Raw genomic sequence first — 72,089 nt, 5'->3', positions numbered from 1 at the left:
CCCCAGCGTAAATATCACCAATGCTAGACAGATACTTTGTTTGCACAGTCCTACCGTAATTAAGTAACTCCTAGATGTTAGTCTGGCGTCCGGGGGAAACGTTTACCTCGAAGGAAAGTCATTGTCATGTTTATTCGGCTATATCCAGTGCATAGGTTCGATTAAACTTTACGAGACCGGCAAGATGCTTCACAGGCAGAAGATATGCGGCGTGATTGACAGCTTTGACACCAAACGGGTACGTGAAAATCAGATGACATGATTTCACAAGTTTTCATTGGCTATTTAGGTATGTGACGCATACTGTATATGGAAATGAACCTAGACATTCAATCTGTCGAAAAATCTCAAAATCGGCAAAATGAACATACGTGAGTTTCATCGGACAACGACGATATATATATATATTCAAATTTAAATGTAGCCTATAAAAATAGCCCATATTATGCACATTTTTAAGTGGCACATCGTTTATAGTTTTCTTAAGTGGGATTCCGATGTGAAAAGTACGAGCCTTTAGCCTAACCATTAAAACTTAACTAAATTAAAACATAGCCTAAAAGGTGATGTATAGCTTAAGCCTACATAAATGCTTATTGCTTTAATGTTGTGAGTTCCTCTTTAGCTTTTCATGCTGTTTATAATATGTCACAGTGTGACTTTTGCATAGGCGGAACTAAAGTTGGGAAGGTTAGTTCCGCCCGAAGACGGTTTCCGCCCGGACGACTTACCCGAAACACCGGAACTTCCTGTAGTTTTTCCAAGAGCAAATCCAGCCTGATGGGACACAGGTGCGTAAAATTAACACAGCGGTTAGTAATTGGTTGAAGAGGAGGAAGGAAGGAGTATAAAAGGAACTCTGGAAATACAAACGAAGTGTTGTGTTGCTGTGTTGTTGTTGCCACAAAGGCCTGGCGGAACTGGTAAACAGAGGAATTGGAGTTGGATTAACTGGGTGAAGAAGCATCGCTAAAGCGAGTTACTGGGTCAAGTAAGCTGAAGACAGTTGCTGTTTTGATGTGAATGTACCGACACGATATGCCCTTTTTGAGTTAAGGAATATTGGGAGAGCACTTACCGTAGCGGACGGCGAAGACCATTAACAGCGGAACCCCAGCTGTGAACAGGACCAGAAATAGCCAAGAAGCCTCCGAGAGTGTGAGTAATCGAACTAAACTATTGGGAAGAATTAAGCAGAGTGTATTACCTGATCTTGTGTTGTGAGTTTACCACGTAGCGTTGCGGCCCCACTGGAGAGAGAGAAGCGTGGGCGAGCCGGGGAGGAACACTGGAAGTATAAAACGCACGTGAGTGACATTGAAGTCTGTATTACGTATTGTAAACCCAAAGTGTATTACTCGATCTTGTGTTGTGAGTTCACCACGTAGCGTTGCGGCCCCACTGGAGAGAGGGAAGCGTGGGCGAGCCGGGGAGGAACACTGGAAGTATAAAACGCACATAAATGACATTGAAGTCTGTATTACGAATTGTAAACTCTTGTGTTGTGAGTTGATCATGAAGCGTAGCGGCCCCACTGAGGAGGGAAACGTGGGTGAGCCGAGGAGCACCAGTAATAACTACAGGGGGTCCTGTGTCCATCTCCTGTTCACTTCTTCCCCTCCACCAAGAAAATCACCCAACCAACCGCACAGCGGGCCCGGGTCAAGTTCTGGCTCAGTCCGTAGTTCACTAAGTGTGTGTGTAGTGCCGTGGGTGAGTCTTTGTCTTCATTTGTGTGTGTACACCTAAAAGCTTGCAGTGTCGTGCTGTGCTCATGTTGACAGAAGCCACTTCTAGGCCAGAGGAGTCGTGAGGAGATTCCAGCCGTTGAGGTCGGTGGAGTGTGGGTTGAAGAAATTTGCAAATTAGGATTTCCTGAGGGTAAAGTGACGGATCTTTTCTTGACGAATGAACGGGCGGTGGTGAAGCATCTGTTTACCGAAGTGAGTAAACTATTTTACGAATTGTGCTTTTGACGAAGGGTTGGGCTGACGTCTGCATGAAATAACTGTCCTTGTGTGGAGCCTCTTCAAAGGTACCAGTACTGTGAGTGGAAGAAGAACAAGGGAAGCGTTCGGCTCTACACATCCACACTTGACGCCTCCCCCTCCTGCCCTCTTGAAGGTCGTAAGTCGAAGCACATTGTGTTAAATCTCCATCTTGTTAAGTCCACTGCCCCAGAGTAAAGTTCATGTGGAAAGACCGTTGTGTTGAGGGACATTAGGAAGGAAGTAAAGTCCCAATCTTGTAATACTTACCTTTGCTTACAGCATGAACCTGAGAAAAGCAGTAAAGTCCCAGTCTTGTAATATTTACCTCTGCTTACAGCACGAACCTGAGGAAAAGGAGTAAAGTCCCAGTCTTGTAATACTTCCCTTTGCTTACAGCACGAACCTGAGAAAAGCAGTAAAGTCCCAGTCTTGTAATATTTGCCTTTGCTTACAGCATGAACCTGAGAAAAGCAGTGAAGTCCCAGTTTGGTAATATTTACCTCTGCTTACAGCACGAACCTGAGGAAAGGAAGTAAAGTCCCAGCCCTGTATAACACTTACCTCTGCTTACAGCACGAGCCTGAGGAAAGAAGCGAAAGCCCAGTCTTGTGTACTAATCATCTCTGTTGGCAGTACGAACTGGAGGAAGGAAGAAACCGTCCCTGCTTGCGTAATACTCACCTCCACCGGCAGGATAGCATTCATTAGACCCTCCACCAAGAGCCTGAGAGGAGAGAGCAGAAGATTAGTCACCTCGTCGACATCAGCCATTGGAGTACCCCCGGCACAGAGTAAGATTGGTGGACAGCACACTAAATACCTTTTCTTGTGATTTGCCTCTAGGAGAAGAGGAGCGCGCCACGGGTTCAAGGGACCAAACCTGAAGGAGCCCGTCCCCCTGTCCCGTGGAAACTCCGCCTGGAGGCGCGGAGTTGTTGTTTTAATTGCCCCTTTTCCCCTTCCCCACATCATTTTAAATATTTAATAAAGTTCATTTTAATATTATTCATTCCTTGTGTGTCTGGTCATTGGGGTGGCTTTGGGACCTCATCGAGGTGGAAACTAGGAAGGGGCGTGGCTTGCTACAATCTGTGGTCCGCCCCGACCTGTTACAGATTTTGGCGTAGTTGGCAGGGTTCCACCTCGAGTTGAGCGACCAAGGTCCCCCAATGGCCGACAACGAGTTGCCTGCGGCCCCACCCCGTATAATGCCAGTATTAATGGGAAACCCCTGGGTGCAAAAATACGGCGGAACAGAATCTGAGGTACGCTTCTCTGAATGGAAGGCCCAAATTGAGTACTTGGCCGGCCTCCAGGGGCTGAGTGCCACCCAACAACAACAGTTTGTGATAAACTCACTAGAAGGAGAAGCCCGACGTGAAGTTCAGGCCACCCCGGAAGCCGTTCGAGCCACCGCCCAGACCATTTTTCAGTTCCTTACGGAACAGTATGGCGATGCCACCCCCATTGCTGTATTGCGAGCCCAATTTTTTTATTGTAAACGAGGCCCCCGTCAATCTATCAGAGCTTTTGCACTAAGATTACGTGAACAATTCACTCGATTACAGAGGCATCCAGACCATGGGCTGGGGGATGAAGAAACTCTGTTGAGGGACCAGTTTTTGTTGGGGCTAAAAGAAGGCCCTGTACGTCAGAATTTGAGAATTCAATTCCGAAGAGACCCCGAACTTACCTTTGAAGATCTGAAGAAGGAAGCGATAGCCCTAGAGAACGATCAAGCTGAGGTAAAGGATGCCCCTGTGTGTGCGGCCGTAAGTGGGTCGATGGTGGCAGCCTCGGAGGCGACAGACTGGAAGCAGGCCCTGAAGGCAGAGCTTTTGAAAGACGTTCGAGTTCAGATGGCTGAGTTGTCAAAGACGCTACTAGGTGAGTTACGCATAGGACACGGAAACAGGGAGGAAGGGCCTGCCCCCCGAGAATGGGGATATTCAGATCGAGAACAAGACACAGGAAGACGGCCATACCAGCCTAACCGACCCCGGTTTGAGTGGGATGAGCAAGGGAGGCTGATATGCAACCGTTGTGGAGCCCCTGGCCATATCAGTCGACAGTGCGGCCCTCAACAAGCTTCGGAGGGGGGTTTTTAGGTCGAACGGCCACAGTGGGTCATGTGGTCGGGACCCCCTTAAGTGACCCGTCTGGAGGAACAGAGTCGAAGAGTAGCCCAGCAGTAGAGGTCCAAGTGTGTGGCACGGCGATTCAGTGCCTCGTCAACACCGGCTCACAAGTCACCCTGTTCTCGAAAAGTCTGTCTCATGAACTGTTCGGCGCACGGAGTGTGCAAGAAGCTGAGGCCCCCTGGCTCACCCTGAAAGGAGCGAACGGATTGGAAATCCCTTATATCGGTTATAGACTCACGGATCTGGAAATTTACAGAGTACGAGTGCCCCAAAAAGGAGTCATCATCGTGCAAGATCACTTTCTCGGAAACCATCGGGCCATTGTAGGAATGAATGTTCTCTCAGAGTGTTGGGAGGAGCTATTTCGGGCAAGGCCCGTTCAGAAGATACCAAGGGCCGAACGATCAGACTGGGAACGTATGGTGGCTGATTGCCATTGGGTGCAGATGGCCAGGACCCAGAGAGACCGAGAGGAAGTGGGACGAGTAGCATGCAGCTTTGCACTGTCCGTGCCCGCCAGGAGCGAAGCCATCGTGTGGGCAAGGGTTCCCCAATGACGAGAAGGGCCCAGAGACTGGGTGTTGGTCAAACCCCATGTGGATTGCCAGCAGGTACAGGTGGCTCGAGGGCTGGCGGTGGTCCAACGGGGGAGAGTCCCGGTGAAAGTCCACAACGAAAACCCCTCTGCTGTTCATCTGCATAAGCACCAACGGCTGGTAAGAGTGACGACTGTGGAGAAGCATCAGGTGAGGGAAGGTGGAGATGTGAGTTTTCGCCAAGTGCGCCCGGCAGTGGTTGAAGTAGCTTTAACGCAAGCGGACTTACCATCTAGGACGACAGGAGAGAGAATGCCTGGCCACCTTGTGGGAGAGTCTTTGCAGGGGGAAAATCTAGAGCAAGCACAGACTCGGAAGTTGCAGGAGTTGCTGAAGAAATGGCAGCACGTCTTCTCCACCCATGATGAGGATTACGGGTGTACCACGGTAGTGAGGCACAGCATCTCTACGGGCGAAGCAGGGCCAAGTAGAGAAAGATACCGTCCGATACCCCCTACATTGTACACGGAAGTGCGGTCCCTACTACAAGGTATGTTGGATCAGGGGATTGTTCGGGAGAGCAGCAGCCCATGGGCGGCGCCGATAGTACTTGTACAAAAGAAGACAGGGGCCTGGAGGTTCTGTGTGGATTATAGAAAGCTAAACCAGGTGACCAAAAAGGATGCGTTTCCCCTGCCTCGGATCGAGGACTCTCTGGCAAGCCTGACTCAATCGGCTTGGTATTCCACGCTGGATTTGGCCAGTGGCTACTGGCAGGTGCAAGTGGAGGAAAGTGACCGAGAGAAGACCGCCTTTACGACCCCATTCGGACTTTTCGAATGGGACCGGATGCCCTTCGGCCTTTGTAACGCTCCCGCAACCTTCCAGCGACTGATGCAATGGTGCTTAGGAGGTCAGTAAATGGAATCTGTTTTGGTTTATTTGGATGATGTGATTGTCTATTCCCCAGACTTCGAGGCGCACCTTCAACACCTAGAGAGAGTGTTTCAAGCAATGGAGAGGTATGGCCTAAAACTGCAACCGGAGAAGTGCCATCTACTGCGGCGGGAGGTGAAGTTCCTGGGACACGTGGTGAGTGCCACGGGGGTCGCCGTAGACCCGGAGAAGGTGTCCGCGGTACGGGACTGGAGAGTCCCGAAGACAGTAAGGCAAGTGAGATCATTCTTGGGTTTCGTCGGGTACTATCGACGGTTTATCAAAGATTTCTCCAAAATTGCCGAACCGTTAAACCAGCTGCTGGCCGGAACGAGTCGGCCACGGGGCTGAGGGTCCCCGGCCGTGGAATGGAGCCCAGAGTGTGAGACAGCCTTTCAGGCACTTAAACAAGAGTTGCTGCAAGCACCAATTTTGGCGTATGCGGATTTCACTAAACCCATTGTATTATATACAGATGCCAGCAACCTTGGACTGGGGGCAGTATTGGCGCAGCAACAGGACGGGGCACAACAGGTGATCGCCTATGCCAGCCGGAGCCTTCACCCCGCGGAGAGGAACGACGCAAACTATAGCTCTTTTAAGCTGGAGCTGCTGGCACTGAAGTGGGCCCTCAGTGAGAAGTTTAAGGACTACCTCTGGGGCGCCAAGGTGACGGTAATCACTGATAATAATCCTCTTGTGCATTTGCAGACGGCCCGGCTGGGAGCCGTGGAACAGCGGTGTGTGGCCCAGTTGGCAAACTATGACTACCAGCTTCAGTATCGCCCTTTGCGGGAACACACGAACGCTGACGTGCTCTCTCGGCTCCCGGTGATGGAGGGCCCAAGGGCCACGGCGGAGCCGGTGGAGGATCAAGGTGAAAAAAGGAATGTATGGTCAGTGTAGTGGAAGCACCAGGGAGCCAACAGGAGGCGGTGCCCACTAGTTGGAGATGGGACCCTTGTCGTTGGAGGACCAGGCAGCGGGAAGACTATGAGTTGAGAGGCCTGGGTGAGTGGCTCGCACAAGGCCGACGGCCGACACAAGCCGAGAGGCAAGGGCAGACCGAGGTGGGCCGTAAGTTATTGGGACAGTGGTCGAAACTTACGTTACGGGAAGGTGTATTGTGCAGGAACATTAGAGATCTGGGGCTGGACGAAGAAGTTTGTCAGATCGTAGTGCCACGAAGGCAGGGAAGTGTGGAAATCGTCACGTTCATTGTTGTTCCCTTCTTTCCTGTGGATGTTTGGAGTGGGCGTTGTGGCAAAGCGGTGTGTTGATGTGGTGAAGTGGTTGATGAGAAACTGAAGAGAGGAACTGTTGGAATAGAGAGAACAGAGAGTGATGAGTCACTGAAACAGGTTTGGAGGAAGACGCATTACTTAAGCGGTGCGTTCTTACCTATGTGTGTGCATGTGCATTGAAGGCCACGGTGAAGCACGGTCCTTGGCGGAGATTTCCTGAAGTCGAGCGACTTTAGAGGACCGCGGGAAGAGGACGAACGAACACTGAGGAAGAGAGATACATGTTATCAGACCGTGAGTACAAGTAATTGTTTACATCCACGGAGGCATTGGAAGGACGGACGTTAACCATTTGTGTGGAGTGTGTTGTTGTGTAGTGGCCCCACCGTGGATAACGAAGCCGGTGGGCGAGCCAGGGGATTGCAGGACGTCCGGACCGCTGTGCGGGGACTCGTATCATCTACATAATCGCCTGTGGCAGCGATTTCAATGTCCCCCCCCAGTGAAGCACTTGACTCAGCGTTGAGGTATGGGCCTTACCTGTCACTAAAAAAGTGTGGATTGCCGTGGGTGAGTGTGAATTATTGACGTGTGTGCACCTGAAGTATTTGCAGTGCTGTGCCGTGTCTCCTGTCGCTCGTACCACCCCTAAGTCGAACCAGTCACTGTGAGGTGTGTCGTGGAGCTGGTGTGGTGTGACCACCATCGTGGACTTACCTTTCTACCACTCCCACCTGCGTGTCCAGGCCTGAAGAGCTTCGTCACACTTACCTGAAATGTCTTGTTGCTCCAGACCAGGTAGTTGCCTTTTACCCTCACATCCACTAACTGTCTGTTTTACTTCTGCCTCCAGGAGAAGAGGAGGGCGCCACAGGTTCAAGAAACCCAGGGAAGGAGCTCCGTCCCCCCTGTCCCCCCCCCTCTTAGTAGTGCCCTGTGCCCGGCACTTGGCCCCTCTTCCCCCTTGCAAGAACCAGCTGGAGGACAGAAGGAAGATTTTAATATTCCCTTTCCCCCTTCCCAACAGTAATTTTAATTAATTTAAATAAAGTTTGTTTTAATTTCACTCATCTGGTTTTGTGCTTGGTCATTGGGGTGCTTTTGGGGATCTCATCGAGGTGGAACGCCCGGAGGGGCATTAGTGGTACGCTCCGGTTGGTAACAGCTATTATTCTTATATTGGGGTAATGAAGATTATCATTTATATTCAACATCTGATAGGCCTATAACACACCATATTATGAAACACATGTCTATAATGTATTAATTATTATTGTAACAAAATTAATTAAATTTAATATATAAGTGTCAGGAGCAGGAGACGGAAGAACCCAATTGCAGACGGTGTCGGGGGAAACAGAAAACACTTTAATAAATACACTGAAAAATAAAGCCCACGTGGGGGCAATATCACACTGAACAAGACACTTTACTAATGGACAAACTACACTAGACAACAGACTTCACACTAACTGGACTTGACTAATTTAAACACTAGATGACACGACCTGAGCTGACATGAATAGTACAAAATGAACCAGCATAGGACCAAGGATACAAAGGGATTAAATAGCAAAAACTAAACAAGATAACAAGGGAGGAACAGGTGATGGAAATAAACAAATGATTAAACAATTAACAGGGAGAACAAGGGGGCGGGGTCAGGAGACGAGACACCGAAGGCACATGACTCAAAACACAAGATCATGGGCCTTCACAAAAGACATGGGACTGTCAGAACCCAGCCATAATGACAAGACATAATATTAAATACAGGATACAATGGCCGGATCCTGACAGTACCCCCTCCTTAAGGGACGCCACCTGGCGTCCTCAAGCGAACACACAAGACCAAGAACATAACAGATACTACAGGACAAGGATACAAACGCATCAAAATATAAGATAACAAAGTAGGTGCTGGAAAACAAGATAAAACAATGCAAAACTAAATCACACACAAGTCCACGGGGTGTACAAGACAAACAGTCCAAGGGGGCTTGGGCAGTGGTCACTGTGGCTCATGCGCAGACGGCTGTGGCTCATGCGCAGACGGCTGTGGCTCATGCGCAGACGGCTGTGGCTAATGCGCAGACGGCTGTGGCTCATGCGCAGACGGCTGTGGCTCATGCGCAGACGGCTGTGTCGGCGTCACGGCCATCCCGTGAGCTGAGGCAAACCGAACAGCGGCCAATCCGAGGATCGGACCAGACAAGGCAGCCAACCCCTCAAGGTCTGGATCGGACTCAACGGCGGCCCTCCAAAGTTCGACAAAGAGCCGCTCACGGATCCTCTCGGTCAGCCAATCCAGGACAGGGCACACCGCGACTGGCAACAGAACAAAAATAGTAGGTGCTGCAGCTGATGGGTTCAATTGTGGCTGGTTCATTCTGTCAGGAGCAGGAGACGGAAGAACCCAATTGCAGACGGTGTCGGGGGAAACAGAAAACACTTTAATAAATACACTGAAAAATAAAGCCCACTTGGGGGCAAAATCACACTGAACAAGACACTTTACTAATGGGCAAACTACACTACACAAAAGACTTCACACTAACTGGACTTGACTAATTTAAACACTAGATTGACAAGACTTGAGCTGACATGAATAGTACAAGATGAACCAGCACAGGACCAAGGATACAAAGGGATTAAATAGCAAAAACTAAACAAGATAACAAGGGAGGAACAGGTGATGGGAATAAACTAATGATTAAACAATTAACAGGGAGAACAAGAGGGCGGGGTCAGGAGACGAGACACCGAAGGCACATGACTCAAAACACAAGATCATGGGCCTTCACATAAGTTGTTTTATGAAGCGAAATCCACCGGTAATAAGCCAGACTTAACAAAATAAGCCTGGCTTATTTTGAAATCTAGTTTTATGAAAGAGCCCTCAGGACTCGTTACAATTAACATGTAGCCAATGGTCAGACGATTCCATGATATGCGGTGCTTATAGGCTTGCGTGAAGTGACTAGTGGTTCATTCACAACTTGTTGCTGACTGCGTTGTATGGCGCGGTAGAGGTTTGGTCTTGTGTTCTGTTTGGTTTGTTTAAACTTTTATTTTGAACTCATGTCATGTCACACTTCACTATTCACTTCCTGTTTGTCTTGTAGGCTATAAAGCCTGTTCAGTCACCCAGTCACTTTGCAAAGTATTGTTAGTGTAACACTGCATTACCAAGCATTATGTCTCATTATTTCTTGTTTTCTTGTATTCATGTTCATGGTTTTGACCCCTTGTCTGGTATTTGGATCACGGTTTTGGATTACCCTGCTTGGATGTGTTTGCCTGCCCTTTTGGGATTTTATTAATAAATCTTCTGCATTTGGATTCTCTCTCCCCCTCTCTCTCTCTCTTGCTTTGTGTAAGCAGCCCTTTTTTACAGGTGCGTTATTATCCAGCACACCTGTCATTTGGTTTGTTTACATTCCTTTGGCTTTTTTGCTATTGGTTTGTTTGCATCTGTTTTCGTTTTTAAATCTGTCTAACTGATTTACATTGTGTGTAAGTTTTAAATAGTTAAAGTTTACATTTTTAAGATTTTGAGGCATTATGAGGCATCAGTGTTTCCCACAGGATTTTGAGTAGACTGTGGTGGTGATGATATCACCCGCTAATTAGCATATATGTGATGTCATCATGTTGTGTTTGCGTTTGATCTAGTGTTGGCACCTGAAATATGTTTCACTTCTACTCTTTGATCTGTATCTGTATTTGATCTGTATTATATATCAAATTATATTTTAAGCAAATTAAGCTGTTTTAAATGGTGAAATAAAAATGTAAATGGGAATCATGAAAAATCTATTTGTGGGGGCCAGTGTTGATTCTGTGGTGGGCCACCACAAATAAATCAATGTATGGGAAAAACTGGGCATGTTTATTAAACCATTTTGTTAAATCACGTTTTTTGTCCCTGTGCGCCAGAGGGTTTTGTAGACCACTTATTTTAGATCAATGCGCCAGCCGCAGAGCACTTGACTAACATAACGTAACTCCCCTACCAGCAGAGTGCACCCGGCGCCCCAAACACATTTGTCGCCCCAAGGCAACCGACTAGTCTGCCTATACCAATTGCTGGCCCTGGGTGCCAAAGTAATGATTTGGGCTGAAATATTGGGAAGCAAGATGGTAGGTCCCTTTAGGGTCCATGAGTGTGTCAAAAGGACATCTAGAAGATATGTAGAGTTCCTAAAAAAAAAATTCACGAAGGGAAATAAAAGGAATCATGCCTTCTGAAATAAATGTAATTTCATTGATAATAATCAGAGTTGTATAGTACTTAAGTATTTTTACTTTCTACATAAAAGTAAATTTTCAATTATTCATATTTTATTAGTGTTTTTCTTTGGAAAACAAACATTCCAAAACATATTATCATAATTTTTACTCCACTACATTTCATAATTTAAAGTTTTTGGTTTATATTTAATATTTAAGTACATTAAACATCTAGTAAATTTTGTACTTTTACTTAAGTAAATTTTTTTTTCGTACTTTTACTCAAGAAAGTAAAAGTACACAATTTTTATGTAATTAGGCATTAAATCAATTTATGCAATAATATGCAATATATAATGAATACACAGTATGATTTTATGCTTTAGAATGTAGTGAAATTTTTTAGTAAAGAAAGTAGGGATGCACCGAATCCAGGATTCGGATTCGGCCGAATACCGGGCTTTTTGACGGGGTTCGGGTTCGGCCGAATCCTAGATTTTTTTTCCACCGAACCGAACCCTACGCTTGCGCTATGCTGTTTGACGTCACGCGGCCGTAGATTACACACATCGGGTGCTGATGTGGAGATTAGCTTTTTCTTTCGGTGAGCCTTAGGGGCTGGACACACCAAAAGTTTTAAACACGGCTGAAAACGCCTTGATGACGCCAAATGCCAGCTGTTTTTCAGCCGAGCGCTTGGTAGCTGTGACGCTTCAGCTGTGAGCCGGTTGGTTGCTGTGGTAATGTCCCGCCCCTCCTCCACTGTAATTGAACGGCCGTGTGAAAACTGACATTGATGAGCGGAGCTTCTCACTCAAAGTTAAATATAGTTTTCAGCGCGGAGATGCTTGCTTATTGGAAAAACGAGCGTGTCGCAACGCATCGCTTTCATTATGCATAGGCTTATGGTAATTGTCAAAATAGTTTTTCCAACTTGTCATCCTGGCATAATGTACAGTTAAAATTAAATAAAATGAAAAATACATTGCTGTGGACGTTGTTTACTTCATTAATGTGTTTTACTGTGTTAATGCATAAGGATGCGAGTAGGATTCGGTATTCGGTTTCGGATTTGGCCGAATCTTAAACGGTGGATTCGGGATTCGGCCGAACCTAAAAAATCTGGATTCGGTGCATTCCTAAAAGAAAGTAAATTTGTTCCCAAGACAAACACTCTGATAAAGCATAGATGCTTGGAAAATGTAACTAAAATACTTAAGTATTATACACCTCTGATAATAATACACCATCCCATGCTGTAAAAAGAAATCAAGATGTGACCACAATCATCCTTTGTTCGTAGTCCTTTTAAGAGCCTGTGGTGCATCATTATATGAAAGAACTGTGAGATGGACGGCACAATAATTCGAAACATCAACTTAGGGATGCAATACTTGCGTCTTCAGGTGACCTATATGTGACCATTCACAGAAAGTAGGGACACAAGTCGGATCTGGAGCATTTTTAGTTATTCACAGATTCTTAAAGTGCAGTTTCTAAGCTTTCCAACGATGTGTAACACTTGGAAATTTGATAAGATTTGGAGATTGGCCATTTGAATGTAACACATTCAAGAAACAGAAAGCCAAGAAAATAGAGACGGAAAGTTACACTTTTCCCTGCCGGGAGAGACAACAGGGCTCATTTACATCTCACTTAGCTAAGCCATACCCCTTGTAAAGCTGTTTTGAGATACAGATGTTCTAGCATCATATTTAGTATTTTGTGACAGAAGTCCGGATGACAACATGGTCTTTTTACCTTTGTGTTTATCACAAGTCGAATCCAGTCTGTTTCAGATGTGTGAATCATCCAATGACCATTTTTGTCCACAAACACGTATAATCTGTGAAATATAGATATATAGTCTATTGTTTACATCAGATTTCGGATGAACGTCTGGTAATAGAACACTATATACAATCTGAGGACTATTTACATCGTAACATGTAAGGGTATATGAGATAACACTTTACGTTCCGGGAAACACATTAACCTGCCTTTAAAGTTTGTATTTAAAATAGGCTGGTAGTATAATAGATCATTCAAACAGCACCGTTGAAAATGTGACGTCCTTTAGGGATGTAACCAATCGCTTGCTCGTTCCTCCATCAGCCAGTGACTTCATGGAAAATATTGATAGACAAAAAATCTAAGTCACAATCTCTGTGTGACTTTTTTGTGTGTTTGACTTCAGGCTGTGCTGCATGAACTGACAGACAGATGACGTCAAAGTACCGCGAGAGCGAGTCAAAATTAAACTACTCCATAAGATTTCTTGAAGAGCTCTAGCGGTACTTTGATGCGGCTGACGTACGACGCGGCTGACTGTTATCTGTTGCGCTTTTTTTTGTGTGCGCCCGAGCTTCATTTACAGTCTGGGGAGACGCACGCTGCAAGTGTGAAAAAACTAACAAACATGTCTGAGGAACAGGTCAGCCGTGTCACTACAGTCACATGACTTCATGCGCTTCACAACAGAACCGAAAGAGAAGACCATGCTGAATAAAGTCATAATTCTTGCTATTTTTGGACCAAAATGTATTTTCGATGCTTCAACACATTCTAACTGACCCACTGATGTCACATGGACTACTTTGATGATGTTTTTATTACTCAGGGCTGGAGAATCATTAAAAAGATCTGACTCAGAAAAATGATTTGTTGACAAACTACTTCACAAAAGACAAGAAGAAATAAAACATGGTACAGCAATGAGGTACAACAACACACAACCAACTTTAATAATAATTTTAATTAAACTCAGGTTCACAAAAAAAAAATGAACAGCAGCATTGCTGCAGGAAGATTGTGCAGGAAATTCATTATTTTGTAGTTCAGTTGGTCTTTAGGTGGTTCCATATTTTCTATAAAACAATAAAAGCAAACTAGTGCAATGACGCTGATCCCAAATGGAATTTCAAAACACGATAAAGGGCAGATCATATCCTGTTCTGCCACAAAGGCTCCTGCTCTACCTTCACATGGGCATGGCAAAGAAGACACTCTTGCTACTACTGCTATATGGTGCTTGCATCCCAGCCACAGCAGACGTCTGCAAAATGCTTAGCCAGCCATTCCCACCTATACTTTCTGCAGAAAGAGAAATCAACATTGGGGGGATTTTGCCAATTCATAGAACTGTTGTGCAAAAGTTGCACCCTTTCACTTCCAAACCAGAAACACCTACATGTGTCAGGTCTGTATGAGAATAACGTTGCATTATGAATACTGTAGTATTATGAATACTACTCCTGGGACAGTTCACTCAAAAATGAAAATTCTGTCATTATTTATTTATCATCAAGTTGTTCCATACCTGCATGAATTTCTTTGTTCTGCAAAATGTTTGTAACCAAGCAGACCTGGAACACCATTGACTTCTATAGTAGGAAAAAGTAGTACTGTTGATAATATCTTAGTTTGTGGTTGTGCAACCTAGAAGCAAACCACACTATGAAATTGTTACTTTTGGACTCTATGATGCTTCTTTTCAGTGGTATGGAAAGTTTAGTTGTAAATATGACTTTAATTTTGTGGAAAATAAATTTTAAACAGGTAAAAATTGTGGGTGACTTTAACAAGAGAAAACTGCTACTGTATGTTCTGGATAATTTTGCATGTAAAAATGTCTGAAAGTCTAGATTAAAACGTAGAGGGGATCAAGCTTTTTCGGTGGTAGGGCCTTCTGTATCAATTTTTATGTCTCTTTTAAAAACACACTTGTTTGATCTGACCAATTATAATTCCATTTGTATTATACTGTAGTTGTTCTTTGTTTAGCTGTCATTCATTTTGTTCACTCTAAGAAAGGATGTGTTAATTTTAACACATTGTTTTGTGTTATCCTATAAAACACATTATGTGTTATAAAAGGTACAACCCAAGATCTGGTAAAACAACACAAAGTGTGTCAAGTTATGTGTCATGAAATGTGCTGTCCTTAAATAGATACAACATGTGTTGTTTTAACACATTCATTTTAAGATTGTTTACATTTTTTTTTCTGTTTTATGCATTTAGCGTTTGATTTTTATGTTCAGCACTTTGTTCAGTTTTTCGGCTGTTTTTAAATGTGCTCTATATACAGTATAAATGAACTTGAACTGTATAAATACATTTTTAGAAATAATAAATAAGCAAATAAGCAAACTGCAATATTTGTTGCAATTGCCTGTGTCTGTGTGCAGTGAGAGATGTCCTCCTGGCACTAGAAAGGCTGTGCAGAAAGAAAAACCTATGTGTTGTTATGACTGTATACCATGTACAGAAGGTGAAATCAGTAAAATTGCTGGTAAAATAAATTTTAATAACTTTATTTATAAAGGTGGATAAAATATAGCACTAAGCAAAAGAAATCTATATAGGTTAAGAACAATTTGAGGGTTAGTAAATGATGACAGAATTTTCAATGTTGGGTAAACTCTCCCTTTAAAAGTAGTACTAAAATAATACTATAATGATTATTTTCAGAATGTACTGTAACACTTTACTGATGTTTATTGTCACAGCTTTAACTTGCGTGAGTTTAAATTTGCTCAGACACTGATTTTTGCCATAGAGGAGATAAACAACAGCACACAGCTGTTGCCTGGTGTCACTTTGGGCTATAAAATATATGATGCATGTGGGACAATAAATCAGGCTATTCTGTCGAGTATGGCTTTGATAAATGGCATTAAAGAGACTTTGCATGATGAGTACTGTTCTAGACCACCATTTGTTCAAGCCATTGTTGGAGAGTCAAGCTCCTCTCCAACCATTCCCATCGCCTCTTTACTAAGCCCTTTCAGTTTCCCTGTGGTAAGAACTCTCTTCTTTATATGCAACATGTTGTCATGATAAATCAATGCATAATGAACCACTGCAAGATGCCCCAATTGTACAACTACAGAAAATTTTAATTATGAAATCAATTGGTGTAAATATAACACATACATTTTTTTATTCTTTTTTTTCTTTTGTTTTTGTAGATCAGTCATTTTGCCTCATGTGCATGCTTGAGTGACAGAAAAAGGTTTTCATCCTTCTTCAGAACGATAGCCAGTGATTATTATCAAAGCAGAGCACTGGCTCAGCTTGTCAAGCACTTTGGCTGGACTTGGGTTGGAATGATCAGCAGTCGCAATGATTATGGTAGCTATGGAATCTCAACATTTGAAAAGACAGCACATCAATTGGGGATTTGTGTCGAATACTCAGTGACCGTATTAAGAACTGATACACAAGAGCAGCTCCTAAAGACACTGGAAGTGATTAAAACAGCAACGGCCAAGGTGGTGGTATCTTTTATATCTTCTGGAGATTTTATCCCACTCCTGCAATTAATTGCACGACAGAATGTCACTGGGCTCCAGTGGGTCGGTAGTGAATCCTGGATCACTTCTCGAATTATTGCAGAAATAAAGGAATACAATTTTCTCACGGGAGCTGTGGGCTTTGCTGTAGCGAATGTCAAGCTCGACGGCTTGCGAGAGTTTCTTTTGAATGTGCACCCTGATCAAGAACCAAAAAATGAACTTTTAAAAGATTTCTGGGAAACAGCTTTTCAGTGCTCTTTCAGAAACACCGGAGGTAGCACAGGTCACTGTACTGGCTCAGAACGCCTAGCAGAAGTGCAAAATGAATATACTGATGCATTAGAGATGCGCATAGCAAATAAAGTGTACACGGCAACTTATGCTGTCGCACATGCACTGCATAATTTGATCAATTATGTAAAATCCTCCATCAACAGCAGCAAAGTAGAGGTGCCCACACCAAGAAAGGTGATTAAGAAGACAAACAATTAAAAGATAAAAGTCAAACTGAAACCAATTATGTCTGTGTTTATTTGTAGGTGCTGGAGTATATGAGAAATGTCAGTTTTACTGCCAAAACAGGTGAGAAAATATTTTTTGATGAAAGTGGGGATCCTGTAGCGAAATATGATCTGGTCAACTGGCAGCCTGCTAAAGATGGAAGTATGCAGTATAAACTGGTTGGTGCGTATGACCACTCACTGCCTCCAGAGAAACGTCTTAAAATTAATCAGGAACTTATGGTATGGGCTGAGAACAGCAGACAGGTACGTCAAAAATCAATTTAAGAGGGCAAATTATGAGGGCATGATAAATGACCTGGCAATATGACAAAAATATAAAAAGGCTGACTGGGCAAACTATCGCTTTAAGGACAAACAATTCACATGGCTTGAAATCATTATTTTGGCCTTACATGGCACTTCTCTTTTCACAGCTGCCCGTGTCTGTGTGCACTGAGAGTTGTCCTCCAGGCACTAGGAAGGCTGCACAGAAAGGAAGACCTATCTGCTGTTATGACTGTATTCAATGTGCACATGGAGAAATCAGTAATGAGACAGGTAATAAGTAGTAGCTCATGCTTTAATACTGTACAATGGCCAGAGACCTTGAAATGTGCTTTGTATTCATATTTGTTTAATTCCTTCACAGATTCTAGTGACTGCATTCCTTGTGATTTGGAGTATTTGTCTAATGAAAGCAAAGACAGATGTGTTTTAAAAGTGATTGAATTCCTTTCCTATACAGAAATCATGGGGATTGTGCTTTCTCTTTGTTCTCTCATTGGAGCATTATTTTCATCAATTGTATCTTTTGTGTTTTATCTTCATAAAGAAACACCTATTGTAAGAGCCAACAATTCAGAGCTGAGCTTCCTGTTGCTCTTCTCATTGACTCTGTGTTTTCTCTGTTCACTTACTTTCATTGGTCGGCCCACTGAGTTGTCCTGTATGTTACGTCACACAGCGTTTGGGATCACTTTTGTCCTCTGTATCTCCTGTGTTTTGGGGAAAACAATAGTGGTGTTAATGGCATTCAAGGCCACACTTCCAGGAAGTAATGTCATTAAATGGTTTGGGCCTCCTCAACAAAGACTAAGTGTTGTTATCCTTACATTAATACAGGTCCTAATTTGTGTGCTTTGGTTAACAATATCACCTCCTTTCCCATATAAGAACATGCGTTATTACAAAGATAAGATCATTTTAGAATGTAATTTAGGTTCAGCTGTTGGTTTCTGGGCTGTTCTTGCTTATATTGGCTTGCTTTCAGTCTTGTGTTTTATTTTAGCTTTTCTGGCTCGTAAGCTCCCTGACAACTTCAATGAAGCTAAATTCATCACATTCAGTATGCTCATATTCTGTGCTGTATGGATCACATTTTTCCTAGCTTACGTCAGTACACCTGGAAAATTTACTGTAGCCTTGGAGATATTTGCTATTTTAGCTTCAAGTTTTGCTTTACTATTTTGCATATTTGCCCCAAAATGCTACATAATTTTGTTAAAACCAGAGCAAAATACAAAGAAACATATGATTGGGAAAGAGTAATTTAAAAAAACTCAAGGATGAAAATCTAATTGGACAATATGATGTAGTAAGTAAACAACAATTGACAACCAAACAAAAACATTGCCATGGAATAAAAAGCATCCAAGCACAAATATATATGCTTTTGGCTTGTTAAAGTGACAAAATCACTGGAAGAAGTTCAACATTACTGCCTGGACAAACATTAAAATCACATGGTATACACTGTCTCTACACTGCTAAACTGATTGATCTTATTAATGATGGCTAAACTAGGGTTGTCTGACCCATGAGTTCTGCTCTCTACAGGCTGTGACAGGCTCTGCAGTGCAGGCTGAGTCAGCACTAGGCACAATGTACTATCACTAGCCATGTTTCCACCACCATGATATTATGCGCATTTTGAAGTATCACATCGAAAACGAATGGAAATGCCAAATTTCTATTAAAAAAAAAATGTATGCTCGCTTAAGGTGGTTTTTAATTTATGCAAAAAAGAGTAGATGTGAAAAATGGAGATGGAAACGCATTTGCTGAATTAATTCGAATGTAGCGAACATTAAACCCATGGGACTGACCGTCTAGCTGTTTCCGCTAGCTGTTTTTTTCTATGCACAGCATTCAGTTTGGCAATTACAAGCTGCACAGTAAATAAATTGATAAATTGCCCCATTGTGACTACATGCATTCCTGTCTCTATTTTCCATGCGTACATTGTTTTGTTTACTGTTTGTAACTAGGTACACAATACCACCATCATTCACTTGATGGAAGCGTACCTAATTCGTATTTCTTTGTTTTTCTTTTTTTTAACGAATTTTGAAAAGATTCTCATCACCTTTGGATGGAAACCCAGCTACTGATCATCTTCATCACTGCCATGTTCTGGACCTACATTGTGTTCTGCCTAATAAGAAATTACATTGACTTTCTGCACTTAATAAATAATGGAAATTCAATTTAACAGCCTGTATTACTTACATTAAATAAAAAATGAATGCATTCATTTGGGTTATTATTTTCATTTATTTATACAACAGTTCTTTTGGGTTCTCGAATCTGATTGGCTAAGAGCCCTTCCCAGCCGTGCAATATTCTACTGATAACATAACAGTAACGGAGGGGTTACTTGAGTGTAACCTTGTTCCCTGAAAAAGCGGAACGAGATGCTGTGCTGCTAAGCGCTATGGGGAAACGTCTTTATTGTTGACCAGCTGAATATAGTGTGCAAACACGTCAATGGAATTGACCCCGGAGGTATATAGCCTCGGTTGATGACAACATCACAGCGCACCCGATGTGATGCTATAAAATGGATGAGCACCAGCTGTGTCATCAGATCTTTTGTTTGAAGACCAGTCCTGGGACATCTACTGTACGGCAAGACAGCGCAGCATCTCGTTCCGCTTTTTCAGGGAACAAGGTTACACTCAAGTAACCCCTCCGTTCCCTATCAAAAGCTTTACTCAATGTTGCACTGCTAAGCGCTATGGGGAACGACAATACCCACGCTGCCGTGCTTGGAGATGTCTGGACCCCTTACGGATGTGTAAGTGTGCGCACATGGACCGCAAGGAAATCTCAGACATAAACAACCAAGCTAAAAATAGTGGATGTGTGCGGAAAGGATGCTCCTGACGCCTTACAAACACCTATAAGAAGGCACCCCTTACTAATAAATAGCAGTGGGGGATACCCCTTTATGGACAAATGGTATAGACATCAGCTTGAGATGTTGACTCGAGGACATGAGCATCCAAGCTATAAACTCCTATGAGTGTATGCGGAGAAGACCAGCCCGCCGCATCACAAACGCTCTGTAAGGAGCAGAGTTGGGTATAACGCGTTACTATGTATCGCATTACTGTAATCTAATTACTTTTCCTGATAACGCAGTAACGTAACGCTTTACATTTTAAATGTATGTAATTTGATTACAGTTACCAATGACAACAAAATAAAGTTACTAGCGTTACAAATTAAGTGTTGAAAAATTAATTAAAATGTATTTTGCTCAGCAACGTCTGTTAACGAGCATGCTCGCAGAGTCTGTTAACGAGCATGCGCGCAGCGTCAGTTAACGAGCATGTGCATAATCACTTGTCAGAGACGCAAGCACATGGATGCTGTGTGAGCGGTGGTTGATCATTCAAGTGGAATACAGACAATACATGTCCAAAGAAATGGGCTTTGCGCGATGACATCTGGTCTGCCAGAAGCGATTGTACAGGTGTGTTTTTACATTACTAATGTACAATAAGGTTTTCTTTGTTAACATTATTTAACTATGTTATTTAATCATGAGCTCAATGCGTGCACTTGCATTAATTAATCATATGTTTATTTAAACAATTACCAAAACAACTTTTGATTGTTATATTTAACGAACTAACATGAATATTAACATTCTTAAACTTGACCAAAAAGCCCTCGCGAAATGACGTGTTAAAACTCTAGTTTCTGTCTCCGCGACCGCGAATGAATGTGGATAGATAGATAGATAGATAGATAGATAGATAGATAGATAGATAGATAGATAGATAGATAGATAGATAGATAGATAGATAGATAGATAGATAGATAGATGTTAATAAATGTAGAATGTTTAATGAGAAATGTTAAACATGTGTAACTTATTATAAAAGCTACAAATATTTCTGCATCATTATGACCAGCAATTTTAGGAGAGTGCAAATCACACCAAAATAGCTTTAAGCATTCAAATATGACCTTCGGTGTCTCGTCTCTTGTCTCCGCCCCTTCTTCTCCCTGTTAATAGTTTAATCATTAGTTCATTACCCTCACTTGTTTTCTCCTTATCCTGTTTAGTTTTTCATATTTAATGCCATTGTGTTCTTAGTCCTGTGCTCGTTCATTTTGTACTGTTACTGTGTGATTCTGTCTAATGTTAGAATCATAGTCAAGTCTAGTTTAAGTCATCTGTCGGTATTCCGTGTTTGTTCTGCCCCCACGTGAGCTCTTGTTTTGTCTGTGTTATAATAAAGTGTTTTCTGTTCACCCCGTCATCACCTGCGTTTGGGTTCATCCGTCCTTGTTTCTGACAGTTTCACTTTGTAGCTTTTTTACATTTGATGTTGTCAAAGTAACTTAAAAGTAAAGTAATTAGTAATTAGATTACTTTTTGCGTGTAGTAATCAGTAATGTAATCAAATTACAATTTTAAAGTAGTAATTAGTAATTTGTAGTGGATTACTTTTTTTAAGTAACTTACCCAACACTGGTAAGGAGGCACCCCTTACTAACAGTAACAGCGGGGGATACCCCCTCTTGGAACAAATGGTTTAGACAGCAGCTTGAGATGTTGACTCGAGGACATGAGACCCTAGAGTGACATGAGCATTCAAGCTATAAAATCTTGTGAGTGTATGCGGAGAGGACCAGTCCGCTGCATCACAAACGCTCTGTAAGGAGGCACCCCTTACTGATAGTAGCAGTGGGGGATACCCCCTCTTGGAACAACCAGTTTAGACAACAGCTTGAGATGTTGACTCAAGGACATGAGACCCTGGAGTGACATGAGCATACAAGCTATAAAATCTTATGAGTGTATGTGGAGAGGACCAGCCTGCCGCATCACAAACGCTCTGCAAAGAGGCCTCTTTTACTAAAGCAGTAGAAGAGGCTACTCCCCTGGTGGAGTGAGCTCTCAGACCTGCTGGCGAGACTTGACCGCGCGCCTCATAGGCAAGAGCAATGGTATCCCTAACCCAATGTGATATGGACTGCCTGGTGGCCGCAGCACCTCTGTTGCGGCCCCCAAAACAGACAAACAATTGCTCTGACTTACGCCACTGGCTAGTGCGGTGGACATAAGTCTGAAGAGCACGGACTGGACACAATTTGTGGTATAACTCCTGCTCCGGCATGGTGAACGGCGGAGGGCAGAGAGTCTCAAGAATGACCGGATGTGCAGTTGAAAAGGGAACCTTAGGAAAGGTAATCAGGATAAGGATGCAAAATCACCTTCACCATTCCTGGGGCAAAATCTACACAGGATGGCGAGACCGCCAGGGCCTGCATATCCCCAATTCTTTTTAAAGAAGTTATTGCCATTAGAAAAACCATCTTTAGTGTCAGAAGTCTATCAGACGCTGACTCTAGAGGTTCAAAGGGGGTCTGAACCAGACCCTCAAGGACTATATCTAGGTCCCACGAAGGAATCTTAGTTCCGAATTAAGCGAGCGAGCAGAGGATGCCTCCTGAGCGGCGCCCTGTCCACCAAAGCGTGACAAGCCGAAAGAACGGCCACATAAACCCTGAAAGTGGATGGGCATAAGCCTGCTGACAGCTTTTCCTGCAGAAAACTCAGAACTGTAGCAATCTGGCAGTTAACAGGATCTGCATTATGTGTCATGCACCATGTTTCAAAGACACCCCATTTAAAGGCATAATTTTTTCTAGTGGAAGGAGCCCTAGCACTCAAAATAGTATCAATAACATCAGGCGGCAAACCTGTGTCCCTCAGTTGGTTCCCCTCAGGAGCCAAACATGGAGATTCCACAGGTCGGGCCTGAGATGCATTATCACATGAGACAGAAGGTCCCTCCTCTCCGGACTCGCCCATGGCAAGCCGTTGAGGAGAGATATTATCTCTGAGGGACTTGTCCTAAAGCCCAGTGAAAAATCTGCTTCGTTATCCTGTTCGAGGACATGACAGCTTCTCAGTTGGGGGAGAAAGTATTTCAGGGCCAGAAATACAGCCGTCAGCTCTAGGCAATTTATGTGCCAACCGAGCTGATGACCCTCCCATTCCCATTAAGCTAGACCACCATCTAAGGTTGCACCCCAGCCTGTCAGGGAGACGTCTGTCATTAGCAGTCCGCGATGACAAGTTGCCCATAGCGTGGGACCCAAGGCAAGCAACCAGGGTCTTATCCACATAGTTAGTGTACGAAGCAAGCGGTGCATCACTTTTATCAGCCTTTGAGGGTTGGCCCTTGGATGAAACCCTCCGGCTCTGAGTCACAACTAAAACGGCATCATATGCAACAGCCCGCAAGGAATCACCGTGGATGCTGATGCCATAAGCCCTAATATCCTCTGATATTGTTTCACAGTGAGGTCCTGGCCTAGCCTGACTTTGCTCAGGGTATGCTGAATGGTCGCGATTCGTGCGGGAGACAGATGTGCCTGCATCATAATCGAATCCCAGACTATCCCTAAATATGTCATTCTCTGGGCATGAGAAAGAACGCTTTTCTTGGCGTTGAGTCCCAACCCTAGAAAAAGTAAATGTGCCAACACAATGTTTTGTGTTGGAGCACCACCTCTCGCGATATTGCTAGTATTAGCAATCATCCATGTAATTTAAAATGCGTATGCCCCGGGGTCTCAATGGAGCCAGTGCTGCATCCATACATTTTGTGTATGTGCGGGGTGATAAAGCTAGTCCGACTGTAAGAACCAGGAAGTATCTGCTGTAAAAGCCTGACCTTCTCTCTAGAAGGGGAACATGTTCAATGGCCCCTTTCATCAGCAGAGTTTGTATTTCTTGCAAAGTATGTGCGTTCGTTCCGGTCTCACGGATGTGAATATCACACCATTTAAGTGCAGAGGACGACGTATAAATTGGATTATGTATCCTATGTGTACTGTGCTTGTTACCCAAGCAGAAACGCCTGGCAGGAGTTTCCACACTGCCAGACTCTCTGATAATGGTATTAATTTTATTTTTTCTCTTGGGGAATGCTAAAAAACCCTGCACGGGGGGCTTTAACATTGAAGACAGGGGCCTTTAACATTACGCTTGAAACCGCCGCGTAATGTTAAAGTGTACACGGCAACTTATGCTGTCGCACATGCACTGCATAATTTGATCAATTATGTAAAATCCTCCATCAACAGCAGCAAAGTAGAGGTGCCCACACCAAGAAAGGTGATTAAGAAGACAAACAATTAAAAGATAAAAGTCAAACTGAAACCAATTATGTCTGTGTTTATTTGTAGGTGCTGGAGTATATGAGAAATGTCAGTTTTACTGCCAAAACAGGTGAGAAAATATTTTTTGATGAAAGTGGGGATCCTGTAGCGAAATATGATCTGGTCAACTGGCAGCCTGCTAAAGATGGAAGTATGCAGTATAAACTGGTTGGTGCGTATGACCACTCACTGCCTCCAGAGAAACGTCTTAAAATTAATCAGGAACTTATGGTATGGGCTGAGAACAGCAGACAGGTACGTCAAAAATCAATTTAAGAGGGCAAATTATGAGGGCATGATAAATGACCTGGCAATATGACAAAAATATAAAAAGGCTGACTGGGCAAACTATCGCTTTAAGGACAAGCAATTCACATGGCTTGAAATCATTATTTTGGCCTTACATGGCACTTCTCTTTTCACAGCTGCCTGTGTCTGTGTGCACTGAGAGTTGTCCTCCAGGCACTAGGAAGGCTGCACAGAAAGGAAGACCTATCTGCTGTTATGACTGTATTCAATGTGCACATGGAGAAATCAGTAATGAGACAGGTAATAAGTAGTAGCTCATGCTTTAATACTGTACAATGGCCAGAGACCTTGAAATGTGCTTTGTATTCATATTTGTTTAATTCCTTCACAGATTCTAGTGACTGCATTCCTTGTGATTTGGAGTATTTGTCTAATGAAAGCAAAGACAGATGTGTTTTAAAAGTGATTGAATTCCTTTCCTATACAGAAATCATGGGGATTGTGCTTTCTCTTTGTTCTCTCATTGGAGCATTATTTTCATCAATTGTATCTTTTGTGTTTTATCTTCATAAAGAAACACCTATTGTAAGAGCCAACAATTCAGAGCTGAGCTTCCTGTTGCTCTACTCATTGACTCTGTGTTTTCTCTGTTCACTTACTTTCATTGGTCGGCCCACTGAGTTGTCCTGTATGTTACGTCACACAGCGTTTGGGATCACTTTTGTCCTCTGTACCTCCTGTGTTCTGGGGAAAACAATAGTGGTGTTAATGGCATTCAAGGCCACACTTCCAGGAAGTAATGTCATGAAATGGTTTGGGCCTCCTCAACAAAGACTAAGTGTTGTTATCCTTACATTAATACAGGTCCTAATTTGTGTGCTTTGGTTAACAATATCACCTCCTTTCCCATATAAGAACATGCGTTATTACAAAGATAAGATCATTTTAGAATGTAATTTAGGTTCAGCTGTTGGTTTCTGGGCTGTTCTTGCTTATATTGGCTTGCTTTCAGTCTTGTGTTTTATTTTAGCTTTTCTGGCTCGTAAGCTCCCTGACAACTTCAATGAAGCTAAATTCATCACATTCAGTATGCTCATATTCTGTGCTGTATGGATCACATTTTTCCTAGCTTACGTCAGTACACCTGGAAAATTTACTGTAGCCTTGGAGATATTTGCTATTTTAGCTTCAAGTTTTGCTTTACTATTTTGCATATTTGCCCCAAAATGCTACATAATTTTGTTAAAACCAGAGCAAAATACAAAGAAACATATGATTGGGAAAGAGTAATTTAAAAAAACTCAAGGATGAAAATCTAATTGGACAATATGATGTAGTAAGTAAACAACAATTGACAACCAAACAAAAACATTGCCATGGAATAAAAAGCATCCAAGCACAAATATATATGCTTTTGGCTTGTTAAAGTGACAAAATCACTGGAAGAAGTTCAACATTACTGCCTGGACAAACATTAAAATCACATGGTATACACTGTCTCTACACTGCTAAACTGATTGATCTTATTAATGATGGCTAAACTAGGGTTGTCTGACCCATGAGTTCTGCTCTCTACAGGCTGTGACAGGCTCTGCAGTGCAGGCTGAGTCAGCACTAGGCACAATGTACTATCACTAGCCATGTTTCCATCACCATGATTTTATGCGCATTTTGAAGTATCGCATCGAAAACGAGTGATGGAAACGCCAAATTCCGATTAAAAAAAAATGTATGCTCGCTTAAGGTGGTTTTTGATTTATGCAAAAAAGAGTAGATGTGAAAAATGGAGATGGAAACGCATTTGCTGAATTAATTCGAATGTAGCGAACATTAAACCCATGGGACTGACCGTCTAGCTGTTTCCGCTAGCTGTTTTTTTCTATGCACAGCATTCAGTTTGGCAATTACAAGCTGCACAGTAAATAAATTGATAAATTGCCCCATTGTGACTACATGCATTCCTGTCTCTATTTTCCATGCGTACATTGTTTTGTTTACTGTTTGTAACTAGGTACACAATACCACCATCATTTGCGCAAACAACTTGATGGAAGCGTACCTAATTCGTATTTCTTTGTTTTTCTTTTTTTTAACGAATTTTGAAAAGATTCTCATCACCTTTGGATGGAAACCCAGCTACTGATCATCTTCATCACTGCCATGTTCTGGACCTACATTGTGTTCTGCCTAATAAGAAATTACATTGACTTTCTGCACTTAATAAATAATGGAAATTCAATTTAACAGCCTGTATTACTTACATTAAATAAAAAATGAATGCATTCATTTGGGTTATTATTTTCATTTATTTATACAACAGTTCTTTTGGGTTCTCGAATCTGATTGGCTAAGAGCCCTTCCCAGCCGTGCAATATTCTACTGATAACATAACAGTAACGGAGGGGTTACTTGAGTGTAACCTTGTTCCCTGAAAAAGCGGAACGAGATGCTGTGCTGCTAAGCGCTATGGGGAAACGTCTTTATTGTTGACCAGCTGAATATAGTGTGCAAACACGTCAATGGAATTGACCCCGGAGGTATATAGCCTCGGTTGATGACAACATCACAGCGCACCCGATGTGATGCTATAAAATGGATGAGCACCAGCTGTGTCATCAGATCTTTTGTTTGAAGACCAGTCCTGGGACATCTACTGTACGGCAAGACAGCGCAGCATCTCGTTCCGCTTTTTCAGGGAACAAGGTTACACTCAAGTAACCCCTCCGTTCCCTATCAAAAGCTTTACTCAATGTTGCACTGCTAAGCGCTATGGGGAACGACAATACCCACGCTGCCGTGCTTGGAGATGTCTGGACCCCTTACGGATGTGTAAGTGTGCGCACATGGACCGCAAGGAAATCTCAGACATAAACAACCAAGCTAAAAATAGTGGATGTGTGCGGAAAGGATGCTCCTGACGCCTTACAAACACCTATAAGAAGGCACCCCTTACTAATAAATAGCAGTGGGGGATACCCCTTTATGGACAAATGGTATAGACATCAGCTTGAGATGTTGACTCGAGGACATGAGCATCCAAGCTATAAACTCCTATGAGTGTATGCGGAGAAGACCAGCCCGCCGCATCACAAACGCTCTGTAAGGAGCAGAGTTGGGTATAACGCGTTACTATGTATCGCATTACTGTAATCTAATTACTTTTCCTGATAACGCAGTAACGTAACGCTTTACATTTTAAATGTATGTAATTTGATTACAGTTACCAATGACAACAAAATTAAGTTACTAGCGTTACAAATTAAGTGTTGAAAAATTAATTAAAATGTATTTTGCTCAGCAACGTCTGTTAACGAGCATGCTCGCAGAGTCTGTTAACGAGCATGCGCGCAGCGTCAGTTAACGAGCATGTGCATAATCACTTGTCGGAGACGCAAGCACATGGATGCTGTGTGAGCGGTGGTTGATCATTCAAGTGGAATACAGACAATACATGTCCAAAAAAGTGGGCTTTGCGCGATGACATCTGGTCTGCCAGAAGCGATTGTACAGGTGTGTTTTTAAATCACTAATGTACAATAAGGTTTTCTTTGTTAACATTATTTAACTATGTTATTTAATCATGAGCTCAATGCGTGCACTTGCATTAATTAATCATATGTTTATTTAAACAATTACCAAAACAACTTTTGATTGTTATATTGTTAGCGAACTAACATGAATATTAACATTCTTTAACTTGACCAAAAAGCCCTCGTGAATGTGATGACGTGTTAAAACTCTAGTTTCTGTCTCCGTGACCGCGAATGAATGTGCAGATAGATAGATAGATAGATAGATAGATAGATAGATAGATAGATAGATAGATAGATAGATAGATAGATAGATAGATAGATAGATAGATAGATGTTAATAAATGTAGAATGTTTAATGAGAAATGTTAAACATGTGTAACTTATTATAAAAGCTACAAATATTTCTGCATCATTATGACCAGCAATTTTAGGAGAGTGCAAATCACACCAAAATAGCTTTAAGCATTCAAATATGACCTTCGGTGTCTCGTCTCTTGTCTCCGCCCCTTCTTCTCCCTGTTAATAGTTTAATCATTAGTTCATTACCCTCACTTGTTTTCTCCTTATCCTGTTTAGTTTTTCATATTTAATGCCATTGTGTTCTTAGTCCTGTGCTCGTTCATTTTGTACTGTTACTGTGTGATTCTGTCTAATGTTAGAATCATAGTCAAGTCTAGTTTAAGTCATCTGTCGGTATTCCGTGTTTGTTCTGCCCCCACGTGAGCTCTTGTTTTGTCTGTGTTATAATAAAGTGTTTTCTGTTCACCCCGTCATCACCTGCGTTTGGGTTCATCCGTCCTTGTTTCTGACAGTTTCACTTTGTAGCTTTTTTACATTTGATGTTGTCAAAGTAACTTAAAAGTAAAGTAATTAGTAATTAGATTACTTTTTGCGTGTAGTAATCAGTAATGTAATCAAATTACAATTTTAAAGTAGTAATTAGTAATTTGTAGTGGATTACTTTTTTTAAGTAACTTACCCAACACTGGTAAGGAGGCACCCCTTACTAACAGTAACAGCGGGGGATACCCCCTCTTGGAACAAATGGTTTAGACAGCAGCTTGAGATGTTGACTCGAGGACATGAGACCCTAGAGTGACATGAGCATTCAAGCTATAAAATCTTGTGAGTGTATGCGGAGAGGACCAGTCCGCTGCATCACAAACGCTCTGTAAGGAGGCACCCCTTACTGATAGTAGCAGTGGGGGATACCCCCTCTTGGAACAACCAGTTTAGACAACAGCTTGAGATGTTGACTCAAGGACATGAGCCCCTGGAGTGACATGAGCATACAAGCTATAAAATCTTATGAGTGTATGTGGAGAGGACCAGCCTGCCGCATCACAAACGCTCTGCAAAGAGGCCTCTTTTACTAAAGCAGTAGAAGAGGCTACTCCCCTGGTGGAGTGAGCTCTCAGACCTGCTGGCGAGACTTGACCGCGCGCCTCATAGGCAAGAGCAATAGCATCCCTCACCCAATGTGATATGGATTGCCTGGTGGCCGCAGCACCTCTGTTGCGGTCCCCAAAACAGACAAACAATTGCTCTGACTTACGCCACTGGCTAGTGCGGTGGACATAGGCCTGAAGAGCACGGACTGGACACAATTTGTGGTATAACTCCTGCTCCGGCATGGTGAACGGCGGAGGGCAGAGAGTCTCAAGAATGACCGGATGTGCAGTTGAAAAGGGAACCTTAGGAAAGGTAATCAGGATAAGGATGCAAAATCACCTTCACCATTCCTGGGGCAAAATCTACACAGGATGGCGAGACCGCCAGGGCCTGCATATCCCCAATTCTTTTTAAAGAAGTTATTGCCATTAGAAAAACCATCTTTAGTGTCAGAAGTCTATCAGACGCTGACTCTAGAGGTTCAAAGGGGGTCTGAACCAGACCCTCAAGGACTATATCTAGGTCCCACGAAGGAATCTTAGTTCCGAATTAAGCGAGCGAGCAGAGGATGCCTCCTGAGCGGCGCCCTGTCCACCAAAGCGTGACAAGCCGAAAGAACGGCCACATAAACCCTGAAAGTGGATGGGCATAAGCCTGCTGACAGCTTTTCCTGCAGAAAACTCAGAACTGTAGCAATCTGGCAGTTAACAGGATCTGCATTATGTGTCATGCACCATGTTTCAAAGACACCCCATTTAAAGGCATAATTTTTTCTAGTGGAAGGAGCCCTAGCACTCAAAATAGTATCAATAACATCAGGCGGCAAACCTGTGTCCCTCAGTTGGTTCCCCTCAGGAGCCAAACATGGAGATTCCACAGGTCGGGCCTGAGATGCATTATCACATGAGACAGAAGGTCCCTCCTCTCCGGACTCGCCCATGGCAAGCCGTTGAGGAGAGATATTATCTCTGAGGGACTTGTCCTAAAGCCCAGTGAAAAATCTGCTTCGTTATCCTGTTCGAGGACATGACAGCTTCTCAGTTGGGGGAGAAAGTATTTCAGGGCCAGAAATACAGCCGTCAGCTCTAGGCAATTTATGTGCCAACCGAGCTGATGACCCTCCCATTCCCATTAAGCTAGACCACCATCTAAGGTTGCACCCCAGCCTGTCAGGGAGACGTCTGTCATTAGCAGTCCGCGATGACAAGTTGCCCATAGCGTGGGACCCAAGGCAAGCAACCAGGGTCTTATCCACATAGTTAGTGTACGAAGCAAGCGGTGCATCACTTTTATCAGCCTTTGAGGGTTGGCCCTTGGATGAAACCCTCCGGCTCTGAGTCACAACTAAAACGGCATCATATGCAACAGCCCGCAAGGAATCACCGTGGATGCTGATGCCATAAGCCCTAATATCCTCTGATATTGTTTCACAGTGAGGTCCTGGCCTAGCCTGACTTTGCTCAGGGTATGCTGAATGGTCGCGATTCGTGCGGGAGACAGATGTGCCTGCATCATAATCGAATCCCAGACTATCCCTAAATATGTCATTCTCTGGGCATGAGAAAGAACGCTTTTCTTGGCGTTGAGTCCCAACCCTAGAAAAAGTAAATGTGCCAACACAATGTTTTGTGTTGGAGCACCACCTCTCGCGATATTGCTAGTATTAGCAATCATCCATGTAATTTAAAATGCGTATGCCCCGGGGTCTCAATGGAGCCAGTGCTGCATCCATACATTTTGTGTATGTGCGGGGTGATAAAGCTAGTCCGACTGTAAGAACCAGGAAGTATCTGCTGTAAAAGCCTGACCTTCTCTCTAGAAGGGGAACATGTTCAATGGCCCCTTTCATCAGCAGAGTTTGTATTTCTTGCAAAGTATGTGCGTTCGTTCCGGTCTCACGGATGTGAATATCACACCATTTAAGTGCAGAGGACGACGTATAAATTGGATTATGTATCCTATGTGTACTGTGCTTGTTACCCAAGCAGAAACGCCTGGCAGGAGTTTCCACACTGCCAGACTCTCTGATAATGGTATTAATTTTATTTTTTCTCTTGGGGAATGCTAAAAAACCCTGCACGGGGGGCTTTAACATTGAAGACAGGGGCCTTTAACATTACGCTTGAAACCGCCGCCCCCCGCAAGCCCAGAGGCGGCGGAGGTGGAGAGGCTTCGTAAAGGCAGCGGGATGGAGCGATCTGATGTAATATGATATGCGCCGGCGAGCCCTACTGTAAAGAGGATTTTTACCATCAGGATTGTTTTCTTTATAAATGAAAGTGCTGAGGTCCGCCCTTGGGGCTGCTGAGTGTGACGAGTCGATCCACAAGCTCTTCGCGGGGAAACACGATTCGCTACGCTATCCTTTGCAATGTTCCTCGTCTTTGAAAGACAGAGAAGAGGTCGGGTGACCGTGAGTGACAGCCCCTCCCCTTTGCGTGTGGCGGGGCAAAAACTGTGTGAATATTCCATCATGCTTTTTAACTTTAGTGAATTTCGTGACAACGGGGGCCAACCGCATCACCAAATAAACCCAATGGGGAAACAGGGGCATCTAAAAGAAAAGTGTTATCCTTCTCATTTATACCTGACAGATTTAGCCATAAAAGCCTCTCTGTGCTTATCAGAGCAGACATGGAACGGCCGATAGCGCGCGCCGTTTATTTAATAACACGAGACAGATCTGTAGTCCTAAGCAACTGTCAAATGTCTCTTTGTCTATCGTCTCGCCTGCACTCAAATCCTTTAAAGAGCCAGTAAGATGACAATTTTAAGCATCCTATCACTATTTATAAGTCCCGGACAACAGGTTTAAATGAATGCAAGGTCAAAAAACACAGTCATTTTCTCAAAATATAAATTTAAAATTACCCCATTTCTCAGAGATCCCCAAACGATTCGTGTGAAGCCGTTCAACGACTCAGTCTGCCTAAACCCCACCTTTCAGTAGCCTACTCTGCTCTGATTGGTCAACTGACAAGAGTCTTCGCACAGATCAGCTGCACAGACAAACAATAGTGCAACATGTATTGACCTAGTGCTAACATGATTTACTGAGAAGACATTATCGACATCAATACATCATTAATCCAAGCAATAAAAACGGCGATAGAAACTAACATTTTACACTCATTTAAGCATTTATGTAAGCTAACCGGGTCATAGCAAAACCGTAAGTGAGCATGCGCTAGCCGTTTGCTAACGTGACTCTCTGATAGTATATTAAGAGTTTAAACAACGATACTATACATCATTAATCCAAGCAATAACAACGACGATAGAAACTAACAATTTTACACTCATTTAAGCATTTATGTAAGCTAACCGGGTCATAGCAAAACCATAAGTGCAGCATAAGCTGCTTGCTAATGTGACTCAGACAGTATATAGAGTTTAAACAACGACATCATTCATCATTAATCCAAGCAATGAAAAAGATGATAGAAACTAACAATTTTACACTCATTTAAGCATTTATGTAAACTAACCGGGTCATAGCAAAACCGTAATTGCAGCATAAGCCAGGGCCGCTGGAAGTCATTTTGAACAGGGGGTGCTGTGATTTTTTTTTTTTTACAAAAAACCTATGAGCCTATAGGCCCATTTAAAATGCATTGTAAAAATAAATACATTGAGTTTCACATTACTTTATTGTCATATACACTTTAGTGCACACAGCAATTATCACGAAATTTCGTGTTTTTTCGTGATCGTATAACGAATTCCTGTTTTTGTGTGATTATCACGTATTGGTAACTCAACTGTTTTGTCCTATTTTCTTACCATTGTCGCTTCGGTTTAGGGTTAGATTTACATAAAATGACATCCCTAACCAAACCCAACTCTAACCCTAACGCCAGGCGACATATAAAAAAATAAATCAGAAAAAATAGTATAGATCAATATATACAGTGATATTCTAATGCATGCACCAAATCTAACCCTAAACCGAAGCGACAATGGTTTGAAAATAGGAAAAAACAGTCAAGTAACCAATACGTGATAATCACACGAAAACAGGAATTCGTTATACGATCACGAAAAAACACGAAATTTCGTGATAATAGCAGAAAAAAGAATAAAAAAAAACGTGACTATATCACGAAAGCCAGCTTAATATATGCGCTATTAATCAGAAGCAGAAATACTTATAACAATTCCAGGGGAAATTACTTTCGTTACAACTTCAGACATACATTACATATATATATTTACATACAACATAAAATATTATAACAACATATAATATTAAATAAACTTCAAAATTTTCAATGTTCAGACGAACATATTTTACTTTCGTTTTTAAGTTAGGATCACACGTCGATTAACAGTGGTAAAATGTTCTCACAATTACATACCTTAAAGACCTTTATTTTACTAAATAGTACTATCGCTGGCTTTTTTTAAACTTATAAATAATTCATACATTGAACAAAAATAATAATGGGTTTAGTTCTGATATTGTATACTTCTATAAAGAAATACATGCTGTATAATTACATTTTTAGATTATATTAGGCTTTATATAAGGTTTGTAGGCTACTCTAAAAATACTTTATTTGTTACAAACAAGAGATAAAGAATTCACAAACGTTCTCATTTCACCATATACACAGGTAAAGAGTCATTATATACAATAAATTCGTGGGGAAGCATTTAAAAATAGATGCATTTGTTTAAAAGCAAATCATTTATTTACTTAGCTACAGATGAAGCAGCTCTCTGCGCCTTCTAACGTCTCATATAATCAGTCATCATTTATGTTCAAGAGACTCAGTAATAATCTTTTACATTTTAATCCTTTAAAAAGGCGTGTTTGTGATGCTTCGCATCCATGTATGTGATAACAAACCCGCGTTGTCATCCCGTTAATATGCCCATATTATCAACGCGCTCTTTACTTTAGCAAAAGACACTCGCGTCGCGCATTGCGCCGGTTGTATAATAAAGTCAAAAGTCTCTCATGAGGGGACGAATGCCCAGGGAGTTCAGAATTTCTGTGTGGGCATGCATCAGCCAAAGGTGTGTGAGTCTTTACTGGGTCCTGATGAGTGCGTATCATGTCTTCAAAAGACGCAAGGCGGAGAAGTGCGCTCGGATGAGGCCACGGAGATAGGTAGGCACAGACAGTAATGAAATTAAAATGCAAAATACACGTAATAACCTACGTGTGTCAAAAATAATTTCCTAAAATTTTCATAAGTAATATATATACGGGGTTGCCGGTTTACAAACATTACAGGGTGCGCGAGCATCCAGGAGGCAAAGCCCGATTGGTGAGCTGATCCGCTACTGCAACAACCTTAATTATTGAAGCGTTCTTTGTTGTTTGTATATAAATAAAATTGATTTCAGTTGGAACTGTTTTTCTGTCTTTATTTTTGCAGTGTTACTGTGATACATGTATGAATTATAATGTTGGGCTAACGTAATAGTCGCATTTACTGGTATGTTAACATCAGGCACCCAGCACTGACTTTGTTGGTACTATCCACACAACAACTCCTTTGCATTTTGACTTACAGACACAGCTAGCCTACAACACAAGGCACGTCTTTTCTTTCTGCCTCTCGCAACCCGTTAATGACGTCGCCGAGCAACCCATCTAAAAAAATTTAAAAATCTCCCTCTCGCCAACAGGGGGTGCTGCAGCACCCGCAGCACCCCCACTTCCCGCGGCCATGGCATAAGCTGCTTGCTAGCGTGACTGACAGTATATAGAGTTTAAACAACGATATCATACATCATTAATCCAAGCAATAAAAACATTTAAACTCATTTAAACAAGTATGTAGCTATAATCATACTTACAGGTTGTGGTTAGGAGACGCATGTTGTTCCAAATAAAGTGGGTACTGAACCATCTTTCATTGCCAAACGTCTAAATCCCTCCGTTAAAAATTAATTTTAACCACTGATTCTTCACAGCCAATTACGTTAATATATCCTTCCTTGAAAAAGTCTCCTTTGGTAGTGAAAACAACACAAACTGAAAACACTGCGTGAGTTGATGTTGTTTACACACACTAACTAGCTGTGGGCGGGTCATAGTTTTCGTTTCTCCCGCGGGCAAGGCTGTAGGCGGAGATTAGTATCTTGTGTGACGTGGAAGTGTTTGTGTGACTTTGACAAAGTCAGGGAGGAGATCCAATCCATATAACGACTGGGTTCAGCGATTCAGAGTCGACTCTCTTCATTAGAAGCCAATAACTTTATTAATCGTACACTTTTTGGTTCAACTACTTTGCACATTGTTTTCATTGATGGACAGCTACATGACACTCTGCAATACAGGTCAGTTTCGATTTTGGATCTGTGTGGCTCTTTAACAGATCAGCCTGGTATGCCTGTAATATCCCCATAGTATGCAGCGCAGCACCAGTCTGACCTGCAGCTTGATAAGCTTTGCCCACGAGAGCTGAAGTTATTTTACACGGCTTTGTGGGCAGGATAGGCTTCTTTAATGAGGATGCCGAGCCAGGCGAGAGATAACTCGCGAGCGTCTCTTCCACCTGTGGCATTTTGGTATATCCGCGGGGTTCTCTGGCTCGCGAGGCCAGTCAATTTGCAACCTGGCGCGTGTTACCACCTCGAGAAGCTTCTCGACCGATTTTTTATCGTGCGAGGAATCCTCAGAGGCTGGCTTATCAAACTCCGCAGAACCGAGAGAGATATCATCAATGTCATTATTATAATTATCCCCCACATGAACCGAAGAAACACCGGAGTGCGCTTCAGAATCACGCGAAGAAATATATCTTATATATAAAGTGAAAACAAACACAGGACTTAGACTGCTCGTGACTCTTCTTCTTTTCCTTTTAATTTAAACTCTTTTAAAATCGGAAAGAGAGAAAATCTGCACTCTATCTTGTTGGAATCTAACTAATAACAAAGATCTCAAGTGAAGTTCAAAAGGTCAGAGAGATTTGCATTTCAGTGTAGCACACACAAATTCAGTAGTTTGAAAATAAAAAAACCTAATGACACAGTTGGTGCTCATCTATTTTATAGCCTCGCATCGGGTGCGCTGTGATGTCGTCATCAATTGAGGCTATGTACCTCCGGGTCACTTCCATTGACGTGTTTGCACACTATATTCAGCTGGTCAACAATAAAGATGTTTCCCCACAGCGCTTAGCAGCGCAGCATTGAGTAAAGCTTTTGATAGGGAACTGCTTTACTGTTTGTATCATTGAATTCTGCCACCTACTGATCATTTTAGAATTAGTGAGGGAGGTTTCTTTAAATACTTGAGACATACGGTCATCTCTGATTGGAAAAATCTGTCACCAGAGCGGACACACACATCCACAGGCACAAAAGCTGTTTTGAAACACTTTCCGTGTGTCTCAATAAAGTTCCCTAGCTCATTAATCAGTCTGTGAATCCCAATCGGAAATGATTATCCCTATGCCCTAATCCCTTTGAAGATCAGAGCTATATCACACTCCTACTCTAGCGATATTATTACTTAAGTACACATCTTGTTAGTGTGTTCAGTTTCATACTGTAAATATCTTCTGTCATAACTAATACAAGTCAAATTTGATGATTTTGATTCCAATTACACTAAGTTATATTGCAACAATACACAAAACAGAAACAAATCTAAAAACATTACTAAAACCTTTTAAACAAACATTAACTCATTCACTGCCAGCCTTTTTGAGAAAAGTTGCCCACCGGCATTTTTGTGATTTTAACAAAAGTTTCACAAAATTCCTTGCAGGAAAAATTATCTTCTATAAATATATAAACATACAAATTATATCAAATTAAAGAACACACCCTCTGCTTTCAAACAAACAATAAACAAATAAACAAACAAACAAAATGGGGAAAAAACGTTTCATTATATATTTACTTTTTCCACTTAATTTAACCACTGAAATATGGATATTTCTCTTCAAAAATACAACATTTTGAGCAAAAAGCTTAAAAGAATTGTGTTTTTGTAAAGGAATTTATGTTAGAGATCAGACTCAGAATGACTATCAAACATAAAGGCAGTTAAAATAATCATTAAATCTTTTTAACTTCCGTTTTTGATCAATTTAGTTTGGCGCCATCCAGTGGATAAAAGCGGTATTACACTTTCACTTTGAAATTCGTCCAGAAAGGCATATTTATTAGTTAAATATTAACTCATAATTGACGAGATAACTCATCAATGGCGGTGAATGAGTTAAACTAAATAAAGATTACATCTTACAAAACCCAATGAACGTCACACAATTCTGGAGTAACTAAGAAAAAAATGCAACCAGATTAGGCTTTCAGTCTTTATGGCTGCATTTGTCATGTGGCTGTTGTTTTTCTCATATAGTGGAAGCATTTGGTGCAGTATAGGCAATGCTGGCATCACAGTGGACAATGCCATTGTTACAGTCAGCAATATCATGACTGTCTTTTTTATATAATAATATTTTTAGCTTGGTCCAAGTATGGCCCAAATGATTTGCCTAAATTTTTATCACTTTTCAAGTATGCTCTTGATTTGTTATTTATATCTCTATATGCAAGTTTTGAAGTCATAGCTCTGGGAATTAAATGACTTTCAAAACAATCCTTGCCTGAGTCTTTCAACATTCCACTATGTGATCAGTAATATGTTCTATGATTGGTTGTTAATAATCTGTTAAACTTTTGGTTAAAACCTACGTGGTTGCTGCTGCCACTTACAAAAAGAGACAAATATTTAGTCCTCAGTGGCACCTGCCACTAAAGGCCATGCCCATGGAAGCCTCAGGATTTTGGGTCAGTGAGTAACATGTGCAGACCGCCTCCCTTCTGCGCACATTTTGCTGTTTTCTCTGTGTCTGTCACACTTTGTCCCGTATTGACACCTGTCTTCGTTTGTCTTGATTAGTTTGCTTGCACCTGTCTCTGTTTAGCTCCCTCATCAATCGGTGTATTTATAATCCCTGTTCAGTTAACTACTTTGTCAGTTATTGTAAGTGTTACGTCTTTCTGTATGCCATGTCTTGTGTTTAAACTTAAGTAAAGCTTTAATGTTTTGTGTATCCTTGATTCATCGCCTTCATTACCACAGATCCGTGACAGAATAACCGACCAAAACAAACAAAATGGACTCACCCGTTCTGCACGCTCTTCTTCGTCCGGAGAACCGAGGACTCCTGGCCTACATGGAGATGACACTCCGGTGGCGGGGGCTTTCTTTCTTTGCTCCAGAGCCCGAGACGGTTCCTGTACCCGAGCTGGAGTTAGAGTATGCGGAGCAGTCCATCACTCAGCCAGGAGCTGACGTCGACCTTATAGACCTGTGGTCGACGGATCCTAATCCCACCCTGATTCCCACCCTTGTGTCTTCGCCAGTCCCGTCCGGAAATCTTCATCTGTCCTGTACCTTGATTCCTCCTCCTGTGCCAGATCCATCGGCACCCCTGGTGTCGTCATGCTCCTTGGCTCTGCCTCCGCCGCTAGCTCCATGCGGCCCATCTCCTTCGCCTCGGACCTCTCCTACACCAGTGTGGTCCACACCTTGGATCTCCGGTCCCACTCCGCCACCCCAGCTTGGACACCCGTCACCTGCACCTTGCCTGACCATTCCCTCATCACCGCCGTGGCCTGTCTTCCCGGAGACTCCGCTGGGTTATTTTGGGACTCCAGATCAGCCGTCGGCAGTCGACATCCTTCCTCCGACACGGACTTCCGGTTTGTCAGCTATGCCTCTCACCTGCACCCCTACGTCTACGTCGGACTCCTCCCTTCCTCTGGCTTCCCCGTCGTTCTCTCTTACCACATCGTTGCCCCATTCAGCTGAGTCCCTACCAGCACCTCGGCCCTGGGAGTCAGCGGCTGGCCTCCATGTCTCCTGCACCATGTTGTTGTCCCGGCCCTTCATCCTCTCGTTACCGGTTGCCCATTTCCCCGGGGATTCCCCCGTCACTTCATCTGTTCCACCCTGGCTCCTCCCACCTTCAGCTTCACCATGGACTATTCCACGCCCTTCACCTAAGCCTCCGCCCCTTGTCCTCACTCCCCTTGCTTCAGTCATCACGGCCCAAGGACACGCCTTTTTCGAGGGGATGTACTGTCACACTGTCCCGTATTGACTGCACCTGTCTTCATTTGTCTTGATTAGTGCACTGCTGGATCGTTTAAGTGTGTGCTGTAATATGATTCCATATATTGTTTCATGCTTATTTACAAACGAGTATGTCACAGGTCGGAGCGGACCATAGATGTTGCGAGTCACACCCCTTCCTAGTTTCCACCTCGAGGAGTTCCCACAGACACCCCAATGACCAGACACACGAGAGAATGTAGGTATAATTAAAACAAACTTTATTAATTTACTTAAAAGAAGGTGGGAGAGGGAGAAAGGGGAAACTAAAATCCAACAGGTTGAGGGCAGTCTCTATGACTCGGTTGCAGGTAGGTCTCAGGTGGGTTCTTTTCTACTTCTTCTCCTATCCTTACGACATTAACAGTTAATTCACTGGTTTCTGGTGTGTTCTGTTTGCAGGATACCGACCCCGGGGCTCCCGCCTTTTCCTAGGCATAAAGAGAACAGAGGGTGAGTAGTTTGAATGATAGAGTGTCAATACCTGGGTTTGTACGCGCACCACCGGTTCCCTAGATGGAGGCACAGGTAAGTGCTGCGGCAGGGAGGACACTCGAGCTGCGGTGGGAAACACAGGTAAGTAAACAACAAGATGGGTATGAGAGACAGGCACAGAGTGCTCTTCAGCCTGCAAAGAGATGCACACGCAGTATACTGGCTCTGAGTGGTTCCAGAGTGGCAGGCACTGTACAATTTAGCTGGCACGGTGCTTTGACTTCAGGCGGCACTTAACACAAAACCCTGGCTCTTCGCTGTTCACGGCGGGTAAGTTCTTCACAGGTGACTGGGGCTTTGCTTTCACTTGGGCGGCGTACAACACAATCTGGTAGCTTTTGGACTATGGGCAAGGTAAGTACTCCACAGGTGAATGGGGCTTTACTTTCACTTTTGTGGCACACAACACAATCTGGTAGCGTTTAGCTATGGGCAAAGGTAAGTACTTCACAGGTGACGGGGGTCACTGAGGGCTTAGCTCCGCCCTCAGAAGTCACCCTGTGACAAGTACGCGACACGTGACCTCCCATAATGGCGGATATCTGTTACATGTTGTACAGTGTAAGACACAGTTATTCACTTTCGTATCCTTCGTGGCAACTTTGAGTTATGCTGCACTGCGGGATCTGCTGTAAAATGATTTCATATATTGTTTACATGCAACGCAATCCATACATTGCGCTTTACACGCGACACCGGTTTTTATAAGCGCCGCGTTGTTTACACGCAGACGCGAGCTCACGCACATGGACCCCATCTGCGATGTGTTTTTAAAGTTCATACGCGGTTACAGAAACACGTTTAAAACAGAAGCTAGACGATAAGGGGATGGGCATCTGAAAACAGTCATCTAAAAACAGCTTTTTATAAAACTAGTCACTGCAGATGTTTATCTGAGATGTTCTGAATTTAGTTTATGTACATGATAGGTTATCTGAATGTAGTGCAGTGATATTTACCCATCAGTTATATGTTAGGGTATTTCTGTGGACAATTTATGCTAACAGCTGTTTATAACTCTCTCTGCATCCCTCTCATCAGTACAAAACTATGAAGTGGAAAAACATATTCACACTTTTTGACATAAAGTTATATGGTAACATGAGCCACATGAAGTTTACAGCTCTGTTGTTTAGCAGTTTCTTAGTTTATATAAGTTAAGATTTTTTGAATAGGGTTTGTTTCCAAATAAACTGAAAATGTCCTACTGACCTTCATTTCTATTTTAAATATATTGTTAACTTCTTAATAAACCTCAAACAAACATGTATACATTTATTTGTCCTCACATTCTTTACTGTAGTTTCTTCTCACATCCCTGCCTCATTATGCAGCTCATTATGCGAGTCTTTTGTTTGCTAGCTGTTAAACAATCCTTCTCGCATACGGCCCCTCTAAACAAAAAGTGTCTTACAATTTCTAAATCAATATATTGTTTTATGCGAATAAGTAGGCAGGGTGATTTTCACATCATTTTAAAGAAAAAACTATAGACTACTAGATCCTGTTTAGAAAAGTCTTGTTAAAACATGTTTAGTATGGGTTTTGTGGACTTTTATCAGTGACTTAAAAATTGTGCTTTTTTAAAAACCACGCATAAACATTTTTCTCTCAAAAATACAAACATGTACATACATGTAGCTCATATAATATTTTAGCCCAGTTTGTGCTGAACGCAGTGGTATGAGACACTTGCCATTAATATGTTTAAAGCAACTGAAAAAAGACAAAATGTAAGAGCATGTCAGGACCTCTGACAGTGTCCCAAAATGGTCGGACCCCAGAGGGTTAACTCCTTTGTCGGTTATTGTAAGTGTTACGTGTTTCTGTATGCCATGTCCTTGTGTTTAAACTTAAGTAAAGCTTTAATGTTTTGTTTATCCTCGACTCATCGCCTTCATTACAACAAATCCGTGACAATGTCTCATACAGAAAACATAAAAGACACTCATTTGTTGAGGCAGCTCAATGCCTTGCATCTTGGGGATCGCAAATGGAGCTAGCTGAGGTATCTGAGATGGCTTTGGCCCTTTCTCAGCCCTTGCTGTTTGTTTGCCCCTGGGGTAGGTCAGGAAGCCCACACAACGATCTCTTCCGCCCTGCCTGTTAGTTCAATGAAGTGTTCTAGCTCTGAGGAGTTAGACATTGTTCGTTTCCATGAAGACACACAGATTACACACAGATGTTAGAAATTAATTGAGGTTGTCACCCAGGCTGTTATAAATTAAACATTGAATGGCCAACAGAGAAAACTGAAAACACATCCATGAGTAAATTTGACGGTTGCGCCGATTGCTTCCCGTTATTACAGATCTTCACCATGAAGTGTCTAAATCATGGAAAAAACTATTTTCTGCAAGTATTTGCACAACATCTAGTTTTTCAAATATTCAGGGATTTAAGGAAAATTGTTATGGTATGATGATATTGTACATACACTTGCTAAGTATCTAGCCCCAAAAAATGGCGTCTTCCCTAAAAACCCCAACACTACCCACTAATAGTCTAATTGCTACCTCTTGAGTAACATCAAGTTTATTAGGTAAATGTTAGGAACGACAGAACACAGAAATCCCAATGCAGAGGTATTTATTCAAAGTCAATATGTATAGGAGAAAACCCTTGATGTCCTTGTGAATGGTGCGATTATGAGACAAAACTAGATTCATATTCCTTGTGAAGAAAATGTAAGAGAAAACACTAGAGTGGCAGTCCACAGTGGTAACAGGCGATGGCAGGAAACAAATCTTCATGGAAGTATACAGCTGAACAGGGAATCTGGATAAGCAAAGGCAGCAGAGAGCACAGACTATAATTAGAAAAATACAAAACACGACTAGACTAGGACTAGACAAAGCTAACAAAGTGACAAAGAGTGGCATGATCATACAAAGACGAACTTGCAAAGAACTGAGGAAACGAGGGGAATTTAAATCAAACCGGAATGGGCAAAAATATAGATCAGGTGTGTGACTCCAGTGAGAAGAGTCAGCGATAATGAGATCACCAGGTGGGAGGCGCGCACGTGTGGAGCTGTCAAAACAAAACACAACACATAAGGAAACAAAGACAAGGCGGCCGGTAAGGCTGAAATCATGACAGGACTCCCCCCCCCACGACTGCCACCGGGCAGTCCATGAGGGGGCTCACCTTGTCGCCGGCGGAGATCCTCAATCAGCCCAGGGTCCAGGATGTCCCGGGCCGGTACCCAACACCTCTCCTCCGGACCATAACCCTCCCAGTCTATGAGATACTAAAACCCTCTGCCCCAGCGACGCACGGCGAGTAAGGACTTAACAGTATATGCGGGGACGCCGTCTACAAGCTGACGGGTAGGAGGGGTGGGGGCAGAGGTAACGGGATTAAGGTGAGAAAAATAAACGGAGTTTGGACACATGAAATACAGGGTGAATCCGACCGAGTGCTGGAGGCAATCTGATTTAACGATGCTGTATGGCCCAAGGAAGCGCAGAGCCAGCTTGCGAGAAGGCTCACGGAGAGGCAGATCCCTGGAAGAAAGCCATACCTTTTGCCCACAGATAAAACAGGGCGCGGGTCTCCGGAGACGGTTGCCCGTGGCTTTGGTTCGTCTGGAAACTTGGCGTAAAGTAGATCTAGCTCTCCTCCAGGTGCGTTTGCAACGGTGGACGAAAGCCAGCGCAGACGGAACCGCCGCATCGGGTTCTTAAGATGGGAATAAGGGAGGCTGAAACCCCATGGACGCCTCAAATGGGGAAATATTAATAGAAGACACGGGGACAGAATTATGGGCATATTCCACCCAGGGTAGCTGTTGGCACCAGGAGCTTGGATATTGGGATGTCAGACAGCGGAGAGCTCGACCTAGATCTTGGTTAGCCCGTTCACATTGCCCGTTGGTCTGTGGGTGATAACCTGAAGACAAGCTGGCTGTAGAGCTGATCTGTTAACAGAATTCCTGCCAGAAACAAGAAATAAATTGAGGACCCCTATCTGAAACCACGTCTGTGGGCAGACCATGTAAGCGAAAGACGTGTTCGATCATTACTTAGGCTGTTTCCTTGGCAGAGGGGAGTTTGGGCAAAGGGACAAAGTGAGCCGCTTTGGAGAAGCGGTCCACAATGGTCAAAACAACAGTGTTTCCCTTAGAACTAGGTTAATTGGTCACAAAATCTATGGCAATATGAGACCAAGGACGAGAGGGGGCGGGTAAGGGTTTAAGCAGACCAATAGGGGCTTGATGAGAGGCCTTATTCTGGGCACAAACCTGACAGGCTAACACAAACTGTCTGACATCGGGACCTATGGAGGGCCACCAGAAACGTTGACAGATGGTAGCCAACGTTCTCCGAACCCCCGGATGGCAAACAAACCTGGACTCGTGACCCCACCGGATGACCTCGGAGCGAATCCGGAACCCACAGTCGACCCGCTGGGCACTCCTCTGGCACTTCCCCCTCCCGGCCGGCCCCCAGCAGAGGGGGCCCACCACCCGCCCCTCCGGGAGGATTCTCGAACAAACGAGAGAGAGCATCGGGCTTAGTATTCTTGGAACCGTGCCGGTACGAGAGGGTGAAGTTGAATCTGTCAAAGAAGAGTGCCCACCGAGCCTGACAAAAAGATAACCTCCTGGCTGAACGGATATATTCAAGGTTCTTATGATCCGTCCAGACCAGGAAGGGCTCCGAGGTCCCTTCTAACCAGTGACGCCACTCACCCAAAGGCCAGTCTGACCGCCAGCAGCTCCCGATCACCTATGTCATAATTTCGCTCTGCTGGGTTTAACCGATGGGAGAAAAAGGCACAGGGATGCACCTTGCCATCCTTAGCAGACCGCTGAGATAAAACGGCGCCTACCCCGACATCCGAAGCATCCACCTCCACAATAAATTGAGCGGCAGGATCAGGAATAGAGAGAACAGGAGCAGAGTTAAACCAGGACTTTAAATTATCAAAGGCCTCCTAAGCCTTAAAATTCCAGACAAACCTCCTTGGTGGATGTGAGAGCCGTAAGAGTCTGAGCAATCTGACCGTAGTTCCTGATGAATCGCCGGTAAAAATTGGCGAAGCCCAGAAACCTTAATAACTCCTTACGGGACTCGGGGACTGGCCATTCGGCAACCGCTTTGATCTTGGCTGGGTCGGGACTTATCTCGCCTGCAGCAACAACAAAACCCAAGAACGAAACTGACCTACAATGAAATTCGCACTTCTCCGCCTTATAATAAAGCTGGTTCTCTAAGAGCCGTCATAAAACTCTGTGAACATGCTGAGTGTGTTCCTGCATAGAAGGGGAAAAGATGAGAATGTCATCCAGGTACACAAAGACAAACTTATTAATCATGTCTCTCAGCACGTCGTTGACCAGAGCCTGGAAGACAGAGGGAGTGTTTGTGAGCCCGAACCGCAGAATGCAGTACTCAAAGTGTCCAGTACGGGTGTTAAACGCTGTCTTCCATTCATCTCCCTCTCTTATTTGCACCAGGTGATAGGCATTGCGCAAATCTAACTTAGTAAAGAACTGCGCTCCCTGCAGAAGCTCGAAAGTAGTAGACATTAAAGGAAGAGTGTACCTATTCTTAACAGTAATGTCATTCAAGCCCCTGTAGTCAATGCAAGGACGCAGGGTGCCGTCCTTCTTTTTAACAAAGAAAAACCTCGCCCCTGCGGGCGAGGTGGAGGGACGGATGAGACCGGCGCGAAGGGCATCATTAATATACTGGTCCATAGGCTCTCTCTCAGGACCCGATAAAGAATAAAGTCTACCTTTGGGCGGAGAAGTGCTGGGGAGGAGATCGATAGCACAATCGTATGGCCGTTGGGGAGGAAGGAAGGTGGCCCGGGCTTTGCTAAACACCTGGGCGATATCAGCATACTCTGCTGGGACCCCAGTCAAATCGGCCGCCGGAACCTGAGGATGAGAGAGAACAGAACCAGAAACAGCAGAACCAAGACAGGACACATGACAAGACTGAGACCAAGTTAAAATTATATTACGTTGCCAATCAACGTGAGGATTGTGCTACGCCAACCATGCAAGCCCTAAAATGATAGGAGAAAGAGAGGCATGAAGGAGGTGCAGCACAATCTCTTCATGATGATTGCCAGAGACAGAAAACTCACAGGAGTAGTGCAATGTGCAATCTGCTGCCTCTTGAGGGACCAGACATCCAGGGGGGATCTGAGAGGGACAACCGGGATACCCCAGATGCGAACCAGTGCTTCATCAATGCCCTCTGCTCCAGAGTCGAGAAGGGCGGATGAGGGATGATCCCACCCAGCGAAGGACAACGTGACAGGAAGTTGGGTACTGGAAACGGGAGAGTTTTGAAGAAGTGACGCCCACCAGGACTCCCAGACTCACTGATGGGCAGCGGCTTTTAGCGGGCAGGTCTTAGCAAAGTGTCTGGGCTTCCCGCAATAGAGACACAGGGCATTCTGCAGGCGCCTATCTCTCTCTGTGTGAAAAGTGCATCCATCCCAGCTGCATGGGCTCAGCCTCAACAGGCAGTGAAGTCAAGGAAGAGGTGGATGGGGCAGTCTTGTCTAGAAAAACTCGCTGACAAAGAGAGCGGCGCTGATTGCGCAGCAGCCCCGACGGACTTGGTCGAAACGAGAGGAAAGGTCAGCCACGCGGGAGGATAAATCCTCGACCTCCTGGGACGTGGTGGAGAGACGGCTAGAGTGTTGGCCAAACCAAGACCCCTGCTGGGCGAGCGCCGACCGGAGTGCGTCAACCTCCATGGGATCCATAATGGCAAGTTCGTCCTGTTAGGAACGAAAGAACACAGAAATCCCAATGCAGAGGTATTTATTCAAAATCAGTATGTATAGGAGAAAACACTTGATGTCCCTGTGAATGGTGCGATTATGAGACAACACTACATCCGTATTCCTTGTGAAGAAAATGTAAGAGAAAACACTAGAGCGGCAGTCCACAGCGGTATGCCTTCGGGAATGACACAAGTAGTGGGAAACACAGTACGGGCCGTAGGACATCCACTAACACATCCGAAAGTCACAGTGGAGGATTCCTGGCGAAACAGAGAGAGAGAGATAAGTAGAGATGACGCCTTCAGCTGGTGGAGATGCTGGACAGCGCTCCGATGCTGGACAGCGCTCTGAGTGACCCTCTAACTGGAGGAGTGCAGACCCGGCTTTTGCCACACCAGCCGAGTGAGCGAGAGAGCAGTGAAGAGAGCAAACCCGGTAGGAAACAAATCTTCAGAGAAGTATACAGCTGAACAGGGAATCTGGATAAGCAAAGGCAGCAGAGAGCACAGACTATAATTAGAAAAATACAAAACACGACTAGACTAGGACTAGACAAAGCTAGAGTGGCATGAACATACAAAGATGAACTTGCAAAGAACTGAGGAAACGAGCGTAATTTAAATCAAACTGGAATGGGCAAAAATATAGATCAGTGTGAGGCCAGTGAGAAGAGTCAGCGATAATGAGATCACCAGGTGGGAGGCGCGCACGTGTGGAGCTGTCAAAACAAAACACAACACATAAGGAAACAAAGACAAGGCGGCCGGTAAGACCGAAATCATGACAGTAAAGGATATATGGCGGCAGGTTGGGCTGGTGCATACCTGCACACTATTAGTTTTTCTTCAGGCATACCAGGCAATACCAACAAAAACCAAGCTGGGAGACCAGCTAAAACCATCTCACCAGCTTAAGCTGGATTTTACAGTAGGGTGAACTTGCCTGGAATTCGGGCTGTCAATCTTAAGGTTTCTTAAAAACTTTGCGTTGCGTGGCATAATCCTCACAGATATTGTGTGTCTGTGATTTTTACCTGTCGTCAAGGAAAAAGCCGGCAACACAACATATAGGGACAGTTTCACAGACAGGGATTAGACTGGTTCTAGACTAAAATAAATGTAAGAGCTGTCCCAACTGAAAACAACTTGCACTGACATATCTTAAAATACATCAGTACCCTTTCTTTTGCCTCAAAATGCATAAAGTAATGTTTTAGTAAGGCATATTTGTTAAATATTTTCTAATGAAACTAAGTTCTAGTTCTGGCTTAAGCTAATCCCTGTCCGAGAAACCACCCCATAAAGTTGATCCTGATTGGTCCTCTTCTGTGCATTCGAAGTGCTAATTAGCTCACGCAGATAGAACCTTATAGAGCCAAGTTAGAGTTCGATTTTGTAGAAAGAACCTTTTTGTTTTTTTAATAAAACGTCCCAAAATGTACACAACTTAAAAAAAACATCACATAATGTAAATAAGTTGTCACAGAGTAAGAATATGTGAATAACTCAATTTTGACAAAAATGTCAGTTAGAACCTTATAATTCCAAGGGGACGAATTGAGAAAAACTGTAATACTTGTGGGATACACTGTGTGCTGAGGAATAGCATGTTAGTAAAGGCTTGGGAATTCCACCTCTTTACTTTCATATTTAAACTTGAGTGTGTGCGTTGCACTCCCCTCTGTGCTTTAATTCAGCGCAGCATTAAAGAGTGATTTCCCTAAAAAGCAGCAAAAGTTGAATTTGTGTCTTTTTATAGACAGCCATCCTCTCATCTCATGGTGAATGTGTATTTTTAAATATGAAATTTCATCCGTGCAGTTCTGGATGTGCCAGATATATGGGTCCCCGGGATGGCCATGATCATTGCATGCTGAGGCGGCGTTTGTGGAGGCGCTCTTGGATTTGCGGCGATGGCACCATACCTCCGGGAATGTTACCCCTTCTGTTGCTGAGCCCCTTTACAGGTGCGGCGGCAAAGCTCTGGAAGGTCGATCTCTGTATAATAGTGCTGAATCGTTCTGCTGACCGTAGCTCTAAGCACCCTGATCCACAGCCTGAGTTTCCGATTGAGACGGGTGGCGCGTGTTCTATGCTGCCCTCGGGATCTGTCTGTCCTCATGAGAATTCTATGTCTGTCGCAACATCGGAGAGGGGTTTGTCTATTTCGGACGCCGACTCGGACCCGCTCCCTCCTTCGGGTGGGGTTGCGGAGCCCATGTTCGACCCTGAGATGGTGGCCATGTTCTTTGGGCTGCAGAGACGGTTGGTTGGAGTGCAGAGCTCCTCCCCCACCTCGATGATTGGTACTTCAGAACTTCAGGGCTGCAAGAACAGCGCAGTCCCAACCACCTGTACCTTTCTTTCCCGAGGTTCATGATGGTTGGTGCGATCTTGGAAAACCCATTTTCCTCCCAGAACCGACCGTTCAGCCATCATCTCTCACCTCTCTTGATGATGGAGCTGTTAAAGGGTTACACTGGCACCCCAAGCGACCAGCCACCCTTCCCTCACGAGCCCACCAGGCTTGTGGGGAGGCAGCCTCTGCAGTGCACGCTATGGTGTTGCTGCAGGTCCACCAGGTTAAGGCACGGAGGGATCTGCATGGGGGAGGTCACAATCCGGTGGCCTTCAAAGAACACTGTGCAGCCACTAACCTGGTGTTAAGAGCAACCATGGTCACCGCACAAGCAGTCGGACGTGCAATGTCCACTCTGGTGGTCCACGAATGCCATCTCTGGCTGTGTCTCACGGACATAATGGAGGTCGACAAGAATCGTCTCTTGAATCCTACGGTTTTCCAGGCCAGCCATTTTGGCAATGTGGCAGATAGAGTCATTCAACCACCAAAGAGCAGACTGAGGCCATCATGCCATGTCGGAGACCAGCTGCCCTGCACTAGGCTCTCAGCTCGGCGCCTCTGCCTGCCCCTTGCAGAGTGCAACCTGCTATGGCCTTTTTTGTTTGTCCATCCCGGCAGCTCTGAGGAACCCACCATAAGCATATATTGAGTTATACAGATTATTATCATTGTGATGCCACTTTTATCAATGAACAGTTTGATTACCATCTTATGAAAAGTGCACTTATTATTGAAATGGATTTTGAATTTTCAAAGCACAGGGGGTCATTACTGCATTCAGGGCTTGAGAGTCATTAAAAAGATCTAAAGATAGTACATAAATGAGGTACATCATCAAACAACCAACATTGATAATAATTTGAACTAAACTCAGGTTCCCAAAAAAATGAACAGCAGCATTGCTGCAGGAAGATTGTGCAGGAAATTCATTATTTTGTAGCTCAGTTTTTTAGGTGGTTCAATATTATCTATAAAACAATAAAAGCAAGCTAGTGTAATGATGCTGATCCCAAATGGAATTTCAAAAAACGATAAAGGGCAGATAATTTCCTGTTCTGCCACAAAGGCTCCTGCTCTACCTTCACATGGGTATGGCAAAGAAGACACTCCTGCTACTGCTGCTATATGTTGCTTGCATTCCAGCCACAGCAGACGTCTGCAAAATGCTTAGCCAGCCATTCCCACCACTACTTTCTGCAGAAAGAGAAATTAACATTGGGGGGATTTTGTCAATTCATAGAACTGTTGTGCAAAAGTTGCATCCTTTTACTTCCAAACCAGAACCACCTACATGTGTCAGGTCTGTATGAGAATAACATTGCATTATGAATACTGTAGTATTATGAATACTACTACTGGGACAGTTCACTCAAAAAGGAAAATTCTGCCATTATTTACTTATCATCATGTTGTTCCATATTTCTTTGTTCTGCAAAATGTTTGTAACCAAGCAGACTTGGAGGACTAAATTTGTGGGCAATACATTTTTAAGTCTCTTTTAAAACACACTTGTTTGATCTGACCAATTATCATTTCATTTGTATTATACTGTAGTTGGTATTTGTTTAGCTGTCATTACTTTGGTTTACTCTAAGAATGGATGTGTTCATTTTTAACACATTGTTTAGATTGTTTAAATTATATTTGTTTTTCTTTCTGTCTTAACAGTTTACAGTTAGATTTTTATGTTCAGCACTATGTTCAGTTTTTCGGCTGTTTTTAAATGTGCTCTATTTGAACTGTACAAATAATCAGGTCATTCTAAAATTAGCAAGCTGCAATTTTTGTTTTAATTGCCTCTGTCTGTGTGCATTGAGAGATGTCCTACTGGCACTAGAAAGGCTGTGCAGAAAGAAAAACCTATATGTTGTTATTACTGTATACCATGTATGTGAAATCAGAAAAATTACTGGTAAAATAAATTTGAATAACTTTATTTATAAAGGTTGATAAATTATTGTTAGCACAAAGCAAAAGAAAATGTATATAGGTTAAGAACAACTTGAGGGTCAGTAAATGATGACAGAATTTTAAATTTTGGGTAAACTTTCCCTTTAAAGGTGGTACTATAATAATACTTTAATTATTATTTGCAGAATATACTGTAACACTTTACTGATGTTTATTGTCACAGCTTTAACTTGCGTGAGTTTAAAGTGGCTCAGACACTGATTTTTGCCATAGAGGAGATAAACAACAGCACACAGCTGTTGCCTGGTGTCACTTTGGGCTATAAAATATATGATGCATGTGGGACAATAAATCAGGCTATTCTGTCGAGTATGGCTTTGATAAATGGCATTAAAGAGACTTTACATGATGAGTCCTGTTCTAGACCACCCTTTGTTCAAGCCATTGTTGGAGAGACGAGCTCTTCTGCCACCATTGGCATTGCCTCTTTACTAAGCCCTTTCAGTTTTCCTGTGGTAAGAACTCTTTTATTGATTTGCCACAAGTTGTCATGTTTAATCAGTGATAATGTAAAAGTTTTTGATTTTTTTAAATTATTTTTTTCTTTTGTTTTTGTAGATCAGTCAATTTGCCTCATGTGCATGCTTGAGTGACAGAAAAAGGTTTTCATCCTTCTTCAGAACGATAGCCAGTGATTATTATCAAAGCAGAGCACTGGCTCAGCTTGTCAAGCACTTTGGCTGGACTTGAGTTGGAATGATCAGCAGTCGCAATGATTATGGTAGCTATGGAATCTCAACATTTGAAAAGACAGCACAACAATTGGGGATTTGTGTTGAATACTCAGCCACTGTATTAAGAACCGATACACAAGAGCAGCTCCTAAAGACTCTGGAAATGATTAAAAGATCAACAGCCAAGGTGGTGGTATCTTTTACATCTGCTGGAGATTTTATCCCACTCCTGCAATTAATTGCGCAACAGAATGTCACTGGGCTCCAGTGGGTCGGTAGTGAATCCTGGATCACTTCTCGAATTATTGCAGAAACAAAGTAATACAGTTTTCTCACGGGAGCCGTGGGCTTTGCCTTACAGAACATGAAGCTCGACGGACTGCGAGAGTTTCTTTTGACTGTGCACCCTGATCAGGAACCAAAAAATGAACTTTTGAAAGATTTCTGGGAAACAGCTTTTCAGTGCTCTTTCAGAAACACCGGAGGTAGCGCAGGTGGCTGTACTGGCTCAGAACGCCTAGCAGAAGTGCAAAATGAATTTACTGATGCATTAGAGATGCGCTTAGCAAATAAAGTGTACACGGCAACTTATGCTGTCGCACAGGCACTGCATAATTTGATAAAAGATGTTGAGTCCTCCACAAACAGCAGCAAAGTAGAGGTGCCCACACCAAGAAAGGTGATTAAGAAGACAAACAATTAAAAGATAAAAGTCAAACTAAAACCAATTATGTATGTGTTTATTCGTAGGTGCTGGAGTATATGAGAAATGTCAGTTTCACTGCCAAAACAGGTGAGAAAATATTTTTTGATGAAAGTGGGGACCCTGTAGCAAAATATGATCTGGTCAACTGGCAGCCTGTTAAGGATGGAAGTATGCAGTATAAACTGGTTGGTGCGTATGACCACTCACTGCCTCCAGAGAAACGTCTTAAAATTAATCAGGAACTTATGGTATGGGCTGAGAACAGCAGACAGGTACGTCAAAAATCAATTTAAGAGGGCAAATTATGAGGGCACGATAAATGACTTGGCAATATGACAAAAATATAAAAAGGCTAACTGGGCAAACTATCGCTTTAAGGACAAGCAATTGACATTGCTTGAAATCATTATTTGGGCCTTACATGGAACTTCTCTTTTCACAGCTGCCTGTGTCTGTGTGCACTGAGAGTTGTCCTCCAGTCACTAGGAAGGCTTCACAGAAAGGAAGACCTATCTTCTGTTATGACTTTATTCAATGTGCACATGGAGAAATCATTAATCATACAGGTAATAAGTACTAGCTCATGCTTTAAGTAAGCAATAAGGTACGAGAGGCTTCGCTGTATCGTGAATAAGTAACGGCTGAAGGGCATTGTTAGGCACGGCGCAAAGCGGAGTGCCTGCAACCCCTTCAGCCGTTACTTATTCAAGATACAGCACTTGCCTCGAGTACCTTATTGCTTTTATAAAACGGTTACCACACAATATTAAAATAAAAAAATATTAGTGCAACTTTCATGAAGTTAAATCAATAAAAGCATTCCTTCCGCTAGAAAAAATAGTCCCTGACTGCGAACAACAACATGAAAGCTCAAATAAAAACAACAAACTGTTCTCAGACTTTGTCTCAGTATATGTTTATGTGTTGCTAAGGGTGTTACTAAGGGCGCAGTGATATTAAATAGAACTGTTGGGTGAAGCGGTCATAGCAGTGTTTTATCGGAATAAAGCACACCTATTGACCAATCAGAATCAAGGATTGGAACTAACCGTTTTATAATACTGTACAATGGCCAGAGACCTTGACATGTGCTTTGTATTTATATTTGTTTAATTCCTTCACAGATTCTAGTGACTGCTTTTCTTGTGATTTGGAGTATTGGTCAAATGAAAGCAAAGACAGATGTGTTTTAAAAGTGATTGAATTCCTTTCCTATACAGAAATCATGGGGATTATGCTTTTTCTTTGTTCGCTCATTGGAGCATTATTATCATCAATTGTATCTCTTGTGTTTTATCTTCATAAAGAAACACCTATTGTAAAAGCCAACAATTCAGAGCTAAGCTTCCTGTTGCTCTTCTCATTGACTCTGTGTTTTCTCTGTTCACTTACTTTCATTGGTCGCCCCACTGAGTGGTCCTGTATGTTGCGTCACACAGCGTTTGGGATCACTTTTGTCCTCTGTATCTCCTGTGTTCTGGGGAAAACAATAGTGGTGTTAATGGCATTCAAGGCCACACTTCCAGGAAGTAATGTCATGAAATGGTTTGGGCCTCCTCAACAAAGACTAAGTGTTGTTATCCTTACATTAATACAGGTCCTAATTTGTGTGCTTTGGTTAACAATATCACCTCCTTTCCCATATAAGAACATGCGTTATTACAAAGATAAGATCATTTTAGAATGTAATTTGGGTTCAGCTGTTGGTTTCTGGGCTGTTCTTGCTTATATTGGCTTGCTTTCAGTCTTGTGTTTTATTTTAGCTTTTCTGGCTCGTAAGCTCCCTGATAACTTCAATGAAGCTAAATTCATCACATTCAGTATGCTCATATTCTGTGCTGTTTGGATCACATTTTTCCTAGCTTACGTCAGTACACCTGGAAAATTTACTGTAGCCTTGGAGATATTTGCTATTTTAGCTTCAAGTTTTGCTTTACTATTTTGCATATTTGCCCCAAAATGCTACATAATTTTGTTAAAACCAGAGCAAAATACAAAGAAACATATGATTGGGAAAGAGTAATTGTAAAAAACTCAAGGATGAAAATCTAATTGGACAATGTGATGTTTTACTAAGTAAACAACAATTGACAACCAAACAAAAAACATTGCCATGTAATAAAAAGCGTGCAAGCACAAATATTTATGCTTTTGGCTTGTTAGAGTGACAAAATGACTGGAAGAGGTTCAACGTTACTGCCTGGACAAACATTAAAATCACATGGTATACACTGTCTCTACACTGCTAAACTGATTGATCTTATTAATGATGGCTACACTAGGGTTGTCTGACACATGAGTTCCGCTCTCCACAGGCTGTGGCAGGATCTGCAGTGCAGGCCGAGTCAGAACTAGGCACAATGTACTATCACTAGCCATGTTTCCATCACCATGATTTTATGCACATTTATAATTATCGCATCGAAAATGATTGATGGAAATGGCAAATTTCCATTAAAAATCTCTTGATTCGCAAAACATCGCTTAAGGTGGATTTTGATTTATGCGAAAAAGAGTAAATTGGAAAAATGGGAGATAGAAAGGTATTTGCCGAATTAATTCTGATGTAGCCAACATTAAACACACCGGACTGACAGTCTAGCTCATTCCGCTACAATATATGGGGCTTGACTTCATCGCAGTGTCTTTTTCTATGCATAGCTTTCAGTTTGGCTATTACAAGCTTCGCGGTAAATACATTAATAAATTGCCCCATTGTGACTACATGCAGTCCTGTCTCCATTTTCCATGTGTACATTGTTTTGTTTACTCATGGTTACTAGGTTACCCAGTACCGCGCAAACAACTTTATGGAAAAGTACCTAATTCGCATTTCTTTGTTTTTCTTTTTTTGCGAATTATGAAAAGATTTGCATCACATTTGGATGAAAACCCAGCTACTGATCATCTTCATCACTGCCATATTCTGGACCTACATTGTGTTCTGCCTAATAAGAAATTACAGTGACTTTCTGCACTTAATAAATAATGGAAATTCAATTTAACAGCCTGTATTACTTACATTAAATAAAAAAATGAATGCATTAATTTGGGTTATTATCTACATTTATTTATACAACAGTTCTTTCTGGTTCTCAAATCTGATTGGCTAAGAGCCCTTCCCAGCCGTGCAATATTCTACTGATAACATAACAGTAACTGCTTTACTGTTTGTATCATTCCGCCACCTACTGGTCATTTTAGATTTAGTGAGGGAGGTTTCTTTAAACACTTGAACAAAATAGGGTCATCTGTAATTGGAAAAAGCTGTCACCAAAGCGGACACACACATCCACAGGCACAAAAGCTTATTTGAAACACTTTCCGAGTGTCTCAATAAGTTCCCTAGCTCATTAATCAGTCTGTGAATCCCAGTGGGAAGGTATTACCCTGCTGAAAAAAACAGCATACCAGCAAGACCAGCATATGTTGTGTTTTGGTGCTGGTTTGCTAGTGAACACCAGCTAAACCAGCATCAAATCAGCACCAGCTAAACCAGCATTAGCACCCCAGTAAACCAGCACCAAACCAGCATTAGCACCAGCATCCCATGCTGGTCATACCAGCAAGACTAGCAAGTGATCGTTGTGTCTCGTGTCTGTGTATTCAGCACACTGATGCAGCGTTCGTGGAGGGCTCGTGTTCCGCTTGAGTGAACATGACCCTCTTGGATTTGCGGAGACGGGTTTCGTACCTCCAGGAACGTCACCCCTCCTTTCTGTCGCGGAGCCCCTTTAAAGGTGCGGTGGCAAATCTCCAGAATTTTTTTTCTCCGTATAACGGTGCTGAATCAGTCTGCTGTTTCCCTATCAAAAGCTACTCTCGATGCTACGCTGCTAAGGGGAAATGTTTTTATTTGTTGACCAGCTGAATATAGGGTGTAAACACGTCAATGGAATTGATCCGGAGGTATATATCGGTTGATAACGACATCACAGCGCATCCGATGCGAGGCTGTAAAATAGATAAGCACCAGCTGTGTCATCAGGTCTTTTTATTTTCAGACCAACTACTGAATGTGTGTGTGCTACACTCAAATACAAATCTCTCTCTTACCTTTTGAACTTCACTTGAGATCTTTGTTAGGAGTTAGATTCCAAAAAGATAGAGTGCAGATTTTCTCTCTTACCGATTTAAAAAGAGTTTAAGTTAAAAGGAAAATATGAGTAAGAAGAGCCACAAGCAGTCTAAGTCCTGTGTTTGTTCTCACTCTATGGCGAAGGACAACACACACAATTACTGCGTTGTGTGTTTGAGGGAGGAGCATGCAGTCACGGCTTTACAGTCTGTTGAGTGTGAGCATTGTGAATCATTCATAAATGTGCAATAAAAATGCTTCGTGCTCGACGTGATTATTTTCTGACGGCACCGTCAAATTTAAAATATATTTCTTCGCGTGATTCCGAAGCGCATTCTAGTGTTTCTTCAGATCATGTGGGAGATAATTATAATGATGACATTGATGATATCTCTCTCGGTTCCTCGGACTTTGATAAACCAACCTCAGAGTGTTGCTCGCACGATCAAAAGTCGGTCGAGGAGCTTCTTGAGGTTGTAACACACGCGGTGGCCAGGTTGCAGATTGATTGGGCTCGTGAGCCAGAGAACCCCAAACAAAGCAAACTAGGGCATAGGTTTCTATCTAGTGACAAAGGGGAGAGGACAAAACATGAGCCTCTCCCCTTCTTTGAGGATAATCATGGTGAATTAAATAATTTATGGGAAAGACCATACGCATGTTTTCATGCCTACGGCGTCAATTTATTTGACTATAGTGGGTGCGAAGACGCGCGGATATACCGAAATGCCAAAGGTGGAAGAGATGCTCACGAATTCTCTCTCGCCTGGCTCGGCATCCTCATTAAAGAAGCCTACCCTCCCCACAAAGCCTTGTAAAATAACTTCAGCTCTCGTGGGCAAAGCTTATCAAGCTGCAGGTCAGGCTGGTGCTGCGCTGCATACTATGGCGATATTACAGGCATACCAGGCTGATCTGTTAAAGGATTTGAGTGCAGGCGAGACGATAGACAAGTGACAATAAACAAACAGCTCGTGCTATCAGCCGTTCTATGTCTGCTCGGGTAAGCACAGTGAGGCATTTATGGCTAAATCTGTCGGGCATAAATGAGAAGGATAAAACTTTTCTTCTAGATGCCCCCTTCCCTCATTGGGTTTATTTGGTGATGTGGTTGACTCCGTTGTCACGATATTCACTGAAGTTAAAAAGTATGAGGAAACATTCACACAGTTTTTGCCTCGCAGCACGCAAGGGGAAGGGCTGTCACGCACAATCACCCGACCTCTTCCCGGTCCTTCAAAGCTGAGGAATATTAAAAAGGATAGCGTAGTGAATCATGCTCCCCCGCGAAGAGCTTGGGGATCGACTCGTCACATTCAGCAGCCCCAAGGGCAGACCTCAGCACTTTCATTTATAGAAAGAAACAATCCTGACTGTTCCACTCTCTACAGTAGGGTTTGCCGGCGGGGCGGGGCATATCATATTACATCAGATCGCTCCGTCCCGCTGCCTTTACAAAGCCTCTCCACCTGCACCACCTCTGGGCTTGCGGGGGGCGGCAGTTTGCAGCGAAATGTTAAAGACCCCTGTCTTCAATGTTAAAGGCCCCCCGTCTTACTGCTGTCATTCATGGCGCAGAGTTTTTTTGCATTCCCTCAAGAGGAAATAACAAAATTAATACCATTATCAGAGAGTCTGGCAGAGTGGAAACTTCTGCCATGCGTTTCTGCTTGGGTTATAAGCACAGTACACACGAATCGCGACCATTCAGCATACCCTGAGCAGAGTCAGGCTAGGCCAAGATCTCACTGTGAAACAATATCAGAGGATATTAGGGCTCATGGCATCAGTATCCACAGTTTGGGGCTGTTGCATATGAGGCCATTTCAGTTGTGACTCAGAGCCACAGGGCTTTATCCAAGGGCCAACCCTCAAAGGCTAATAAAAGTGACGCGCCGCGGGCTTCGTACACTAAATATGTTGATAGAACCCCGGTTTCTTGCCTTGGGTCCCACGCTATAGGCGACTTGTCATCGCAGACTGGTAATGACAGACGCCTCCCTGACGGGCTGGGGTGCGATCTTAGATAGTTGTCCAGCTCAAGGGGAATGGGAGGGTCATCAGCTCGGTTGGGACACCAATTGCCTAGAGCTGACAGCTGTATTTCTGACCCTGAAATACTTTCTCCCCCAACTGAGAAGCTGTCATGTCCTAGTGCAGGTGGACAACACAGCAACAGTCTCATACATAAGTCACTAGGGAGGTCTGCGCTCGTGCAATTTGATTAGGATAGCAAGGCAGATTTTTCTCTGGGCTCAGGACAAGTCCCTGTCACTCAGAGCAGTATACATCCCGGTGAACCTGTATGTAGGAGCAGATTTACTGTCCAGGCAGACATTATTGACTGGGGAATGGAAACCCCACCCAGACATAGTGTCTCAGATATGATCAGATTTTATGGACCAGCCCCCCTGGGTTTGGACGCAATGGCGCACACATGGCCGGACAAGCGCATCTATGCGTTTGTCACGGAGTGACTTTGGAAGGGCGGAACCGAAAATGGTGGAGAGAAGTTCCGCCCGGACTATAATGTTCAAACACCCGTCACTTCCGGAAACTCTGGGAAACCAAAATTCGAGTTCTATCAGCAACAGGTGCGCCACCGGACGTGGCGATCGCTGATTGGGCGATTTTGACTAAGAGAGGAGTATAAAGAGGGCGTTGAAAATACAGGAAGGAATTTGTATTCCAGCAGATACTGCGGGTGAGACGGAGCGTTTGGGCGATTGGAGACAGGAAGAAGTGGATGTGTATGAACATTGAGGACTCGCAAAGCGAACTGGAGGATTTGGCACAACTCTACATACAGGATGGCAAGAAAGAGTCTGTTTGAGGAAGAGTGCAGTGCAGTGGGCGGACGTTATCTGTGGTGGCTACATCTATTTTTGGCCACTTGCCGGTCAGTGACCTTGATCTTTCCCAGGACGTATCCTTGGCTCGAGGGTAGAGTACTGACCTTATTGTCACTGAAGTGTGTGAATGGCAGTGGGTGAGTCTGTCTTTGACATGTGTATACCTGAAGGTTGCAGTGTTGTGCTTGTGTCCCTGTCGTCTGTATTCACTCACTAGGCCGAGAAACATCCTGTCGAAGAGAACGTGTGCTGTGTTGGCGGTGACCATCCTTCCTTATGAATGCCCGCTTGTAAATCCTGGCCCTTTGTCCCCGCCTGGAGGTGGCGAAGTCACAGCAACGAGTAAAGGTATTGTGTGGATGTTGTGGGAAAACCGTTCATCGGAGGGAAGTACTGGCTGCTGCATGTAAAACGAGCTGTTGTGGCCTTTTTGGTGTATGTTTACCGATTGTGGAGTGATTTCAGAAGTTCACCCCTGTCTAGATCTCTTGTCCCGCTGGTTGGAAGAGAGGAGAGGGAACCGTTCGAGTCGGTCCTGCGGTGCATACCTGGTGTAGACAACCTACCTGAACCCGCCCATTGTGGTAATATTGGCCGTGTTAGGCCCAACGAGCAGCAGCCTTGGATTTGTGTCTCCATCTGCCCTTGTAGGAAGAGGTGGTGTATGTTTCCCCACATATTCACTGAAGTCAGTTAACACTGTTAAGGAGAGCTCTGTGTCTGTCTACTAGTTCCACAGGTCTGGGCATAAGGCTCTGTCGTCGTGCAGTGGCGGTTCTAGACAAATTTCACTAGGGGGGCCAAGGAGGGGCCAGTGTTTTACCAGAGGGGCACATAAAACACATCAAGAAATTATATTTAAAGCAACACTAAAGAACTCTGGCTCTTTGCTCCCCCTACAGGTTAGAAGCGTAATTGTTCATTACCACTGTCGTAAATACTGCAGCATAGCTGGCTCTGATTGGATTGTAGGTCTGCCGTAAAGCAAGTTTTTGTAGTTTTCACTCTAACTACAGGACCGCTACCCGACGGTTGGAAACTTCTTTAGTGCGGTTTTGGCCGATAGAGGGCTGCAAAGCGAATGTGAAAGTGCCATTCACCCTGTTTTGTGTTGATGAACCACTGAAACTTTTTTGGAAACGTTATTTTAAGGTAAAAAAAACTCTTTGGTGTTGCTTTAAAGATTATAGGGGCGGTTACAGGAATTAGTTTAAGACAGGACTAGGCCTTAGTTTAATTAGGAAATATAACTAGTTTTAACAAACATGCCTTACTAAATACATTACTTGTGTGCATTTTGAAGCAAAACAAAGGGCACTTGTGTATTTTAAAATATGGCATTGCAAGTTGTTTTCAGTTTGGACAGCTCTTACATTTATTTTAGTCTAGGACTAGTCTAATCCCATGCCGGGAAACTGCCCCATAAACTTTATCTTACTTTACAATCATATACATCTTTATTTAATACAAGTGAGTGCAGGTGCAAAAGGGGAGCTTGGCTCTTTTCTAAAGCCCCCCAACCGAAAATCATGCGAGCCTACTCAATATACTTTATGAAATGCAAACTTTTATAAAGACAAACGTTTGTTTTAGTTTACATATAAACACACATTGCTAGACAGTTAGGGACCACAATCTAATCAGTATTTAAAATAATATTTATTTTAAATTGTAAACATTTCTATATGACACATTTAATTATATTCCTCCAATTTTATGCACGTATATGTAAGAGCATAATTACAGCACTTTTTACAATGTGTAAAAAAGTTAGCGAGATGTTGGTTTTGCCGGTTGTTGATGAGTAACAGCTGTGAATGATCACCGCGCTTAAGCAGCCACGTCACAGGAGAATAAGTGAACAGTGTCCCAATGTCAAGTGAGCTAGAGTCCTTACCAGTGCCCAAACCTGCATACACATTCTCAACATCGGAAAATTGGGAACGAATTGAGACACTCGCTGAGCAGCATCCAGCACCCGTAGCCAGCTACAGTGGTTGGGTGCGCCGCTCTAATTTGCCCGTTTAGAACGTTATGCCTCGGATTAGTTCCGCTTTTGGCGCTCGCGTGTAAATAAATGTATACTTTTTTATTTGGTCAGCACGGGGTGGCCACAGGGGTGGCCAGGGACTTGTCTACAGAGGCACGGGCCACCCTTGGCCTCTGTGTAGAACCGCCACTGTCGTCGTGAGAAATTTTGCCTGCGGTCAGAAGCGGCCGGGATAAGCGGAGGTTCAAGAAAACCTGTCTGGTGAAGAAGTACAAGCGACGCGTTAAACACATCCTCTCCAGTCTCCCCAGCTCTAGGAAGGCCAAAGCCTGGTGTCCATCGCCTTGAGGGTCTGTGAGTTATATTTACCCTGCGCCTCTGTATATTCACTCCAAGCCTAAGCTAAAAGCTACGTACCTCTGAGTACGCCCCTCCTACCATCTGGCAAGCGATACAGGAGTATGCGTTGCAAGACTACAAGATTCAGCAACAGTTTTTTCCCACAAGCCATCAGATTGATTAATTCATTCATGAAAACTGGACTACAAATCCCCACACTAATAACTCATACTGACTAAGATTTGTGGAACTCATGTGGAACTCATGTCTGCAAAAGGCTCCTATAATATAAGTTAAACAATACGTTTTATTATCTCATGCTGCTTTTGAACTTTGCACTTTGCCATGTTGCACCTTATGTTGCACTTATTACAAATTACCTCATCCTGACTACACTTTTGGGGCATTGCAATAAGTTTAATAATTGTAAACTTCATAACTGTTGTCCATCTGTTAAATATTTATTTGTACTTTTCTAGTGGTGTCCTATGTCTAATCTTATGTTTAGTTTGTCTCAGTGAGTGTGGAATCCTTTTTAATACTGCACATTGGAGTATGGGAGAAACGCAATTTCAGTCTGCTGTGTAATGTAATGTTGCATGGTTTTGATTGACAATAAAGTAAACTTGAACTTGAACTTGTATGCCCTAGCTAAAGCCACTCACCTTTGAACACACCCCTGTATGCCCAATGTGAAGATCCAGTTGTCCTTTCTGTACACCCACCTGTAAACCCAAGCTAAAAGCTACATACCTTGAACACGCTCCGGTACGCCCAACATAAAGATCCAGTTGCCCTTCTGTACACGTACCTGTAAACCCAAGCTGAAGCTACATACCTTGAACACGCTCCGGTACGCCCAACGTAAAGATCCAGTTGCCCTTCTGTACACGTACCTGTAAGCCCAAGCTAAAGCTACTTACCTTGAATACGTCCCCGAACGCCCAACGTGAAGATCCAGTGGCCCTTTCTGTGTATGTACCTGTAAGCCCAAGCTAAAGCTTCTTACCTTGAACATGCCCCTGTACGCCCAACGTAAAGATCCAGTTGCCCTTCTGTACACGTACCTGTAAGCCCAAGCTAAAGCGACTTACATTGAACACGCCCTTGTACGCCCAACCAAAGATCCAGTTGCCCTTCTGTACACATACCTGTAAGCCCAAGCTAAAAGCTACTTACAGCTGGATACTTACCTGTACACTTAAGTCAATAGCCATCTGTTTTGGAGTACTTACTTCTATGTTCATAGCGAAGATCCATCTACCCTTCTGTACAAGCATCGAGATGTCGAAGGCGGAACACTGACTCCCCTTGTATGTGTCGAGTGAAGTTTCAGGGTTTTGGAAGCAGCAGGCTTATGCCCATCCACTCTCAGGGTTTATGTGGCCACTCTTTCGGCTTGCCACGCTTTGGTGGATGGGGCGCCGCTCGGGAGGCATCCTCTGCTCGCTCGCTTTATTCGTGGGGCAAAACGATTGAGGCCTCCAACAAGAAATAAGATTCCTTCGTGGGACCTAGCTATAGTCCTGGAGGGTCTGGTTCAGACCCCCTTTGAACCTCTAGAGTCAGCGTCTGATAGACTTCTGACACTAAAGATGGTTTTTCTAATGGCAATAACTTCTTTAAAAGAATTGGGGATATGCAGTCTCTGGCAGTCTAGATTTTGCCCCATGCATCCTTATCCTGATTACCTGCCTAAGGTTCCCTTTTCGACACACCGGAGCAGGAATTATACCACAGAGTGTGTCCAGTCCATGCTCCTCCGGCCTATGTTCACCGCACTAGCCAGTGGCATAAGTCAGAGCAATTGTCTGTCTGTTTTGGGGGCCGCCAGGCAGTCCATATCATATTGGGTTAGGGATGCTATTGCTCTTGCCTATGAGGGGCAGGCTGGTCCTCTCTGCATATATTCATAAGATTTTATAACTTGGATGCTCATGTCACTCCTGGGTCTCATGTCCTCGAGTCAACATCTCAAGCTGCTGTCTAAACCATTTGTTCCAAGAGAGGGTATCACCCACTGCTACTATTAGTAATGGGTGGCTCCTTACAGAGCGTTAGTGATGCGGCGGGCTGGTCCTCTCCACATACATTCATAAGATTTTCTAGCTTGGATGCTCATGTCACTCCAGGATCTCATGTCCTTGAGTCAACATCTCAAGCTGATGTCTATACCATTTGTTCCATAAAGAGGTATCTCCCACTGCTACTATTAGTAAGGGGGGCCTGCTTTAGATGTTTGTGAGGCGGCAGGAGCATCCTTTCCGCACACATCCACTATTTTTAGCTTGGTTATTTATGTCTGAGATTTCCTTGCGGTCCTTGTGCGCACACTAACACATCCATAAGGGGTCCAGACATCTCCAAGCACAGCAGCGTGGGTATTGTCATTCCCCATAGAGCTTAGCACCGTAGCATCGAGAGTAGCTTTTGATAGGGAACAGTGGGGTTACTTGAGTGTAACCTTGTTCCCTCAAAAAGTGGAATGAGATGCTGTGCTGTCTTGCCGTACATTGAGGTCCCAGGACTGGTCTTCAAACAAAAGATCTGATGACACAGCTGGTGCTCATCTATTTTATATACCTCCGGGTCAATTCAATTCCAATTCCGTTTACACATTATATTCAGCTGGTCAACAAATAAAGATGTTTGCCCATAGTGCTTACCAGCGCAGCATCTCTTTCCGCTTTTTCAGGGAAAAAGGTTACACTCAAGTAACCCCACTGTTTGTCCAGTGGCTCTCAGCACCCTGATCCACAGTCAGAGGTGCTGTTAGAGATGGGTGGTGGGTGTTCTACGTCGCCCTTGCCCTCTATCGGTCCTCAGGAGGATTCTGTGTCTGTCGGAGCATCAGAGGGGGGGCCGTCTATTTCGGATGCCGACTTGGCTCTGCTCCCTCCTTGCAGAACCCGTGTTAGACCCTGAGATGGTGGCCATGCACGCTCGAGCACCGGTGGTGCTTGGCTTGGTGTGGACTCAACCTCCCCAACCTCGGGGCAGAGATGTTCACAAGTCTCTGAGCTCGAGTCCAAGTCAAGTCTGAAGTCTTTGAGCTCGAGTCCAAGTCAAGTCTGAAGTCTTTGAGCTTGAGTCCAAGTCAAGTCTGAAGTCTCTGGGCTCGAGTCCAAGTCAAGTCTCAAGTCTCGTTGTAACAAATAAAACTCTAATAACAAATAAAGAAATTATAAACATTTATAAATAGAACATAGTTGCACATTAAGTAAGGTCTAAAATTAGCATTATGTACATAAATTAAATTAAATGGATAATAACACTGTCTTTATTGTACAAATTAAATATTATTATTATTATTTTTGAGCAATAGAAGTGATTTTCTGTTTGTCTTGGGTTGTTTGATTTACATAAATGACACAGACTTAAGTAGGTTAATTGAGGTTACTGTCTCTTTATTAAGAACAAATAAGCCCAGTTTCTGACTGGTTTCTTAAGACATAAACAAAAATGTTTTATTAGAAAAAGAATACTGTGAGATCATTTTGCGTGTATGTATGTGCCTTGTCCAGAAAAGAAAGATTTTATGTTGGCTTAACTTTTGAAACACTTCTCTCTGTATGTACACTACTGAGGGCACTAAACGCGTGCTCAAACACAGGCGGAGCGCTTCAGGAAGAAGATGCAGCAGTCGCTTCACATAAAAACGTTATGTTGTTTTTCATTGCTCTATTCAGCAAATGTATGTTAGTCTCAAACTCGAGTCCCCATCTCTGCTTCGGGGATGCTTGGGCTTTTCAACCCTCACCCCCTGTGCCTTTCTTTCGTGAGATGCATGATAAACTGACTCGTGGAAAATTGTGTTTTCCTCCTGGAAACAACCCCATCAGCCATCTCCCCTCACCTCTCGATGACGGTGCCGCTACAGGCTTCCCTCATGAGTCTGCAGTCTCTCGTCAGTTCTATCGGGCTCATTACCCATTGCTGACGGGGTCTGCTTACCAGGCTTGTGTGGAGGCAGCTTCTGCCCTGCACTCTATGGCGTTGCTGTAGGTTATCAGGCTAAGGCTCTGAGAGACCTGCATGAGGGAGCTCATGACCCAGGGATTTTTCTGATCTCTGTGCAGCTACTGACCTGGCGCTCCTTTCGTCCAAAGTCACGACAAAAGCTGTTGGTCATGCGATGTCCACCCTGGTGGTCCTAGAACACTACATCTGGCTGTGTCTCGCGGACATTATAGAAGTCGACAAGAATTGTCTCCTGAATGCTCCGATTTCCCAGACCAGCCTTTTCGGCAGTGCCGCCGAGAGCATTCAGCAGTTCTCGGCTGCCCTTAAGCAGTCTGAGGCCATCTTGTCGCATCGGAACCCAGCTGCCCCTTCCGCTTCGTCTGTGCCTCAGCCTGCTCCTCGCCATGGGCATGCTGCTACGGCTACCATTGTTCCTTCATCCAGGCAGCATATAGGAACCCACTGTAAGCAACTCGCCATACCCGTTCAGCCCACTTTCTGAGGTGGAAAACATAGACCAAGCGGCCCTGAGTCGGGTGATCTGGAGTTGTAGAGGATCACTCTTCAAGAGCCACTCCCCCCGGAGGAGGGCCAGGTGGGCAACCCTTGGTTTTACTGTTCCCCTGGCTTTCAGCCGGTACCCATGACCACGAACAGTGTCAATTCCTCCTTCATCTCCAGGTCTTCAGAAGATTTCCGGAGTTTCGAGTGTGCTCATAACCCTTACTGGAAATCATGTGACCTTTTCTGAAGCTCGCCAACCAAACATCACGTGATCAAACTCAAACTTATTAAACGTGACAGAACTTTTATAAAGACATATTATAAACCTTTGTTTTAGTTTTAAATATAAACACACATTGCTACACAGTCAGGAACTACAATCTACTCAATATTTAAAATAATAGTATTTATTTAAAATTGTAAAAAAATAAATACATTTAAAATGTAATTGTATTCCTCCAATTTTATGCACGGATATGTAAGAGAATGACAGCGTTTTTCACAATGTACTGTTTAAAATTAAGTCAGAGAGATGTTGGTTTTGCCGGTTGTTGATGAGTAACAGCTGTGAATAATCACAACGCGCTTAAGCAGCCACGTGACAAAAATAAGTGAACATTGTCCCATTGTCAAGTGCCTCATTTTTTATCTTTCTTCACCACACTCTTCTCCTTTCCCTAGCATAAACAGCCTGTCTCCACTCGAAGAATTTTCATTGAATTACCATGACATTGATCAAGTTACCACTCTCATAAAAAATGCTGGTCGCGGCACATGGATGGCAAAAGTAGATATTACATCAGCATTCAAAATCATGCCCATCCACCCTGATTTTTGGCACCTGTTTGGCATATGCTGACGCAATAAATTCTACTTTTCCGTCCGATTAACTTTCGGGTGTAGAAGCAGCCCCAAAATATTTGACATGCTGTCAGAGGCCATTTGCTGGATTCTTTCCAATAACTATGCAATTCCCCACGTTGTACATCTTTTAGATTATTTTTTAATCATATCTCCTCCGGATAATCTTCCAGCCGCCCATCTCTCATCAGTGCAGGGAGTTTTTCAGAAGCTCGGAATTCCGCTCGCTCAGAAAAAAAACGCCGGTCCAGACACTACCATTGAATTTTTGGGAATCATTTTAGATTCACAAAAATTCCAAGCGTTGCTACCCAAGGAAAAAATCGTCAGAATCATCTCAGTAGCTTCCAAACTGCTCGATAACCCATCTTGCTCCAAACGCGAGTTACTCGGCTATTTCAATTTCGCAATGCATATAATTCCCCAGGGATGCCCTTTCATCTCACATCTCATTTCTCTCTCGACAACCGCAAATACACTAGAAGGTCTCATATCCCTAGACGAGCCATGTCTTAATGAGCTCAGCCTATGGGTAAGATTCCTTAAGCAGTGGAATGGCATTTCTTTCTTTTATGAAAGCATGATTTCTCATCCCACGGACATTCAACTATACACCGACGCCACCCCGTCCGTCGGTTTCGGCGGTTATTACAGAGGCCGCTGGTTCGCGTCAACATGGCCCAATCAACTTTCTGATCTCCCAGAGACCCTGTCGTCATCTGCGCTGTTTGAGTTATACCCCATAGTAGTCGCTGCCTTTTTGTGGGGGAAAGAATGGACCTCAACCAGCATTGTCATACAAAGAGACAGGCAGGCAGCCGTACAATGCATCAACAAAGGTCGCTCTCATTCCCTCACATTAATGCCTTTACTAAGACGTCTAGTATGGACTGCAGCATGTGATCAATTTTTGATCTCGGCCACATACATCCCCGGCCGTAACAATACAATAGCCGACTCTCTCTCTCGATTTGCTTTCCAGAAATTCAGGCAGCTGGCACCAGAAGCGGATCTCCACCCAACACCAGTGCCTCCTTATTCAACACTAATATTCCCATAAATCATCCACTCAAAGACCTTCTTAATACCTCTCAAAATACCAGACTCCAAACAGTCTCCGCAGGGAACTCTTCAAACCTATTTGACAGCTCGGAGAAGCATCAGAGTTTTCATCAATTAGACCAGATCACAGCCCTACCGCAACAAGATTCCTTCTCAAAATACAACTACTGTTGCAGCGCGACCGCTCTTTCAGAAGGCCAAGCTTTTATTTTACTTTCTGCTGCAGCAGATGCCTTTTTTCAAGCCAGTATCACAGCAGCGACCGCCCCCCGCAGGGCCCTGTGCTTCTTTCACATGCTCTGCCAATAAAACCTTCCCTTTCCAACTCAGGCCAGTATCGCCGCAGCGACCGCCCCCACAGGGGCCCGTGCCTTTTCCTTGATCTGCTGCAGCAGACTTCTTTTAACCTCGAAGCCTGTATCGCAGCGCCAGTGCTTCCTTCACATTTTCTGCCCAGCAGAATTTATTCATCTATCGCTGCCTAAGCAGTACTGCTCCCTCTGGAGTTTCTTCTTCCCCAACTACCTCATGTCTGGCTCCTCTAGAGCACAGCCCCATCTCAGGGCACAAACTGCTTCCTTCGCTCCCCTGGAGTCCTACCTTGCTCCTTACAGCACTACCTCACCTACTACCTTTAAAACTCCCCGCTCTTCTTCAGAGCACAATTTTCTCCTATCCCTACATATTGGCAGCAGCAGATTTTGCTCCCCCGGAGCCCCCTATATTCTTCAAACTACATCCTTTGGGTCCAGGCCTCTGCCCCACCTCATACTGTCCTTCTCAACCTATTTCTTCACAACACTTCTCACCAGTGCCTGCTCTCCAGAGCTGCCTTTTTCAATTCTACCCACTACTTCAGCATTTTCTCCAATGAGGGCCAGCACCTCGCCTTCTCAAGCAAGCCTTCTTTGGGGAATTGTTGTTCAGGCGAATGTCCTGCACCACCTGCTCTTTTTGGGAATAACCCGGGTCAGGGCACGCCCCAGGCCCGGGGCTCCTTCCCCGGTCAAGGGACGAACGTTCCGAACTCGGGGGGTATTTCCCGAGCTCGGAACCTTCGCCCCGGGACAGCACACCACTCACGCATATTAGCAGTCCCACTTTATTGTCAGTGAGGCGAACTCATAAAATAATGTTTTATAAACAAGGTTTGGGAGGAGCTGATCAGTCAATGAACACGGCTGGCTCTCGATCATTAATCAATGAACACGGCTGGCTCTCAATCACTAATCAATTAACACGGCTGGCTCTCGATCATTAAGCAATGAACACAGCTGGTTATTAATCACTAATCAACACAACAAACTTAGTACCAGCTCTATAAATAATCAAGACTCCTTACCCGCCTTCTCCGGAATTATCGCAAACCTTCCCCGGTCAAGGGACGAACCTTCCGAACTCGGGGGGTATTTCCCGAGCTCAGAACCTTCGCCCCAGGACAGCACGCCACTCACGCATATTAGCAGTCCCACTTTATTGTCAGTGAGGCGAACTCGTAAAATGTATTTTTCTAACAAACCATCACATATTTACTGTCATCTCAACACAGCTGTGATAATTCTACAGCTTTATTTACATGAATCTGCTGAGCACTTTGTGGTATATCCTGGGTCTGTGCGTGAAGTCTGGGTGCTGAGGAACAGCCCTGTGTAACGTATCGAAATTACCCGATTGGTTGGTTTCCGGTCGATTGCTTTGCTTTCCCGTGGCATCATGGAAAAGCTGGGATAGAAGTGTCCATCCGATGCACGCTTTAGAATCTGGGCCGACTCAGTAGGGCATCTGGGGATTTCTCGCCCACTGATTTTATTGATACTGAGGATTCGGACATAATACTCACGTACTTCTCCTACTACATTTTCAGTAAGTAGGCGGTTTCGGACGATACTTAAGTACACGTGCCTCTGAATCTCGCGAGAAATAGTCCAAACTGAATAATCTGAATCATCTGATACACCTCCTATCATGGCTAGAAGGTTCGAACCTGTGTCTCCTGCACTTGCTAGCATGACTAGAAGGCTCGAACCTGAGCCTCAAACACGTTCTGTCACTACTGAATCGCCTGGCATACCTGAGTCGCCTGGTTCACCTGAGTCACCTGGTTCATCTGGTTCACCTGAGTCACCTGCACTTCTTGTTTCTGTTGGAAGGTCCGAATCGGAGTCCCCTGAGCTTATTGTCCCGACCACGTCTGCTGAACCTAAGTTTCCTGAATTTCCTGTCATGACCATAAGGCCTGTTTCTAAGTTCCCTGAGTTTCCTGTAGAGGCCAAGATGGTTACTCCTCATTTCCCTGTGTCCTGTAGGTCAGCTAAGATGGTCACTCCTAAGCTCCATAGACTCTATGGCCTTTTCAAAATTACTATGTATGACTTCTATAGACTGTTTGCCCTATCGAAGATGTCTAACTCTGAACTCTTTTCCCTATACAAAATAGCCATTAATGAACTATATGAACTCTCTGCCTAGCTCAAGATGAACATTCATGGACTTAACTGTAATTATGTTAACTTAACTGACTTAAATTAACTGTATTTATGTTCCTGCTGTCTGATTACTTTGCTCTGCCAGCCTTTCTTTCTGCTATTTCTGTTTCCAGGTCCAGAGCACCACCAGCGCCACCTTGGTGTCCTACGTCTCCTGTCCAATCTTCCACATCTGCTTCATGATCCAGGTCCACGTCTGCCTCATGGTCCAGGTCCACGTCTACCTCATGGTCCAGATCCAGGTCTGCCTCACGGTCCAGGTCCATGTCTGCCACACGATCCAGGTCCACGTCTGCCTCACAATCTAGGTCCACTTCTGCCTCACGATCCAGGTCCACGTCTGCCTCACAATCCAGGTTCACTGCTGCCCTGTGATCATGGTCCACGTCTGCTCACTATCCAGGTCCACGTCTGCCTCATGATCCAGGTTCACTGCTGCCCTGTGATCATGGTCCTCTGCTGCCCTGTGATCATGGTCCATCCTGGCCACACGACCCAGGCCCGTCCGAACCTCACTACCCAGGACCGTCTGTGCTCCATGGTCCGGGTCCATCTCGGTTCTATGAACACACCCTGCCTCTGCCACAAGGCCCTGAAACACCCACCCACCCATGGACTCTTTGTGTTTTTGTCTGTGTTCTGTTTTGTGGGCTCCAAAAGTTGCCCTTAAGAGGGGGGGTTCTGTTGAGGTTTGGTCTTGTGTTCTGTATGGTTTGTTTAGGTCTTTTATTTTGAAGTCATGTTTCTAGTATTTTATTTTGAAATCATGTTGTGTCACAATTCACTATTCACTTCCTGTTTGTCTTGTATAAAGCCTGTTCAGTCACCCAGTCACTTTGCAAAGTATTGTTAGTGTAACACTGCATTACCAAGTGTTATATCTCATTGTTTCTTGTTTTCTTGTATTCATGGTTTTGACCCCTTGCCTGGTATTTGGATTACAGTTTTGGATTATCCTGCTTGGATGTGTTTGCCTGCCCTTTTGGGATTTTATCAATAAATCTTCTGCATTTGGATTCTCTCGCTCTCTCTCTCTCGCTTTGTGTAAGCAGCCCTTTGTTACAGGCACATTGTTATCCAGTACACATGTCATCTGCTCTGTTTACATTCCTTTGGCTTTTTTGCTAGTGGTTTGTTTGCGTCTGTTTTCGTTTTTACATCTGTCTAACTGATTAACATTGTGTGTAAGTTGTAAATACAGTAGTTAAAGTAAAGTTTACATTTTAAGATTTTGAGGCATTATGAGGCATGTTTGTTAAACCATTTTGTTAACTTTTGTTAAATCACATTTTCAATTATATGCAGCACCTCAAGGCACCTTTGTTTTCCCTTTTAATTAGTGTTAATACTGTATTGGTGTGTTAAAAAACACTGTTAAA

General features: G+C 43.6%; 3 protein-coding genes across 3 annotated transcripts; all 3 read left to right on the top strand.

The window, feature by feature from the left end:
• The first annotated feature begins 13,548 nt into the window (after positions 1–13,548).
• On the top strand, positions 13,549–18,627 carry LOC129437313 (extracellular calcium-sensing receptor-like). Its single transcript, XM_055195465.2, has 6 exons — positions 13,549–14,280; positions 15,593–15,884; positions 16,055–16,849; positions 16,921–17,148; positions 17,319–17,442; positions 17,534–18,627. Exons 1-6 carry the CDS (start codon positions 13,994–13,996, stop codon positions 18,430–18,432), a joined length of 2,625 nt encoding a protein of 874 aa, XP_055051440.2. The 5' UTR covers positions 13,549–13,993; the 3' UTR covers positions 18,433–18,627.
• Positions 18,628–22,296: 3,669 nt separating this feature from the next.
• On the top strand, positions 22,297–26,085 carry LOC141361524 (extracellular calcium-sensing receptor-like). The gene is made up of 4 exons (XM_073863003.1): positions 22,297–22,368; positions 24,379–24,606; positions 24,777–24,900; positions 24,992–26,085. Exons 1-4 carry the CDS (start codon positions 22,297–22,299, stop codon positions 25,888–25,890), a joined length of 1,323 nt encoding a protein of 440 aa, XP_073719104.1. The 3' UTR covers positions 25,891–26,085.
• Positions 26,086–50,315: 24,230 nt separating this feature from the next.
• LOC129437312 (extracellular calcium-sensing receptor) lies at positions 50,316–54,598 on the top strand. Its single transcript, XM_055195463.2, is given in 6 exon segments — positions 50,316–50,524; positions 51,359–51,650; positions 51,754–52,548; positions 52,620–52,847; positions 53,018–53,141; positions 53,700–54,598. Coding segments are annotated over 6 exon segments (2,547 nt in total).
• The last annotated feature ends 17,491 nt before the right edge of the window (positions 54,599–72,089 follow it).

This window comes from Misgurnus anguillicaudatus, chromosome 24, assembly GCF_027580225.2.
Source record: "Misgurnus anguillicaudatus chromosome 24, ASM2758022v2, whole genome shotgun sequence".
Taxonomy (NCBI): Eukaryota; Metazoa; Chordata; class Actinopteri; order Cypriniformes; family Cobitidae; genus Misgurnus; species Misgurnus anguillicaudatus.
Note: the sequence above shows the minus strand (reverse complement) of the source record. Positions and strands in the feature narration are given on the sequence as shown.

Bases quoted from the DNA above. Each gene is read 5' to 3' on its own strand.
- LOC141361524 (XM_073863003.1), top strand. From the start codon at position 22,297: ATGGTGAACGGCGGAGGGCAGAGAGTCTCAAGAATGACCGGATGTGCA. The intron at 22,369-24,378 runs GTAATCAGGATA...GTTTATTTGTAG, and splicing joins AAAAGGGAACCTTAGGAAAG to GTGCTGGAGTATATGAGAAA. The intron at 24,607-24,776 runs GTACGTCAAAAA...CTCTTTTCACAG, and splicing joins GGGCTGAGAACAGCAGACAG to CTGCCTGTGTCTGTGTGCAC.
- LOC129437313 (XM_055195465.2), top strand. From the start codon at position 13,994: ATGGAATTTCAAAACACGATAAAGGGCAGATCATATCCTGTTCTGCCA. The intron at 14,281-15,592 runs GTCTGTATGAGA...TTATTGTCACAG, and splicing joins GAAACACCTACATGTGTCAG to CTTTAACTTGCGTGAGTTTA. The intron at 16,850-16,920 runs GTGATTAAGAAG...GTTTATTTGTAG, and splicing joins AGGTGCCCACACCAAGAAAG to GTGCTGGAGTATATGAGAAA.